We start from the raw sequence: 71,640 nt of genomic DNA, 5'->3' as shown, positions 1-71,640 counted from the left end.
AGAAGCAAAATGAAGCTCTGGACATCCGTCGTACAGCTCTTTCGGGAAATATACAAATGCGATTGTCTCATAGCTTAACGAAACGTCTTCACCTCGCTACCAAGCGCCTGAGGGTAGTGTGGCAGACATATGTGATTTCACTGTTCCTACTAGAACTGCTGTCTTTGAGGTTCGTAGCCGGATCGTGTATTCAGCTGCCTGGACCAACTGACAGAAAACCTGCTTCCGATTTTACCGTATAGACGTATTTATTCGTGCACTTCATTACGATTCATCCACTAAAACTTGGCCACGCTTATTTCTTATCCCGAGTTCGGTACTTTCTGGTTTTCGACGTCGTTAGGGGTACCTTGAACGATCCCACGGTAACAGCTTCGTACAGCCAGGTCTCCTGTTATCCTAACGTATATCTTGATGTCGCTCAATGAAATTAATGTTGGTCACGTTCTGCGGATTGGCACATCCGCTGTCAGCAGAGTAAACAGAGACATGTTCCGAGGCTTTTCGCGCACTCTGACACACGTTGCAGCTTTCTACGTACGAAGCCGCTCTACCCCAAATAAATACCCAAAGTACTGGCAGCTACCGATAGCTTGCCAGCTGATGTACCGCCAGCTGGGTAGCGTTGTGTGAGGCTGGAGCGAACGAGCTCGTTCATCATTCACGAACAGTGGTTCCCATCTTTGAGTGGAAATGGTGTCCACATAATGAGTGGAATGAAATGGAAATACCACAGAGTGCTCGAGAAGTGCTACGCCTTTCTTGTAGTTCTGCTCTACCCGACATAATTCAGCGTAGAAGGTCCCCTCGATACAATAAGAAAATTAGCGAGAAGTGCTGATCTCGCCATCCTTCGAATATTTACCGATAATTCATTAAACCCGAATTCTGCACACAACGTATTGAGAATTTTACCAGAAACTGGCTAGCACTCATAACTCAATAAACGTTTCGCCAGCCTTATCGTAGTGATCGAAGAATTTTTCAGTCGGGTCAGTTGCCTCCAATCAGTCTTCTTCAGAAAGGGTTGTTCAAAGCTTCGCTTTAAAGTCCTTTGACGTCTCCCCTGCGCCGATCTTGACATCGAACCAAGCCCGGGCTACTTCTTCCAACCTGGCCTACTTGGCGAGCCGCTTGTACTCCTTAGCCCAATGCTCGGGCTTCTTCTCGTCCATCTCCACCAGTGCCGACGTCAAATCAGCCAGCCGTTTGAGCAACCCTCTGGGAGTATCGCAGCCATTTTATCATGGCCACGAAAGTAGGGTGCATTGGCTTAGCTTCATCATTGCTGTCAGGGACGAGCATTTTATAGCCACCAGCTCCATGCTTATATAGATGAAGACATGCACTATCTCATGTTTTTGTATTATAACTATTGGTCCATTACGCTTCCTACATTAAAGACTATATGGACGGACCTGTTTTTACCAGTGCAACACTAAGGAGAAACGCCTAAGCCTGTACCTCTATGTGCTAGTCCTTTATAGTTGTAGTTGTAGTCTCCATAAATTGAAAGGAGTAGCTAGTGTCATAGAGCGTACTCCCTGTTGAATAGTGGCAAGGCAAGGGTTCTCTGCTCAGCAGCCCGTGGTAAGTCTAAGTCGTCTTTTCTTAACACCTAAAGTTAAAGCTCTATACAATCTGTGAGCATCTGTGGCTCATCTTCTAATGCAAAGAGACGCGGATACTTTTAGCTTAACAACTTTGTCTCTGCGGCACGTGTATAATTTTCTCTTTCAAGTTAACCAATGTTTTAGGGCGAATATACAGCAGTTTTCGTTTCGTGAACGTCAAACAAAAACGAAAAATAACAATAATAATCTAATCGAAGAATAAATCTGTAATGATAATTAATATGTAGACTAATGCAAGGATCCGGTACGCACCGACTGGTAAGTCCGACACACCACTGACATACGAAACTCAACGGCAGTGACCGATACGTCGTCATCGTCGTCACAATAATATGTGCAGATTTTGTGCCATACATTGGTAAAGTAGGATGGAGAGAAAGACAGAAATAATTTAACAGTTCGCGGTTACAAAGCTTTCTTTAGTTTGTCCGTAAACAACGACAACGATAGAACGTGTGCATACTTTCGTAATTTGCATCCTGCACACGATATATTACAATGCAACCAGCTGCTAAAAAAAGATTTCGCCTAATTAATTAAAAGGACTTAATGATCAAAGGGTCTTCAACAAATTTTCGTGTACATTCCGCCAACAAAAGCCGTTACAGTATCAGCTTTTATCGTTCGCCATGGTCAGGTCGCTTTTTTTTCAAATTTAATTTTATCGCCAATTTTATTGGTGTACATACATAACTCGGTAAAGGTAGAACAAATATAGTTTTATAAGCGAAGTTGCACATTAGCAGTGGGTTCAGGACTCATGAGGTAGATTTAATATATAAGGACACGATATGGGTAAATGTCTAAAAATAGCTTAGATAATAATGTATTCGTATTAATATAATAACCGCTATAGCGCAATTTAATAATGCATTGAATTTTTCTTCTACCCATCCTATACGTAGCTAAGACGAAGGCTACGTCAGATGCTGTCTACATAAGACTCAACAGAGCGTGCTAATAGCTCTGCCAAAGTCAATAGTGAAGATAATAATCACTAATAATAAAGATAATAAGAGATGTTTTTAAATAAATTTCTCACAGCTGCATTGGAATTCGTTGATAAGATGATATAATTATTTACCTGCTCTATTTGAAATTATCGAAATAAAAGAACTCTGAATTGAAAAAGTTCCGTCTTTATTGCTCTATTCTTCATTAACAGAATTAGAATAGTTTATTCATACAATTGTTTACCTGCACACACATTGCTTGATCACAAGTGGGGCAATTTTACGTACTGGAAATCGATAAAAGCGCATCAAAGGTGTGTACTACATTTTTTTAATGTTATTTTTTGCTATCATTTTTATGAAATTGTTCGACTGATTTGACGACTGTTGCCGTAACAGCTAAAGGCTCCTTTATTACAAGAACATATATTTAGACTTTTTTTTTTCTTTTTTTTTCGTATCGTTTTTATAAGATGCACTGGAGTATTACGGACGTTATGTTCATCGCAGTTTTTTAAACACAGGTTCTGTTAACCAACCGATCTACCCCAGCTCCTCCAACGCAATCATTTTGTCATGCGAGAAAACGTTACTTGCCCGTCAATTGTCGCAGTTTTCTGTCTGCAATTTATAAAAAGCCTTTTTTTGCGAAATGATAAGAATTACCGTAAACAATGTGCCGTACAGAAAATGATACACGCATCATTCTTAGTCGCTATTGCGTTGTACATCCCACGCTAAGTGAACATTGTTTCTATATTTATTTTTTTCACGCGGAAGGCCATAGTTGCTTATCGACTTGTGAAACAGCACTATCGTGGGTTCAATGATGAGTCTACGTGGCATTCTTTTTTTTTGTTTTTTTTTCTAAAACTGAAAATCACCACCTCCAGCGAGCTTTGGATGCTCTAACCGTATATGAACTTTAAGAATACACGAGGCCTTAATCTTTAGTGGTATCGAAAACAGATTAGTAAGCTATATGAAAATGATCTTCTTGTATAGATGAGAGGTCATTACAGCGCACGGGATCCGATTTATCTGATCAGTTTGGTATATTCGATTCGGGATCGACGAATCGATAATGCTGAACTTTTACTTTGTTAATTGACGGTATTATGTTCTTAGCGGACCTGGTCTTGTCTCACACTTGCAGTTAAGTGGTCCCTATCAAAAAATATCGTCGTAGTTAGTCGTAGCGACGCTAGCAGCTGCGATAATCATACCAACCGTTCAAACGGTCGCGACCAACGGCGTCTTCAGATATTCATATTGCTACGGTGGCAAAGACGAATACCCCCTTTGAAATCATAATCTTCGACCGGACGTGAGCGCATCAGAAATTTACGCAGAAACACAAAAATAGATACCAAAGGTCGAATGGGTCACAAACACAATTTAGTGATAGTGTCTCAATACAGAAACAAAGCCAACATCGCAAGAATAGCGGTGTCATTAGGGAAAAACTATGAAAGTCTCTTCCATAATTGTTTCAGTTTCGCACCCTTATATCTCAGTGGGCTCTGTTAATCTTTTTAATATATTATGACGGCCTATGTGTGGCCTTAATACATAATATTGATTTCGCCAAAGAAGAAACGCTTTATGAAGGTAGCCATGCCCAGTCATGAAGAAGTAGTGCTCTACTTCAAGCCCCATTTTGGCAACTCTCTGACTCAATTTACGATGCTCACTCTCTCGACGCAGAAATATTCGGAAGTCGGTAATCACGTTACAATGGACTTCGGAGGAAATTGTAGGTGTTCGTAGACGGAAGTTCTCAGAAAATTAACGCACATTTTTTGCTAGCAATTTACTTCACAAATGTTACCACGAACGGCGACAGAAAACAAAGAGGGGAAATGTTAAAGAACTGCAATATGTACAAAGCGTACTTAATGCAACGCAGCGGGATGTCTTTCACTTAGGGCAACCAGGTAGGTGAGGGCTTGTGGCTGAAAGGGTAGCATGTGCTGGAACGTAAGACAGCGTCAAGTATCGACGTTGATTATAAGATGGCGACAAGTCTTGATCACGACATTTTACCGGTGGAAAGTTCAGCAGGCTTTTTTCGTCCCAAATCAAAAATGGTACGTATGTACACTGAAATAACAGCACGACTATCTGAGCAGAAACGTTTTCGTATTGTAATGGTCATAATGGTAAGACGCTATTTTAGGCTTATTAATTAAAGCATATTGAAAAACGGCGATAGAATGACGTTTTGTCGAATTTGGGCATCTGGGCCCCTTGTGTTAGCTCGTTTTTGTTGCGTCTTGTGTTTTTGTGCGTGTTTCTATGTGTATGTGTTTGTGCCATGAAGCGGACGTGCCCATTTCAAGAATCAACTCTACGGCTAATTCAAACGTTTGTTCAATTCTTCAGTTATATATTTATGTGCAACGTGGTACAAGGGGTATCCTCTTCTACACTGAAAAACACTGTTTTACTCTAAGACTGTTTTTCACCGATATGTTACACACAAAATCATTATCCGGCTTCTATGTTTTTCAACACTGGTTTTCCATGAATGTTCACATTTTTTTGGTAATTTTTCTACGAGGGCAAAGTTAGAGCGAATCATATCAAAGAAAATATTTGTTTTTAGAATACTAGTAGTAGGTAAGGACTAGATGTGACAATTTGAAGCACTGGCGAGCTTTGATATCTGGGTGCTGACGCCAGGGTGACATCCAAAAAAATCCCCTTTTTTTCCTTAAGTGAAGTTGTTTGGTGTCCGGTCTACTTTTTTCGGGAAGTCGATGAATAGATTCCCTTTGTTAGAGTAATATGGGACTTTAAGCAGCGTTTTTGTCCCTGCAGCAGTGCAACCCTCCCTCCGTATGTAATCCTGCATACTCAATTGCTTTAAAGCTACCCCTATTCGTGTTACCTACCTACGGTATTCCATTCGTGTTGACCCAGCTAAAGGTGAGCAAAAACGGCGATTTTTTTTCGACGCAGAAGACCACAGCAGAAGTATATCACACGTTAGGTAATAAGCGAAGTGCATTTTTTTTGGTTTAAAGAATCTTCGTTTGAAGATTTGTCTTACTCCATTGAAGAGTACCTGTAACAGCGTTGGCTCCAAGAAACAAAATCGCACCGTCTTCTGGCAGGTACAGTTAATTGTACTCTATCAGTGTTTGTGGAATCTACTCGATGCAGTCGTTGCACGCGCTGTACCTGCGTCCTGTGGAAACCTTTCTTTCTGTTTACTTATAAATTCTTCCATTGGAATTTAAGGTTATGTGAACACGTGTCCAATGTAAATTAGGACGGCGTTATTCTCGGAGGCGTTGTATAGGAAGATAGAGCGTCCAAAAGTATAAATACGAGCATCCTTTGCCATACACCAGACAGTGTATTTATCAGGATTGAAGTTCATTATCGTAGAAATCTTCTATCAATCTGGCGCCTATCATCATAACACTGAAGACAAAGCATTATACAGAGAATTAATTTTTTTGCACAGACATTCATTTTCTGTTGTTTCAGTTTGAAAAAAATGCTTTCCTGCTGTAGTAACAAAGCATAAATAAAATGAATAAATCAAGCGACATGAATGTAGACATAATAGACCCTTTGTTTTAGACCAAGTCTGCCTTTCAAGCAACGACGATTGCAATAAAGTGACATTGTGAAACAAGGTAAGATTTGCTAAGCAATTAATAAACGTTATTAGAAACCCTTATCAGCATAAGCACAGTATACAACACTTGACTATTTTAGGGTTTCGAGTAAATTTAAGATGAATGCAATTTCTTTTCCCGGATAGGTTTCTTGTTGTTCAGATTTGACTTTGGAAGAAATGTTAAATCTTCACATCAAGCTTCTCCTGCTAATTAGTGCCAATTATCAAAAAAGCTTTTAGTAATTAGGCGTAATTGCTTAGGCGTAAGCGATTCACATTAGCACTTGCGGATAACGTCAGTCCGTTGCGTTGAACTGTGCCAAAGTGCAACATGTTTTGCAGATCCTAGGAGTACTTTACTTCGGCTTCGCGTTCTTATATATACATCTATACGAAATTATTTTTCCTCTATTGAAGTACCTAGGTTCTAAGCTGGATTTGCGGAGGGAGTAGAAAGTGAGATAACAGCCGCGGCCTATATTTATAAATTTCAAAAGACATAAGAGAATCAAAAAAGTAACCATGATGCCCATCCGATCAAGAGAACGATTCCGCGTCAAGCTAGAAAAGTATAGATTTTGTGTTTTAAGTATATAAATCTGTTCGGCATTTTGGTTTACCTTCATAGTGTGCGTGTCACTTTACGGTAGCTGATCAGAAATCGCCATAGCCTTGAATATACGATTGAACTGGAATACCTGACAGAGACCTAAGTAGTCGTTGAAACTTCCTTAATAATTTACGTATACTTTAGTTGGTTAGCGTGACAAATGGCTGAACATGTATCTAGACCTGCGCAGATAACCTGGCTTGTTCCCGACTAAACATTTATAGATGTCTTGTGTAAATAGGCCAAATGATGGGGATTTGGAACGCATGTCTCCATTTTAAAAAAACTTTGCCAAGACCGCGATCTACCTTAGTGAACAACAGTAGCATGTTAACAAATAGAAATCAAATTCATCCAACTTTTTCAGTAAAAACTAGCCCTGTTATGAAACACACAAATATGTACCCTTAACAGAACTCAGCTGAGGATCTCAATGAAACATTTGTCGTCTTAGTTGTTATTGCCTAGAACTACGCTCTTCTCAGTCGCCTGTCACAAGCCGCACCTTTCTGTGTGGTCCGCTTCGTCCTAATTTTTCATCTTATCGTTTACCTTCTTTGCTTGGTCTCCCAAGTGCAACAGCAACTAATTACGAACATTAGTTTCACCACAATGGCCCTCATGTTCCGAGGTCATTCATCTTCACTGGGCTCGGGTCACTGCAGGGCCATTTTCCTGTACTCGAAAAAAAATCGAGAGTACGCAATAGCTCATGCCAAGTTATTCCTGCAGACAAATGGCGTCCTGTTTGTGTGCGATATTGAATTAGCTGACGATATGGTCAATTTTAGAGAAGTTCTCGTTAACTGAGCGACAGAACGACCGGCCGTGGTTCGTTAGGGGCAAATCCTGGACCCTAAAATTAACGTTTTGGATATCGATATTAAATTTACGGAAGTAGATAACGAATAAATACTCTTGTAATCGTACAGGGTCGAATTCGGTTCCATATTTGATCGTGGTAAGGCTGGACAATTTTCACCGACCTATCGACGTGCGTCAAACGTCTCGACGGGTATGTTTTGCGTGCAATGACAGTGAGTCGATCTATGTAGTTCACTAAATAACATTGAATCCATCCATTAACGAATTAAAAATTTTTACAGCGCACATTGGCGTTGGTCGTTGCCGGGGTGATCGTCCATTTCGTAGGTGGAGCTCCAATATCTGAAGGCCATTCGAAGGTAACCAAAACAAACAGCTAGATATATATATGATGTTGAACAGTATGTATCTTCCTAAAATATCATTCAATACTCATTCAACAAAATCAGGCATAAGGTTTTCCTACGAAAACTTACGAACGTAATGCTTCAAGACGAAAGTGATGTAAAACGGGTGATAAAAAAAATTACGGGATATCTTCAAAGGAATCATATCAGATGGTTATAACACAATTTGTTTTACTTCTGTGGGTTTGAGCGTAGCCAAAGTATCGCTATTAGTTCGTGTCGAATAAATTATATATAAGATCGTATAGAAACAGTCCTGTCAAATCTAATCTGAACCAACGCCGCCATAATCCCAAGCTTACGCTGGTGCTTTGTCCATGATAGCTTGTTGTTCATCGAAAAGCCTTGCTAACGAAATACGAATTGTTTAGGTTGATAATTCTGTGCAGGGTCGTCAAGGGCAGACGCTCTCCGGAGATGGCCTAAGGGATGTGCGTGGATCATATACGATAGCCTTGCCTGGCGGTCGCACTCGCACTGTCAAGTAGGTAGCAAAATCTATATATACTTGTATATAGATCAAACGACAGTGTCGTATAATTTTATGTCTGATCCATCGGCAGCACAATGGCAATGCATTCGCGTTTAACTTGAACACAAATCTTTTTTTGAACACATATTAAAATTAGAGTTAGTTATAAATAGATATTTTCACGGGCGATTAAATCTATACGATAAACACCGCGGCTCTGTGCTCCGACTCGCCATGGTGTTATCAGCATAAACGAAGAAGGAGAAAGGTGTCCTCACTCAAATAAATCTTAGTACCATATAACGTGATTCATTTAGAGACGTTCTGTTGTACTCAAAGCGTTTTTTTCCTGATTTACAATGATCATCCATAGGTACAGTACGGGCGAAAGCAATTTACATGCAGCAGTGATTACCAACGAGCTGGGTGCCGAAAGCACGAATCCGCAAGACGTAGCCTTGCAAGCCTCCGCTGTATCGGCTGCTGAGGCCGTCCTAAAAGGAGCAGCAACGTTTTTACGCAGCATCACTTTTGGCCCTGACGCTGACGGCGTCTACGTACAGAGGAGGGTTGCAACAGCGTAGCCCGTGAGCGAGTAATTTAGAACAAAATAGCTGAGAGAAGAAGTTCTTCTGCTGTTCATGTCAAAGCTAGCTTCGTCGTAGTTCGTATCACCGTGTAGGTAGGAAGGCGGGTTGTTTCAGTTTACCTGTCGCCTACTTTTGAAATCGTGTTAAGCGTTCATCTGCAGTGTAAAGTACTCAATTCTCTTCCGAAATTTGGCGACCAATCGTGTGGGCCTACATAACCTATGTATGTCGAAAGTTCAATGGCTTCTCGAAGTGGGTGTCTAATGAATGCTAGCTTCACTAAGCGTAACTGTGTTGTTTCACCCTGCAGACTTAAATGGACATACGCCTCTGGCTTGAAGTTCATTATTGAGTTTTCCCGTATTGGTTTAAAAGGTCGTGGCAATTAAAAATATCGAACTGATTCTTAACGGCAAAGAGAGAAAAATGTATAGTTGTTCTCTCTATTATTCGTGTTCTCGTTTTTCTGTTACATAATAAATTGTAAAAATTGCTGCAAGGTTTTCTCTTTCTTTCTATGCATATACACGCCTCCTAAATAGCTGGCGCTAGTCTAATTAATCAATTTTCGTTCTCTTATTATTGTTATTATAATTATATATATTTTCATACTTAGCGCATTTAGTACGGGATAAGCAGTACAAAATGTAATATTTCGAAATTAAATCCTGCAGGACGTAGCGACACATTTATAAGTGAGTATTTATAGAACGCTACAAAATATACTCAAAGCCGAAATATCTATTTTGCATTAATTTAATTATTAATTTCGGAAATACTAAAATTAACTTTATGTAAGCAGCACTTTAGATCTGAGTTAGTTCTATCGTATCGATTTTTTCGTTTCGCTCTCCTGTAAATCGTCTGGTGCAGTCGCCCGGACGGAGAAAGTCTTTCGCCGTCGTAGGAATCAACTAGAAGTTGTTTCTCTGTCCAGATCTTGGAGTGGATGCGGCGGGATTTTATAAAATCATCTAACAGCGTAGAACGAGCGATTAGCAAGAATAGCAAAAACACAATAAAGTTATTTTTAGCTTTCTTCTAAATTCCATTTCTGCTTGTCGTCGTCGGCGGCATCGTCTAATTGGGTTTATTCCTGTCCCCCGACATCAGCCGTTAGCTTGCTCCCCTATCAGATTTCGTGTTATGTTGTTGAATTTTATGTCCTATCTTACATTACATATTATCCTCAGTATCTCTTTAATTCTACACAATGCCGAAGTTATTGGCGTTTAGAACCCACACTTCGTACAACACGCCAAGTTGCCTAAAAAATAGGTTTATAGCGCCAGAAGATATTTAGGCAAAAATGCAGAAGGATGATTGCGGCCATTCTAAAAAAAAAAAGCTTCTGATGGAGAAATTGCATTTTTCCATCATTATGCACACGATGAAACGTCCTGAGCCTGGAACGTCCGTCAGTATAACAGTATAGAATAGAAGATTTGGCATATTAGCTGTTAAAGTATCAGACGGTACTTAGAAAACAGAACCAATATATATTCATAACCGATAACTGATGATTCGTTTCCAACGCTTATATTAATAAAAGCCTTTTGACTCAGTCACAGTGAGCATAATATTTGTTTGTCTAACTTTTCTACATCATTACAAATACATTGTGCATTGCGTACACGTCGATTGTGTAACTCTATGAATTGGCCTAATGAAACTTTCATTAATTGGCCTGATTTCTGAGTTTAAGTGAGCGGATTGACATTTCTTTAGACTTAATATAAACTAAGTTATTCGTATGTTTATTAAAACATTTAAATGAGAAAATAATATTTAGGCAGAATATTTTGATCAGGGGCAGATGCTTTTTTTCCGGATGCGAAATATCGCCTTAATGGCTCGTTTCTAGGGGTGTAATGGCATTCATGATTTCCAACACGGACCTCACTTCTACCCATCTACAAGGGTACGGTAGCATTCTGTATGTCCTATCAGGTAAGTGGCAAATAAGCGCAGCTCAGATATCAACGTTGGAGATCCGCTATGTGGGATTCAATTGCCATGACCCAGTAAATTTCTAGTACTTTTTTGATTGCCCAATTTCAATCGTTACATTTTGCGCCTATTGCTTACTCAATTTGAACTAGCTGGCGCAAGCTCTAAAGGCAACTTTCATTGAGCTGATTAAACAGAAGTCGTTAGCATGTATTGGTTATCAAGCCATTCGTCTTGTCACCCAATAAGTTGAATTTAAGTGTAAATTTTACCCATATATTTCCATACCTTGACCCCAACCAGTAACAGCGAACGCATGTCCATCATTTCAAGGGCGCACTACTACGTTACCAACAAAATTAAAAGCTTAAAATACTTCTCGAACATTAACATTAGAAAAAATCTTACCTTACGTTGGTCCGAAAAGGTAGGCTGATTACGACTGGACTTCCGTACATCTTATTACAAATTGCATCATAAACACTTAGTACTTTTGCGCACGAGAAGTTAATAATACTTTATTGATCTGAGCCTGGAAGAAGATCTCGACGTACCGAACCTTTTGCTTTAACGAAGTTTGCTTTAATTCAGTAATAAGCCTTTGCAGAAATTCCCAGCGTCACAAGTACCGTTGCCGTTCGTAGATTGATGAATACCTACCTACAAGGACAATCGTATTTTCTTAGAAAACAGTCTTCATATAAAGATTACCATGGACATTATAGAACTGAACGCTAACCTATAATTGGTATGTTTATGCATATAGATATATATATCTTTTATTGAGCCTAGAAACTGCCACCAACTGATGCCGTAATGCGAAAAACACTATCCTGGAAAAAGGCTGCTTAAGCACCTTTCGTCAAGATAATTAACAAACAGCTACCTTTTGGAACCATCCTCGACAGCTGCGTTTTTGGGTCAGAACGTTATCGTTAGTTAATATGCCATTTATAGGTTGATCTAATGCCACCCTACTCATATACAACAAACGCATTTGACGCCGTCCGAAGCATGTTTGCTAAGCATCGATGCTGCTTATTGGGGGCGTGTTTTTCTTCTTTGCTAGTATCATTCGGGGCCTGCGCAACAGACTCGTTAGCAGTTTAAAAAATCAGTCAACTCACCAGACAAAGTCTAACTGAAATCTAGCTTTAAATAACATGCCTTACATTACCCGATGAATCTTGCATTTGGGTTTTCGTTTTGGCAGTCTAGCTAGTAGGCGCACACATACCTAGCAATGAAATATCAAATTGATAGGACCCCTACAGCTGTTTATGAACGCTCAAAACTGTCTTTATATCCAACCTAATCATAATTATTATCGTAATTTCATCAGCCAAATTGTATTGGACCATACGTAGCACATAAATAGCAGAAGTGAGATTTGTTGGTACAGCTTTACGGTGAAATGATAGACCTACGATTCAATCAGCAGATGAATCATCTATTGCGCGCACGATCTTCAATAGGTAATATATTATCGCCGTACTGGTGACGTACATCGAGTAATTGAAAACATGCCAAGAATAAGTAAAAAATCCATCCAAATGATAATTGAAACTTTAAACTAAAAAATGTACATTCGAGAAAATCGAACACATATATGTGTGTGAACCGCCAAGGTGACACGCGTGTCGACTCATCTCTCCGCGAGAGACCTTTCTGCCCGGGTCGAAAAATCCTACTGCGCGAGGGCGCTAGCTTCGTAACCACAAAGATCCCGTGCTTATCATATCAATATTTGATAAGGCGAGCAAGTATCGCTAGGTAGTTTGTTCTCAATCAAAAAATGCTACGTCGAGTTCCATCTCTTAGTTGAAGGCGTGGAAAACAGTCTTTTACGATGCGAGCTGGGCGTAGAAGGTGTTTGATGATGAGCCACCACAGAACTGGTTCAGGTAGTTCGTATTGTTGCTAGATTATATTAAGTATGTCCGATGAATTAAATATTGTACAATTCTATTATTGATGTATCAAGATTTGTTTGGAATCTGCCCCAAGCTTGCTCGGTGGGAAATAAACATTAACATTACCTTTCATTGTGATAGCTTATTAAATTAAACTCCAAGAATGTACTGCCTTAATACAATGTGTCGTCAACCCTACCAGTCAGGGTTAGAGAGTTCGGCACGTTAGTCTATCTTCGCTGGCGACTGCTACCTTCTACCGACTAATAATGGGTTAAGGTTCTATAAGGAAAAAAAAAAAGCCTATAATTCTCATAGAGAAAAATGTGGCGACGTGTTTCTACAGAGTTCAAGTTATCTTTTCTAGTTAGGTTTACACGTTGAAAACTAATCGAAAGCAAAATTAAAAGCAACGCCGACCACAAAGCGGGTTTATTCATGTTCAGTCTATTTTCAACAGTTCTTTGGCTATAAATGTACAATCTATTTCGTGTTAGTGGCGTTCTGTTCCGATCTATTCGTAGCCTAACTCATACACATTGTCCTGCTAACGAGCCTTCTACCGTAGCTTAGAGACAGACTCACCATCGTCGGGATACCCAGCATCGACAATACGGTGCGGTAAGGGGCTCGCTGCTAAATCTAGAAGTCTCCTGTAGACACTGGGCAGTGCCGGCGGCCGGATCGGGCACGAGAGCATAGACGATAGGACGCTCCAAGGCAACAGCACTCGTTATTTTCCACGTGGTACGGTAACAAGTAGCCATTGAGTCCTTCTCTAGTGGGTTAAGTGTTGCGAACATCAAGCAATGAGAAAGCAGGAAGATGCTGTGCAGTGCATAAGGCGTATGCCGTCAGAAAGCTAACATGATCAGCGCCAATGCCAAGTTATGGGTAAGTTCAGGCTGTTTAATGAAGACGTTTAAGAGAGAAGGCGCAAAAGGTGATCTTTCTGTTGTGAGTAAGGTAATTCAATGGTGACCGGTTGACGGTGATGGTACAAGTGGCTTTGCGTAACGCTAAAAATCGGGTGTCATCGTGAGTTTCCGCGTAAACCTAACTCTTTTCAGTAAATGTAAAAACGCAAATTCCTCAAGAACATAATGTACCGAATAGTATTAGCAGTTTGAAAAATGTGACAAATACATCGGCTCCTTCCACGGCACAAAAGTAATAACCAGAAAAAATATCAGATATTTATTGCTGTCGCGCACTGTGTTACCAGTAGCTGTAACTAACAGGGGGATAAGCGTTACCCCCGCGATACGATTTCTTTGAAAACGGTTTGTCAGTTTGTATTTATCTCGTGTACGTTGCCTAGCGAAAATCTTCGATTCGACAAATTTCAAGCTCCCATCTACGGTACGACGCACTTGTGAATCAAGTATTCTTCGCAATAACATCGCAGATTTTAGTGTTTCCCACACGTTTATTATTCTACTTCAATTAGCGCAACTGTATTAGGAAACAAGCAACAAAACTACAGGATGAGTACTTTCATTACCCCGGTTTCCAACATTGGCACATAGCTTAATGGGCGTATACCTTAACGGAGAGGAGAAAAAAGCTGGTCGTATCCGATGATCGGAGCTCGGTCCCATGATACGCTCTTTAGTTTCGACCCCATACGACGACCACCCCAGGTCTTAGCTATATAACGTTTAGTTTGCCTCTTACCTGAATCTTGACGCCACGGTACCTTTATGAAGTCAGTTTCCTAGTGGATTCCCGAGTTCAAGCTTACTAGCGTCTCTGTGCTGCGATCCCTGAGCCCACTACTGCTGTTGTTCCCGCACAGTTGCAGGTCAGACCTTTCTCTCCTTGGTCCTTCTGGAACACACCCCAATATGCCTCACACGCAGCTTGTCCCTCTCCGAACTCGCGTAACGCATGGCTGGAACTGAAAACAACCAAGCTCCATCCGGTAATATCCTCTATACACAGCGCAACACTCGGTTGCCGCACTAAGGCATTCTGTAGGTACGCTGCAGACCGTTTGACCGCCTGGCACGGTTGCTATAGCGGCATTACCATAACAAACTTCTACTAAACGGTAAGTGAGCAAGATGGCCACAGCAGCTTCAGCTAGAGTCACCGGCAGACCCTTTCTAGCAAACCCCGGTGTTATCCATCCCCCTAATGGCCTGGACGTCATTAGCTGAGCAACCATCTCCACTTAATTCTGTTCGAGAAAGAGGTACCGACAGCAACAGCAAACAAAACGACAGCTCATTATAAGCCTAAATCATTATTACACCTTGTTATTACGTTATACATACAATTGTCCTAGTTTTACCGCTATCGCTGCAACGAAGCGACCGGGGCCGATCAACGAGGAAAAGGGGGCAAACCTTAAACAGCGTATCGCACAGAGCCATTCCCATGGCATTCGCCTGTTCCGTGTGCGATCAGAGGCTTTCTCTGTCACATCCTGAAGTTTGTATTAAACGCTTAGTTTACGTTAGTCGTACGACACAATCAGAGACCATATGGAATTTGTTGCAGGAGTGCCTTCGTTGACTGGAATGATAGTTTCCGTTCCGTCCTTCTGCTGACAAACATCTAAAATCTAGTGTCTTTTTCGAATTCTTTCATTCTTGCACGTAACAAGGACGCTTAAGTGAGACATTTTAGAAGCGCTTCGTGGTAAATTCGTCGTTGCCGCCATTGTTATCATTGTGATAATCACTGATAATTTAAACGGGTAACGCGCTACCGACGCGTTTCTCGACATCAGGGCCAGTTTCGTCATCATCTCGCACCGGAGCATACTGAGAGCATGTCAGTGGATCAGCAGAGATGAAAAAATCATGTCGTCACAGCTACCAAGACTCTTTATTTCGTTTGAACAACATGCTCGTCAGCCCCTAAACGCAAGCGAGCGTATTTTACAACTAAACTGTTTATGAGACCTGGTTTTAACTGCCATTCTGGCTAGCCATCATTAGTTGAGTAAAGGCTTTCTTGTGGCTATTATTCCTTGCCTTGACGTTAGTTTCCCAGAGTTGATTTTCACCACGGCATTCCTACATCGAACTCATCTCTGATAGCCAGTCGATAGTCTCCCGTATATTGGTTTTGATTTGGGCGCGGTCGCTCGCGATACAACTGAGCTATTCTTCCAAATCTACCCTTTCCCCCGAAGTTATTACGAGTGCCGCGATCTCGATTCAGAGCTCCCTGAGCCGGACATTATTAATACCACGAACCTAAGCTTCAATAATACACCTCAGGCCCCTACGAGCCAATTCGCCCGTAATGTGATATTGGCCGTACTTGTTTCTCTTTCTGGGGCCCGGCAATGTTCATATTCCGGTCGGTTAGTATCCACTAGGACGACATGTTGTTCTGCGAGTGTTCTAAATCAAATCAATCGAATTTCGATCTGCTACTATCGGTACTAATACCACCAAATGCTTCCGTTGCTTTCCCCCGCCGTTGCTGCCGCTGCTGTATTGTACTGACAAGCGACGTACTTTAATAGCAGGAGCCCCTGGCCTGCTGCTGCTGCTGCTGCTGCTGTTGTTGTTGTTGTTGCTGTTGTCGTTGTTGTTGTTGTTGTTGTTGCTGCTGCTGCTGCTGCTGCTGATGTTGTTGCTGCTGCTGCTACTGCTGTTGCCTGCCTCCTGTCTAATCTCATCTCCCCTTCTGGGTTTAGGACATCCACCTTTGTGAGCGGACCGCGCAGCCAATAGTGAGCTAACGGCGACGAGCCAGCGAAACCGAATTTACGCGGCCACTACAGCAACCATACCGCCGTGTCTACGCCTCTTAGTGGCGTCGACTACCAAAAAAACGCAACTAACGAGGTTGTAGTTGTACGTGCGGTGATCCCTGTATTGCTAGCGATCGGCCTTCAGTATCGAGCGAAAAGAGTTCCCTCTCAGACGAAGCTAGTAGCTATCTACCTGCCTTTCCCTACAACGACAGCAGTTCATTTTCGACCTTGGCCTCTTATCAGTACCCTATTGACCATAATTGTATCCGCCGAACACTTGCCCACATTTGCGGGCCGTTTTGCCCAAACAAACTGAGACCGTCGCCTTCATTTCACGCATTCCAGTCGTTTGTCGGCGTCGTGTACACCGTGGATTCGTTTAAAAAAAAATACATATATACACACTCATTTCATACCACAGCACATTCCTAGGCATTTGTGAATAAATGCATAGGAAATCCGCTCATTAGTGCTTGATTGTCTTGTCAGGGCGGCAGCGAAAGCGAGAATCACTTTGTCGTGTGCCTTACGCAGTCTGCAAAGTCAACGGCAACCACAGAAAACAAGCAAATCAGCTATACCTTGTGCGTTCCCCTTCAGCGTTACAGGTCAGCCGCCGCGATTCAGCTGCAAGTGCGACTACTACGAAGTCATGCCTCATCTCTAAACAGGCTTTTTAAGCAGTGCGTGCAAAATTGTGAGCAAAAAGGCTAAACCATTCAGTAAAGCCGGCTAGATTGGATCCGTTTGTGAGTTCACCGTTCCGCAACTCGTCATCGGTTTAGTGCGGGAGATGCGGCACGTGGTCATGCCAACCAATGAGTAACGCAAAAACAAGCCCTAAAAACATCAACGATAACTAATCAATATATAGGTAATCAGCCGGTGGCAGGCCACCAACTAACGGCACAAACAGCCAGCCGTCTTCCAGCTGCTGGTATCGTTATTATTAGAAGTGAATGAAAAGTTGAAGCGTGAAAAACTACCCCATTCGAGGCACTGGGTGTGAGCGTGTGTGTGTATATCTGTAATACAGCTGTAATTAGTGGACCTGCTCGGGCCCTCAGGGTCCCCTAAACGGCCTCAACATGATCGCAATGACCATGGACACGCTCGCCGTGTTCGCATCTTCTCGTAAGAAGTCAAAGTCGTCCGGCACCGCTAACAACAACGGTGAGTGCTCATTCTGTTTCACTTATTATACATAGGTCAAGTAGCGGTTGAACGCGTACACACATAACGAAGTTCACAGGCGGAGGAAAGCAAAGGTCAACCATGATGTCACCTAACTATCCGACACATCGTTTGTTGTGCTCGAAGCAGCCGATGCTGGCACAAAAATGCACGACACGACGACGACAACACGACAGACAGCTAGCGAGCGAGCGCATAGATACAACGCTTGAAAGTCGCCTATTGTGAAGTAGACTATCAGTTACTATAAATCGTATATATAATACTACTGTATGATAGGCAGCTGAATCACCATGTGCAACGACGATGTTGGTGTTAACAATGCAAGGAGAAACGCAGAGATTCAACAACTTTCGTATCAAAAGCTGCGAACCCCCAGCCGGAACTAATGCACCGGAACCATCATTTCGTAAACGAATATAAAACTGTGTTTATTCCATATAGGGGCACTACTTATAGTAATGATACAACTAGGCCTCTACCCGAAAAAAGCGAACCAATGGGCAATGCCACTGAAGTGAACTATACGATACTGTCTGCTTTGGCCCAATAGTCGGTGCTATAAGTGGCTGGTCACGTTGGGTTCGACTGGGCGAGTGTTGAAGAGAAGGCAAAGTCTGGGCGGGCAAGACTTGCACATACCAACTCTAGCAATAACTTCAAAACAAAGCGATCCATCTTAGAATGTTTTACGGGCGGTATCACGCGACGCACGGCAGACATGGAAACCAGGCTACCTCGCGAGCCGTATTGCAGCAGTAGGAACTCGTACCCGTTGTTAAGCTATCAACAAGCGATAAGTAACCACTAGTCTGTGTTATTCTATGGAGAATAACTTCTAAAGTCTGAAAGGTCAGCTTTGTGAGGGTCCAGTAGAGCTGGATATTACTGCCTTGATGGCCGATCCGAATGCATCTAAATAAACGTCCTGTTAAGTCGCCTACCCTACATATCAGGGAAAGCTGCTCTAATTTAGTGATTTGTAATTTGCTCTGGAAATGGCACTACTGAGTAGTAAGCTCACTATGTTGAAAGCGGAGGGGGGAAGAAATAGTGATAAGCGATCAACTATGATGTGTCTGACGGTATCAAATAGTTGGGGGGTGGCTTTCGTGTTTTTTGAAGGTTGAATTTCTGCACAACGATTGATGGCAAACACTCCAGCATCCTCGGGTCCACTGCTAGAAGCTAAACCTAAATGAGTTAAAGCGTTACTCCTATCAGAGTAGGAAAAGTAAAGGCAGAGCGCTTAAGAAGGCTGGTGGTTGCAATACCTTTACGAGGTGGTTGGTTTGTTTGAAACGATAGGATATCGGCAACAAGTACATACAACCCATTATAATAGATGGCTTTCTCGTACTCGTTCAATGCTGACTGTTTTGATGGCCAGCCCGGTCGATTATTATTAGCGTTGTACATATTCGCTAACCAACTGGACGCCTAATACCTGTCTATCTATTCTATAACTAGTGGCCACCGTATTTAGCCAAACGGCTATCTTTACAGGCGGCTCGGCCTTCACCATGGGAGTATCATGCATTAAATAAAGCTATGAATAATTGTGTGTTGGAAGGCAAAAAGTAGGACCAGATCCCTCTGCGCTGATTATGCAGGACGCACAACTTGTGACGCTGTCGACAGGCGCCGCGGTGGTTTCCAAGAAACGCGATCGCGCGTCACTTCGAGCTTTATTGCAAACGGTAATCAACTCAACTAACATACACTCTACCCCTCGATTCTCTTGCTCCTGTTTCCATTTCCCTAGCCAAAAATCGCTGTTTGCCTTCCTGACGTCTCAGTACTCCTTCAGCCTCTAGGAATATCACTCCAAGGCCAACAAGTTCAGGCCTTCTTTCGCTGTGAAACTTTATGCCGATTAACAGAGGACTAGGTGCCTTATTTTTTGTGATGATAGGTACGGGAGCCGCTGTGAATCCTGTGTAGCAACCCTAGAGGAAAGCTGCATATGTTGCCTCAAAAAGAACGATTGTCGTATCAACGTGCCTTATAGGCCTATGTCTAAGTAGGCGTAGGGCAACCGATGACGTTACCTGAGACTACTACAAACTAGTTGCGATCGATGATCTATGGAACTCCGAATCCGATCCGAGCAGAACATTGATCTGCTGCGCTCGGTCTTGGTAGGCAGCGATAGCATCAGCCCGCTACAGCCCCGTAGGCCTGTGCCCATCACGGCATAGAGTGCTCACAAAGTTCTCTGTGATTTGGCAAAATAATGCATCATGCAGTCGGCGTAAATGGCTTTAGCGGCAAGCATATAATCAATCTAGTTAGAAGTATGTACCTCTAACGATTTCTCATTGTATTTAGAATTGTTTTTTCTTAATACTAGATGTAAAAATTGCTAACGTACATCGATGAAGCTGACGTTGCTAGCTTTGTCCGCAAAGTACGAGTATTTCAGATTGAATAATGGACAAGTAAAACTTAAGTTAAGGGGTTAGCTTTTGCAGTTTCTTCTGCTGACATTATTGTTCATTGTATTGTATTGATATTCTACGAGCACATCAATACCCGTATTAAACAAAAACAGATTAAAGCTGTGTTGTAGAGGGTGGCCATATGCAATTGTGCAAAATGGAACCCATGAGCTAAACCTTAAGCTTAGACCTTCGGTTAAATAGAGACATAGCAGTCGCTTCCTTAGTAAGCGTCTTGATCTTGCAGTTACTACATTTAGTTGATTAACTTAGTTTACTTGAATTACGCTGAGAAGACCCTTCATTGCATATGTCTCATGGACAGATTTGCCTGGAAGTCCTAAGATTCATGAAATCGTTCATCGCAATTTACAGCAGTAGTCCCTACTTGATAATACGCAGTCGGGTAGAATACATGAGTTACGCCGCCATGGATTCGGTCGTATCATAACATGGCGGTAATTAGCGTTTGCAACGCCGATTTGAGTGAGCTGGAACGCCGTAAATATCGATATGATTATGCTAGCAAAGCAAATGCATCCACGATTCCTAATAAACGCTGATCTATAGAAGACTCTCATTTGCACCGAGAGCGCTCTCTCTAGCACATACAGTACTGACCTAAATGTGGAAAAGATTGCTTCCCATCTACCTAGCTCATGTAAAAAAACTGAATTATATGATCTTATAGAAATTCCTCTCCAATGACATTCTCACTATCACCAATTACTGTGCGGGGTTTAGGCTTATTTGATGTTTACATGTATGAGCTGCCATGTTACAGCTGTATATCTAGGGTAGACCTAGCTATAGCTAGTTCGGCAATTTTCGCTCAGTACTATACGAGTCGATACCGAATCGTTGGCGAAAGCATGTGCTTTCTGAAGACTTCAAAGCACAAACTATGAAAGGTTGTGGTTCTTGAACTTTACCGTTAACGGCTTTGGGGTTACCTGAAAAACACTTCAAAAATTTCTAGTGGTTACATCATCCGCCTTAGTCAGGACAAAAACAATGTTAAGATCAACTACCCCATCTGTAGCCAGTTATTTCCACATATTGTATCTATTGTGTTAATATAAGAGCAGATCTTCCAAGTTTCCTTTCTTAATTATCAATGTTATTTCAAATTACTATTTTGTGTGTCTCTATATGTGTATCTGAAGGCCACACCCTTTAATGAAGGGTCCTCTTCGCTGTTATTTGACTTTCCATGCGCTTTCTAACTTCTGGAGGGAATCGGGAAGTGTACAGAAACACGAAAAGCTTATAACGGTGAACATAAGCTTCCAGTCGCACCATATTTATGATTAACAGTCGAAGCTATTTACTGGGCCGAGCGACAGATTCGACCGTGTTTCTACTGCTATCATTCAAATTTCGTTTTCGCTGATGCAGTAAAACGTCCGCAATAGATCTGGCAATTTTAAATAACCAATGAACTCCTTATGGGGGCATTTTATCCTTGGTAGTATATCCACTATAGCTTATCGATTTAGTTAGGTCAACATTGTAACTCAGTTTTACGCTGGTAAAATGTCTGCGATCGACTCTTATTCAGTGGGGTGCTTTTATTTCTTTCTTATATTTATGGCAGCCTTTATTAAGCGTTAAAAGTGGTAAACGGTCGATCACTACCTAATAGTCTTAGAATCGACATCGATATATCTAAAAGACTGATTGGAACAAGGAGTTTTCGAATAGCTACGTCGTTCCGACAAAAGGTAGTCAGCTTCCATCGATCATGTCGATAGTATGATCAATATCTAGTTATATTATGAACTCCTTTCAACTACTTTTGCTAAGTTCAGATGACCGTTCTAAAATGTATCGTTCAGTTCTGTGGTATTGTGGCACAGAGTACATCCTAACATTCTAGGACTGACAAAGATCATCTAGTAGGATAGGCTGAAGATCGACGGATTAAAATACAAGAATGATATAATTAATTCAAGCTATTCTTATACATCACTCGACAAACAGACCACTCCTATCGAGCTAAAAGTCCATTGCTGCTGCCATCAATATATCGTTGGCGTTGTGCAGGGTAAGGCGGTGAATCCGACCTGGACCACCGAGGACGTTGAGGCGCTGGCCAGAGGCCGACTGGAACCGGAGCAAGAGGCCAATCCAGTCATATATCATGTTCCCTCTTGTATTTCAGTTTTAGTGTAATACTTCAGTTTCTACTACGGACGGACGAAAGCCGCCGTCGGTCTGCGTTTAGAATAATGTAGTATAAATTTGAATTAGCAACTGCTGCGAGATCTTAATCAGTGGAGCTCGACAGCCACGTCACTGCATACCATCGTTCCTCATCGTTGGGCAGTACATGGACATCCACCTTATGCGAAACTTGTCTAGTTAGCTTAACTTGAATGTTAAAGATAAAACTGTCTATGCTCAACTTGACCGATTTCATTTCGAAGAAAATCCATCAACCTTGGTAGACATAACTCAAACTAGTAGAAGCTTCGAATCACTTACAATCGTAAGAAATTTGCTAAAAATTCTATAATTAAAAGCAGCATATCAAGATTTATCGTCGTCATCTAGTATACTTTTCGCTTTATGCGTGCATACTGAGTCCAACTTTCTCTTGAGGCTTTTTCTGGGACTAAGGAAACGGATACCGAACTTTTTAATCATAACTAAGGCATTGAGGGGCGGCACTTTAGGCTGACCGTAGGTCGCGCTTCGCTAGTCCCTCTAGAAAAAATCTCTGCCATTAGTGCAGAGAGGACACTGCTCAAGGCTGAGTGACTACAAGGCTTAGCGCGGATACGTCACGGCCTTCTTAGCTGTGGTCGTAGTAGCGATACGCGCAATGATACCAGAGTAATATGTTTATTGACTTAATTTAAAAAGGGATTCTTAGTAAAAGTAAAATAGACAAGTTTGTGTTTAGCCAGAGATCATCTATTTGAAGAGATGCTAGCGCAGTTTCGGGTATGAAATTCTAAATTATTTTTTCATAGTTTTCTAAAGTATAAAATGTTTTTTTTTTCGCTCCTGCCCTTATATTACCGAAGAAGGTTTCGCACTTTTCAAGAAAAAACCTCAGAGTGGCCGCAGACACTATCGAAAGCAAATAAAATTGACTTCTTGAGTTTCGTAATTATAGATTCTATTTAAGTCTATGAGTTTACAGAATATCCGATCGTGTCTGCGATACATTTTTTGAAACCGACTCTTCAATCGGATCGCAAACCTGATCTCACTTTTTCAGGTGAAATCTAAGTATATCTAACGACGATTTACGAGACTAGTGTTTTCAGCAAGAAGCTATTAAGGGGCAGAAGATTGATTTTTCTCAAGTGAAGATTTTTTTTAGGAATCGTCCACATCGATTGAGCGTCACCCTATCTAACCTACTTTTGTTTCTGTAAGTAGAGTTGCCAAATTCAAGCTTTATTTGCACTACCCATTTCAAGGAAGAGTTATCTGGTTCGACCGGAACACAAATATCTACTATGCTCATACATATAGCATTCAGTGGCATTATAGGACTCTTGTCAAAACGACAGGCTGTTTCACATCTTTGACTAGAAGGTAGTCGTCTGACAAAATTAACTTGTATAAGTTATCTTTCTATCAAGTCTTTTTGAAAAATATACATCGAAAAACGTAGGCTACACTTGAGCCAGTGTCTATTTTGTTTATCGTTTCATAACTTCAGCTCATTCAAATGGACATTATGAAATTTACATCGCTAGCCTATGTCTAGCGTTAGGTAGAAGAAGCAATCCGCTTTTTGTACATTCGATGAACGCATAATTCGTTCCGGAAAACGACTTTAATATGAGGATATTTTTGGAGGGTTTTTTTGGTCAATTAGCGTTCGAGACATTTTATAGCTTTTTTTGGAAATTGAACACTTAGAATTGTTGCTATAACCTTTGTACCGTAAAGCGATTCACCCCTAAAATAAAATATACCCCTCCGATCTAGAAAATGGTAAAAAAACATCGTGTAGGAATTTAATCAGATACAGTGCAGCTCTTTAACGATCGATCCTGATAGAAACAGTTCAGGACTGCAGCTTTATTTGCCATTCAAGTCTTCCAGTTGATTGAGTAAGGTGATTCTGGGAAACTCAGTTTACGTATTGTACGTTATTCGAAAATAAGCCCGCCGCTGTATTAGCTTCGTTGTACGTTATCAGCGTATATAAAATAGACGCTCTACTGAACCCATGGATCATTTCCACGGCGACGATCGTCTGAATGTCGTTTTTTTTTTGTTTTTTTTTTTTAAAATTTTTAGGGCGTGAGCCGCAAGGTAAACGAACATCCTGCAGCAGGGTCTTCAGATTCAACAATATGCTTTTTAAGAAGACGTACACCTATGGCCTCCACTTCAAGCTTTCGTCGACGTCCTATAGCCCGCGTAGCGTTTGAGTTTGGTTCGATGCACCAATGAAGCTTTCTTCAATACAATACAATACAATACTTCTCAATAGAATTTGTCCTATGCGAGATACTGGAAAGCTTATTCAACTTATAAAGGACCTTCTCGTAGGACGCGTCAAGCATGACACGTTAACTCCAGAACACAGAGACATGCAGCTGAGATGATTTCATCAGAGCGTAAAATAAGGCCAAAGATTATTCCGTAGCCTGACTGGGCAGTGACAACTGGCGACCGCTAGATACCATTAGAAGTTCAGAATCAATTTTTCAGGTTGTGTAGACAATTGCTATTCGCAGCAACTGCTGTAGTTATGTTCACTTTATTAACTTTCAGATGGCGAATAAGATTTTCCGCATTAGAACGCAAGCCGAAACCAGTTGGGGGCATTAGTGAGATGTCTGGCTAATTGTACATTACATATATATATATGTGTGTGTGTGTGTGTGTGTGGCTGTAGAGGATGCAATTGAAATGGCAAAAAAAAATTGTTAATATAGCAGTTCTGAAGGAATCTTCGCGTACCTTTCAAAACGAATTTGGCAGCTGTAAATATGCCAATAATTTCTCTCTGGGTTCTATCAACAAATTATTGTTTCATAAATTAATGCTTCAAGTATTTCTACGCTCAGTAAAGGCGGGTATCGGCCAGCAGGCCGCGCAACGGTTTTAAACAATACTCTGCTTTGGACTGCCAGGAAAATGTTTCGCTATGAGCAATAGAGAAATTGAATAGTAGCGTTTCCTTACCGTATTTGCGACGAATTTCCATAGCGGTTTATGTAACGGATTTGCTAAAACAGCGCGTCGGTCTTGCAGTGATCTCGTCGTACTTTCAACCGTTGCTGCACTACATACTGCCGTACGTGTACGGCCACTCATTGCACGTCATCGTGCCATAAACAATGCAACGATTTCTTCAAATCAGAGCTTTTGCATTATTGATGACTATGTGCGAAATCATAAACGATATACGTAGGATCAAAGCACTGACCTAACAAACGTGCCTTTATGAGACTTTTCGAGCAAATACTTGCGCTTGTTTTTGTTTTGTCTGCTATAGAGAACCTTGCATCATTACGTAGGTAAGATGCTCTAGTGTTTATACTGTGCACTTCGCTCGAACATTTCTACGTTGTCGATTACTACAGCTTCTATTTAGGAGAAATAAGTAGAATAAGGTCGTGCGCCTGTCCTTTCCTTTAAGGTCGATCATAGCTGGCTGTGCTCGTTAGTATGTACGTGCATATATATATACATAGTATTCGAATTTGACGCGCTTTTGCAGAGCTGAGGCTGTGTCAGAGGAACAAATCGATACCTGTCAGTTTGTGTCGGATTCTGTTCGGCGCATGCAAATGTGGAAAGCAAACAAGAGACACCTTGGGCTGGGTTATGGAAAAACGCGCGACGAACAAAGCTATCGTAGCAGATGAAAGCGTAACTGTATGTTGCCCCGACAGGCGATCGATGTTCGAGAGGAACAAATGCAAAATCATTGCCTGCATCGCCAGGCGGAGCTTGCAGATGATGAAAAGGAACAGAAAAAGGCCTGCGTGGCCAAACAGGCGTGCTGGCAGCAGCAACGAGGTGCTATTTAATCAGTGTAGAACAAATTTCAATTTCAAAATATAAACATCATTTTGCGATCGGTATTCGAGGCATTTGTCATGCTGCATTGCACGACTTGCTAAGTGTTGCAACCCGTTCCGTCAGCCAAAATACACTGCCAACAATATCGAATATATTGAAACGGCTGTAAATAGCTGGAAGGGACTAGAAGAAAAGGATAGGAAAAGCTAGCTAGTGGGACGGGACTGTACTTACCATAACGTTCATTATCTACAGTTATCAGGTTGAGATTCAGTCATATACCAGTGTGCATGTTTGTGATTGGACTAAAACTGAAAACCCATTGTTTCTTCAACTAGTAAAATCTACAAGTAATGGACGATTTAGAATAAGTGAGCGAAACAGTCTGTAAGGAGATTGCCACAGCAATGATTTTATAATAATAATAATAATAATAATAAGATACATAATTATATTTCTGACACAGCTCTGATTTATTAGTTATTGTGCGATTACACAGGTTTGCTCTTCTTACCAAACCTTATACACAACATAAATAAACGTTCAGGTTTGAAGATGCCGTCTTCTTCTAGCTAAGTAAATAAATGTTTTATTTGTATTTATCAAAATCACCTAAAACATATACATTATACATGTTATATACTAAAATATTATTCAAGTCATCCGGGTGATACAGCATCTTTTAAAGCTCAAGCAATTTCTTCTCAAGACGTGTGTAAACCTTGGTCTCTTATAAAATAGGCTTGTGGGACATGGCGTAGATATTCTTAACGTCCAATGGACCGCATCGCCGATTCTAAAATATCGCTGGGTCAGAAGCGGATGCCGTGCTCGGTGTCTAGCTGCAGTGTTTATCCATTCAATGTTAAATAAGACTAGTTCCGGTTTTGATTAGGTAGCCTCCTGAAAAGCCATTATTTCCAGACAGAAGCCGCTGCGGAAATAAGCGGAAGTAATTTTCTTCTTTCGCAGACTGTATTAGTTTTGTAAAAAAAATGCGCTTATACCTATGTTTACTCAAGAGAAGCTATTCTCTCCTAAGAGTGTGTAAACTTATTTTTTTCTAGGGAGATTTAATCATATAGTCTCAAAGATGTATGTTTCGAGTCTTATGCCCGGTATCGCCGTTGGACATCCCATCATACGGCTAGCTCCCAGGACCGTGCGAAGTGTGTTCGGGTTCGAACCTGGACCACAAGGTGTCCCTAAGATTAGCAAGCAAATACATTACCTTCTAAGCTGTCATCGGGGATTATCGACACCCATTCATAAGTGGCTGGAACACTGTATATTGTGTTAGCTTGATAACTGCTACAGCCTTTTCTCGGTTCCAACAAGCATCTCCTGAATCAACTTTTGCTGGACCTGCTACTACCAGTGCGAACAAACAATACCCACTTGTGTCAACGGTGGTAGACCTTTCGATCATTTTAGCACAGTTATTTGGTTGCTACCCCATGTACTACGATTGGCAGAGCTTTAACTAGAGGCATTTACTATAGTTAAGCATCGCTAACTTGGCTATTAGTTCTTCAAGCACTACCCATTCTTTCCTGGAGTGGGAAACAACGAACTAAGATCCCAGCCGGTGTCGAAGTGAAGAATGGAATTTATCGTGCTGACATTTGCCATGCCGACATTGTTATCCTGTACGGCTTCTGTACGGTTGTGCATAAGACCGAATGGCAATTAGCACCTGCGAATGCAGTGCAGGTACTTTCTAGCCACTTCTGTTTGACAACCCATTTTTTTTTTAGCCGTTCATAGGCCTGATCGATATATCGACCTTTTTACCTGTGTATAACATTATATGGGCTGCCGACACCGGAGACCTCTCTCGGTCTTCTAATTCAATGGTAATTTGCGCGTGAGGTTTCCAGACTGAGTCTATAAAATGCTCGTCTCGTGACGGTTTCAGCGCTTCCTGAGCATCAGCTACAGTTGCTGTGGAAGCTGTTACAGTAATAATCACAACGTGGGGGCAACTATCTCTAATACAGTTTTTCGAATGTGATTCGAATTTTGTCGTATGTGTCTGTTTTTTTTTGTGTTGTTTATTTTGTTTGTATATATGCTGCAGTTAAAGTGTATTCCTACGTATCTGTGACCATGTACTTGCCTGTATCCGTTCCTGGAGGTACTTTTTTAATTTTTTATAAAAGCCATGCGATGCGTTTTCAACCGAGGTAACACAGTGTAATAATACATACACTGAACAGGCGCAAATTGGTGGTCGTAGTGGCGACAGGGGGTAAAATATGCATCTACAAACGCATTCCCACGCGTTAGGCTTTGGTGCCACACGAAGGCAAGGGATCCGAAAGTGACACTCCCAGATACAAAGCAAATGCTGCGTCATATTACTGAGTTCTTAGCCTTTTCGGCCTAAATCACTAGTTTCAACCGCACAAGCTTTGGTGGCTTCGTTAAAACCTTCCATCGGTTAGTGTCATCTGAATTAACCGTTGGTCAGCTGCCTATGTAATCAGCCGATAAAGTGAACGACAAACGTTAGCTGAAATCAATCAAAGTCCACCACAAATCGCCGATCTAAACGATCTCAAACATGTGTCGGGCTCGCCTTGTGAGGCTCGGTGAGTTCGATGGCTCATACAGACACGCACAAGCTGGACACCACACAATGACAACCACTGATGTTATCATTACTGGCGTAGGCAAACAAGCCGGCCGAACCCAGTAGTCGACAGATGCTACCCAATCAAAGGCCAGCAACGAGTGTCAGTAGCTACCAACAATATCAGCGACGTTAGCAGCTGCGCCCTTTGAGCCGACGGGTGCAGGCGAACCCATAGAAATAAACGTGTGCAAGCTGCGTGCATACAGCATGCAACACCACATATCTCTCCCGTTAACGTATCGAGAAGAAGGCAGAAGACGAGACAAGAGGGTAGCATATAGGAGGATGCCATGCTTCGTAGGAATATACTGTCGGGTGTGGAAGGAAACGAAGGGTCGCTGTTACCCACTTTTCTAGCCATTGGAATTGTACGCGCGTGTTGTTGAACACTGGCTAGAGTGAATGACGCCGACAAGACGCCAAAGCAGACCGAATCGCAGCCGAACATGGTCGCATCAACGAGCGAACTCTAACGCTCGCTAATTCTATTGGCTCTTACCATCCGTTCTGTACCGTGTAACGCCTATGGGTTCATCCATCAGTCAACCAGTCGCTCGTGTTGTGGCAATGTTCACCACATATACTGTGCCAATACTACTTACCATGGTGTAGGATCTGCGTTGCTGTATCGTTTGATTTAGCACTCTGCTACAAACTTCTTTGACCGTGCTTAAATAATGCCCTATCGGGATCACGACGTTTGTTTTATATATCTAAGACATTAAATAAGACACCTTAGGCGTTATCGCCAGGGAAGAAGCAATTGCAGACAGGATCGTCAGTGTTTGTGCCAACGATAGATCGACAAACGGCGCTGACGTGAAGGTACATATGATACAATATGACGACCCGGATGAGAAGCTAGTTTTCGGCCTGCCTGGTTAAATTTCAAAGTCTGTCAGTTAAGTGTGACCGGCGTATCTTGCAGTGTTTGTCTATGACAGTGTGAAGTGCGGCGTGCGCTTATCTGTGGAAAAACCAGCTCTTGCAGAACAAGCTCCTCCCTTGATGCTTTCTACTTAATACGTAATATTTGCGACTTCCTTAATACGTAAACGCGTCAATAAATCAGTTTCGTCAAAGGTCTGAACAACATGCGTTCCCAGGTAGTTAATCTCGCTAGCGATTAATTCTTCAGACAAGCACACGCAGTTGCACGCGGGGAAGCTCGATTCCTTATGCAGAGATGCACGGATATATGCACGATGCGAATTCCTCACTCACCTATAGATTCAAACCTATGATAAGGAAAATAAAATTAACATATTGCTAAATCAGTGCATTAGCTTCAGTTACACACAAACTGTGACGCTACCGCTGCTCGATGTCAGTTTATACAGACCTTTGTGACAATGTATACAACCATTTTTTTATCCAGTTGTTAGCTATGATGCCTTTTCTCGTTACCTATTTCAGGTATATTTGTGGGCGACACGCAGGACGACGTAGGTTCGCTATGTTGCTTTGAGTCTATACAATAATATGTTTTGATTTGGATTGAAACAAACTAAATTACCCCATTGTCATCCGCTTGAACTTTCCTAGTAGGTTCGAGCCGTCGTTAGTGTGAATCGCGTGCCACTCGCGTATCCCTCCATATTTATTTTGATGGCATGTAAGTTGACATTTTTTTTTGTGAATTTTGTATCTAAAGTAACGTTTTAAGGACACTTCGGAGCCTACGTCGACTCCAGACGCATGCGCAGCCATTTGCCTCTCTAATCTGGGTTGCTACATTCTAGAAACCAGAAACGTTAGTGTTCCTGCTCGATATTTCGGTCTCCGCTGGCAGTGCTTTCGCGTTGGACAGCTCGTAGGTTCGATTCAACAAACTTTCTCAATATCTTTCCTTCAAAAATCTAGGTTCTACTGAAATCGGCGAGCCATATGTCTGTCTCTGCTGTGCTGTTCATGGAGCTATTCATGAAGGAACTACTTACATGTTTGCCGAGCAGAATGTTCTTTCTCCATTCTTCCCAAAGCTTCGAGTGTTTGAAGGAACACTACGTACTAACGAAGTTGACGAATTTAGTTAGTCGTAACTGGCAACCTATTTCAAGTTAGCATATTGATAGCTTATTATTATGTTGACCTGTTGACACTGCTGTCGACATAAGCCGACTATCGGCAATGCACATCTTATCGCTGCAAAACAGCTCATCCGTTTGTGCCTACCTACGTCTACATGTATGCGACATTATACTGCACGATGGCACGCTCTGTGAGCTGCGTACTGACCATTGACATCAGGATAGCGGCCAAACACAACGAAAAAAGACCAGCCTCAGCTACACACAGGCTCGCCGACAGACCGACAAACATAATACAGGCTAGATCGCCGTGCCTTGTGCCTTTGAGAGCGTACAATCTTTATAGTTATGGGAAGTTTTTCGTCAATACTAATACTGGACACCCATTAGTAGTTAGTTTGATGTCCTTCCTATAGGTCTGATGTAGCGCTGGCATTAGTTAATTTTGTAAGTTAGTGACGTCTCGAAGGGCACAGTTTTTGGATGACAGCGGTCGCGACAGGCATCAACGGTGGCTTTAGCCATCAGGAAAGTTATTTTGCTCAGTCGACCTGGCGCGTCGGATCCCACAAAAACTGCCGTAGGTTCACGTAGCAAAAATCTATCGGCTATTGTGCTAGCTGAGGCGGATGGCGGCGACCATGGTCAGTGGGTGTTGCTTACTTCAGATGAACTGCCACAACAGCTCTGTGGCACGCTCTATAACTAGACAGCACTAACAAGCTAAGATAACTGGGGCAGTCGCAATAGTGGTCGGCGTTTAGCTGTCGACCTTTCCGTCCCAGCCTTGCGAGCTCCCGTTCTCTAAATGTTTGTCTAGCGTACCTGTTACCTACTGTCGTCCTTTCGCTTGATAGGCAACAGGATCGATGAGGTTGCTTTTGCTTGGCCTACTGTGGACGAGGCTGTAATTACTGCTACTGCCGATGCCGTAGTTCCACGTCTCCACACGCCATGAGCTCGTGGAATTGCACCGTACCGTTGCACTTATACCGTGCTTGGTGCCCATCGAACGTGAGTAGACTCGGACGTATAAGCCGATGGAGTGAATCCTAATCGGTTAGCCTGCCCAGAACAGTGGGTCGAGGTGAATTCGCGCCGGCTGCTAGTCATCGTTCCGAGCAGCTTCGTGAAAGAGCTGCGAGCGAAGACGAATCGGCGGGGCAACGGTAAAAGCACAACAAGGGGCCACGGAGAGTTCGTATGCTTCAAGAGACAGCAGACACCTCAGACAGGATTATCTGAAAAGCTCTCTTCAGCTCCATGCTTCGGCTTACCCTAAGATAACTCTCGGTCGCTAATGAAACCGAGTAACAAACAAGCGACCGTCTGCTACTGATAAAAACATTATCTTTCGCCGTCTCCATATGGCTGCGTCGTTACATAGGTAATCGTGCGATACCTCTGATCACGGTTGCTCCCTATACAGTGACTATTTCGGATACGGCTTTGCTGCGGTGACAATCGGCAGCTAACTGGCCAACAGACTCTAGTTATGATGTGTGTTCAATAAAATCGGCAAAGTGTTGAGGCACGCGCCGGCGTGAAGGAAAAATTGACAATGGGACACACGTGTATTAACTGCAGTATAGCGCAGTTGCTGCAGTGATTTTTCGAAAGGATACGCTCGAGGTCGCATGGAATAACAAAGATGCTCCAGTATTGTCGCTGGTTGAGTATATCATACGAGAAATGTGTATCCGGCGGACATCTTTCTGCGTAAAATACGTTTAACGTAATTCGAATGTGCGCTCTATTGGATTCGCCCTAACTGGTACCATTGATGCTGGTGTTAGTGGGCTCATCTCGACCGCGCCAATACACTAGTGTGGCGATGAAGACGATGTAGCGTCTATGAAACGCCAGCAAATATAAACTAACTTCAATTTTCGTTATGCTGCCAAATTCGAAGCTGGTGTAAAGCTGGCCGACAGGAAAAACAGCAGGGGAAACAAGCCTCCGTACTAACAAATAGATGTTATCCGTATTGATTGATCGGCTAGACAAGCGAAAAGGGCAAATCTACGTCTTGTAGTGCCGCTAGCAAGGTGACATGCTTGTCGTTATGAGACTCGACAATAGCTCACATAATGCCACTGTTCGAAATGAGCCTATGGCTGGTCACTGATAGCTTCTGTGAGCACCAAGAGTCCAATACAGATCCACCCGGAGCAGGTTCCAAGAGCAAGCAAAAACAACGAAATGATTACGTGTCTGCTAGCGGTTATCCAGTGGACGAACGCACCAGCTAATAGATGTCCGGACAACTAATATACTCGATACAAGAAGCAACGGCGAGATCAGAGGGGGCGAGCCACTTTGCGTAGTCGATTTGTTCTTGCCAGTCTCTCTACTACTAGGATTAGCCATCACTGTCATTCGCCTTTTCGAAGACTTTCGATAACCAGCCGTAAAGTGCAACCTGCCACACGAGCAAAAAACGTACTTCCAATAGTAGCAAAAACGACGACACGTTCTTTTAACTCAATCCTTCAGTTCACACAAAATTTTCCAGCTCCTCTAAGGTGTCTATTCCTGTAACCATCCTCCCGAGATGCTCGAATTGAAGACTGTTATGTAAAATCAGTGCATCCAAAGCCAAACAGTAGATTTACTAGCATCGATACGACAAACATTCTACGACCACAGTGCAACCATTCTCACAACCACGACATATACATATATATATTCGATTAATAACAATATCAGTCTCCACCACTGAGACAATCTACCCGAGGCCGACAGTTTTCTGCAAAACGAGCGTCCAAAACATTTTTCAATTATTTCAAGCCTTTGATACTGGGGAATTTCTCGCGTTGCGGGTGTTTTTCGGAACCTTGAAGGAGCGCCAGACTTCCTGATAGTTGGAGAGTGGATGTACTGGAGGATCCGCCCAAGCAAATTGGACTTGTTACCTAAGCCTAAGGGAGGATCCGAAGGCCACAAGATCCCTAACAAAGGAAGAAGATGTTCGCCTCAAGTGCCAGAAGGACCGGCAACGATCCGGGGATTCCCCTCACAGCTCAGTCCAGAAAGAAAGGTATCCCCTAAATGCAACTGCTTTATATATATACATATATATATATATATATATATATATAAACATACTAACGAAATACGTGTGAACCCTAAATTGCCTACTACAGTTAATTGGTATATATATATATATATATATATGATTTCACTTGCTTTGTTTAATGTCAATGAAAGTTAGTGCTTTCAGAGAGGTTAGATGTTATGCAGAGTATTAGCCGCGTCAGGGAACGCTTATTAGTAGTCAAAGAATCCAATCATTGAAAAAGCATGCATTTTTACTTCGAGGCTAATATTTTCGCTTGAGAGTCTGGAGACAATCGTGGTTTAAGATAGGCCTCAAAGTCGTGACGCACCTCAGTTATGGCATACACAGCTTATTTTGTATTCATAATATTCCATGTCTACATACTAAAGCTAGCCGAAATACTCCTTACGAACACTTGGTAAATTTAACCTATTGCTTTAAGTCGATTTGGCAATCAAGGTACAGCTTAAGTGGCAGCTTCGACAAACTAACTGTGTGGCGTAATTAGAAAAAACAACCCTAAATCGAACTTAACGCATAGAACTAGAATCTGTGATGATGAAAGGTAACCCGATGTTGGGTGTTTTGAAGCTAATTGCGACGGGCTTTTTGACTTAGCTTAGCAGCTTTACTCATATAACCATTTTTGGTTTCATGTGGGCGTTTAAATTGAATTAAGTCAAAATAGGCTTCGATCTTAACAAAAGGATAACGGCATTTCCCGCTTAAGGGTCGCACTCTGTTTGTCACCACACAGCCATCAGATGTTATTGCCAGTGTAACAGGACAGCCTAAACCTAAATACGTCAAAAGCAAGCGGACATAAGACCTAGCAAAATAATTTCCGTTACGTTAGCAACTATATAGAATCCTTTCGAATTATTACGAACAGGGTTCTTAAATAATATTAGAGTTTCGTATCGTATATTATCGTAAAATGCTTGCTTTCGAAACGGTATGAATGTCAGCAAACATCGAAAATTAGCGCGGATATTCAGCACGAAAAAGTCACGAGACGATCTAACGTCGAAACCGGGCATCGACATAACCCGATTCCTATTGGGAGCCAGCCATTTGAAATCATGCTTAACGCCAATAGCGAACATTTACGAGATATTCAGAACACGACGCATGTTCTATTTGATCGTTTCAGAAAACAGAAGGGATCGTTCATTTATATTTCGATAGGTAGTCCATAAATGCAGCTACTCTCCGTACGGCGGGTTTTTCGACGGTTGATTTTAAAACAGAAGCTCGACATTTTTATTTCGAACACATGCGCTAATATAGGATGAATCGTCTATTAGATGCTATGACCGTGATGAGTTCTAACGAATTGGGCTTGACGTTCTGCTAAAAACTAGATATTTTGATAGACAATTCGTCAGAACAACGAAAAATCGCGCAATTACTGGATGCATTTGATTCCTCCTTACTTGTGTATTTTGAAGGGGATAGAGCGAATCGTGTCGCCAGAATTTTATAGGACCCCTAGAGCACATAATCATAAATGTCTATATGATATGAAATATCGGCCCATAAAAGGCTAGTAGAGCAACGAATAGCTTTGATCTATGTACATCCTTACATAGTAACTCTATGAACTCGATGTAGCCGTCGTGGCGTCCCACAAACCCGTACTTAATCATTCGGCGTTAAGTACTGGGTCAGCGTGTTTTCATTGATCAGAATATCGCATCAATTAGCGGACATCTGTAGTTTGCCCCGTGTAGAGCCATCCAGAATGAAGGAAAAATGAATAATGTTTGCTCGCCGTGTCAAGGGCCAAATTGTGCGAGAAACAATGAACATGCACATCAATACAATTTGACGCTATTTGTTTGGGAAGAATAGATCTTCCGTGACAGATTCATAATACATGTGTTATTCGAAATTATATGACGCGTAGAGATGGGACGCGAACTATCAGAATATCCCAACGACCTTCTCGGCTACGGCTTTCGCTCAGAATACAGAGAGTCTGCTTTTGTTTATGCTAGTCACAAACACATCGTTGAATACAGTTATTTTCTTTGTTTTATATATATATAATGTATATGTGTTTGTAGCTCACTACAAAGATGAGTAGTTGGTTGGTTGTTTGTTCTTGTTATAATGCCTGCGTAAATTTAGAACACAGGACAATAGAATTTTGCGCTGATATAATAAGTTTGATAATAGTTTACGTTTTCGACAAGTTTGCAAGACCGTATCAATTTGCATATACCGGAATGGACGAAAGAAATACGCATTTCTATATGTTTACAGCTGTCTAATGAGTGTAGGTAGTATAATGTAAGTCGTGATATTTCCTTCCTTCTATCGGTAAAACGGCATATATTTTTTCAGCGGCTGACATGTTTTTAAGTCTTCCTTTCAGTGCTTTATACAATGCAAACAATGCCAGAAAGTCCGTTTGGCTTACGCATTTAAGCTACATGTAACAAAAGGGGTTGCAATACTCCTGGTCGGTTCTAGTGTATATGTATATACCTAGTGTAAGTTTGCTTAACAAGAATCAAAAGGTCATTTGTTTTCTCAAAAAATAACAAATTTATGCGTTCTTTCATACTAGACTTGCAGGTGCAGAGCTAAGCTGAATTAGATCGCAGAAGTGTCATGTAATATCGTACATAGATATGCATATATAATTATATTTGGTATATATACCAAATATGATTACTGAAAACGAGGTCGAAATCAGTATCCTTCAGGGAATTTTGGCAAATCCTCAACCTCTCTGGCCCTTTGAAGTATAAATGGGTTAAAAGTATGTACTTGGTTATATTCGGGTATCGTTTCATTGAGAGAGAAACTGTATATATGTGTTTTCAGCTTTACAAACGACAGATAGATTAATGCTGCTGGAGACAGCCAGGCAATATATGTCAAACAGGAAACTAGATCCGATATTTTAGTCGTACGATTTTGCAAACATTCTAATATTACGCAGTGGCGTTTCAATCACTTCTGCTGAATATATGTGTATATATTGTTTAGAAACGAATACCTCCAATAAAATGATTGGAGAGGTTTGGCCTTCAATTTACTCCCGTCAGGCTAGCCTATAGTTTTGCAATAATTCATATGAAACATATTTCTAGTGTGATATCTATAACTGATCAAATGTGATAATTCGATGCGTGCCAAATTAATAACTGCAGTCTCAATTAGGGAAATGATATCCGCGACCCCTTAGCTACGCAGCTGGTACACTGACTGAACTGTCAATGCTGGCAGAGGCAATGATTTTGGACGAGTCGGATCAAGTACTACCGTTTCGAAAAGAGCTATACCGAGAACATACCTATAGCACACATACAATACGCAGAGGCTGCCTTCCATCCGAATCACGTTCACGAAGTGAATTATGTCGGCCTGTATCAAAGCGACCATGTCCAGCAAAGATGAAATACGAAGGTAGCTGGAAACCCTGAACATTTTCCAAGCGTCTACCCAGTCTACTACAGTTGGAGTAACGAGGCCGCTGAGCTTCATTTCCTAATAGTTATTAGAAGACGGATGAACACCTGCGTTGTACTTACGAGCGTCGACCGCGTCCATGCACGATACGCGTACACGGGAAGCATAATGAACAAAACAGTGTCAGATGTGACCCGCAAAATAGAGGTCCGCTATTTTTTCGGAGCTCGCGTCTAAGATACTGGGATGAATGATTTGTACCCCAATCGTCTTCAGTGCGCGAAAAAATCTGATCGCAATACCCACATGTGAAAACATCGTCGACGGCGGAATGTTTGCTCTGGTTTCTAGGCGCTCCTGTCGTAGGTTGTGAATGAGAATGGTTTTGTCGAATATCGTCTATAGCGACGTCAAAGACGCGAGTCCGGAACACATATTAACCAGATACTCCATGAAGAAAAAAATATGCGTGAGCACCAGTTGTTATCTGAGGTCCGATAAGAGAAAACGGTTTCCATTAACTGACAAAAACTCAATAAAGTATGTCCGTATCATTAAAAACCGCTGTCAATTTCGTCACCTCAGTTTTGAACTGTCTAGCAAGAGATAGAGAGAGCGAGACAACGGCCGATATTTGATAAGTCGAGAGGATCGTGTGTTTGGCTTCATTGATAGAAATAAGTGTTAATTGAATCCAAGATGATGGCTTGCTGGAAATAAATTATGTGTCCGTAGAGGTGGCTTATTCTGAAAAAAAAACTCGGATCTAGCAATCTTTCATCTTTCGATTTCATAAAAATCAATAATGTACACACTAAATTAAATGATCCGTCTACGATCTAGATGCATTGCCCCTTAATTCTATTCGATCTGTCCAGTATGATAGAAATAAAATAGATGCAAAAATCACTGGTAGCCCTAGCGTGTTAGTTAGATGGCAAAATAGACAAAAAAGAGTGATGCCAATAGATCTAGAATCGACGTTGGCGCACCTTTTACGCCAAGTTGTGGCACAAAAGATCGGTTAATAAAACAGAGTTGGATCTACCATGAATAGCATTAAGGGGCTCCATTGATCGATTTATGTTGTCGATGGGAAAATTTGGATTTGACGGAATACGTACATTACATGTACATACGTGTATGTACGTATGTATGAGAGGGCGAAATCGATTACTAGAAGGCACAATATTTTGCCTAGTGACTGTGCTCTCTTCGGAGACGGCTCGTCAGTAACGACTACCGTGCATACACGGTCTATTCGGAATATCACGGTCTAATTTCCTGCGTTAGTTCATGATGCCGCAACGATGATGTCGGGCTTGCAATATTTAGGTATTAATTTGTATTACTGTGACTATTATTATCATAATTTAACGTATGGTAGTGCTGTTGTATATGACAATAATGCTCTCAATTAAAGGCGGTAAGTGATGTACAGACGCTTGCTGATAACGCTCGAAGTTCTAATATACCAAGCTTTCGTTTTGGAATCAGCCTTTATGCTGACCATTTGTTGTTGAAAAACAAAACTAACTTTCTGACGGAACCCATGTTCCTTCAGGACCTTCGATACGTATATATTCGGCATGTCGGTGAAGCAATATGTATCCATACGAGCATTTCTTTGAGTCAAGTTTGTTGGAATTGGAACCCACAATGGCAGTCGTCTGCTCAGACTTTGGGCTGTTGTATGCGTGAGATAGCTAAGTATAAGCGATAATACGTCATGTGAAATAGCGAAATATTATTTAGCCTGTTAGGATTGAAGCAAAGGTTACAACAAAGTACTTCAATAACGTTTTTATTAAGATGTGTATAAATGTCGTTTGTCGCGTTCTTTATAAAAATAAAGCTTATGAATTAAGTTCGCTCACATTCTGTGAATTCCGCCAGTGGCATTAATTTCTACGTTACGTTTAAGGATGAACGGCTTCTTCCAAGACGTTTATCACTAGAGGTCAGTTACGTCTCTAGATGCCCGATGCTGTTTGCGATTCCTAAACAGCCAAAGTATCTGGGACGTGTACACCGAACACTTAGGACCAACCAAGGCGACACAGAGGGTCCAAACCGAGAGAAATTGGCAACACCAAATACAATATCCCATAGCTTGGTGCTTTTCTACTATACTTCGTCGATTTCTTCGCCATTTTCCTTACCTACCCAGACATTCGGAATATTTGAGCTGAATTCGTAATATCCTTTATATATATTCTCTAGAAATCTATACTTGAGCAGCGAAGAAAGGAGTTATTCGACCCCTTAGAAAGTTCCTCAGCATAACCGAAGCTTTCGACTTACAATTTCCTATTTTGCCGCGCAGTATCGGTTACTTGGGTAACATTCAAGAATAACTGCTCTTTTTGTATGATCTCCATACGTTATCCACACACTAGCCTATTTACCATACCTATTTAGGCGAGTACAATTGGACCTGTTGAGTGGTGTAAGTGCACAAACGCTAGGCAGCATGAACGAAAAGGTTTAGGCTTCGCAGGTCATACCGTTACAGCCTTGTTCCTATAGTGGTTGCTGCTAGCGCGTCCATCACCGCATACTGCGGGTATGTGACTGTTGTTTTGTTTGTAAAACCAAACGCAAGTTTCTTGCGCTTGGCAACTGCAAGCGTTTATTAGGAGGCCTTCTGACATTCAGGCCTGTTCAGTCGTCCTCCTCAAAGCAGCATCTTCATTATCGTTGCAATTGTCATAGTGGTTACTGCTTTTACTGATCGCGAACCTCTCCTGTATTGCTGAATCTTTCACTGAGTTCTTTTTTTTTTTTATTACCGTGTTGTCCCGTTTCCGAGATGTCTCGTAGTTAGGTCTTGCCAACGAGCAAACAAGATGCGACTGTAGAATTTTGCTCCCACGTACAGTTTCTCCGCGTTCAGCGTATTTCCTCTCCTACGCAGTGTCAGAGATAGAGCTTTACAGTAAACGGGGTATCAGTGGTAGCTGTTACCTGGCAAGCAATAGCAGGCAAGCGTGACGGCACGCATCTCGGGACAGAAACGATTAAACGAGTTTGTCCAACTACGCTGACTAAAATATAACAAATAGTAGCAACCAGAGAAATTCTTCGAAGAGATTGAATACATCTCCACCATTGTACAAACGAAAGCTTTGAGAGCAAATTTCGAGGGCTTCTCAGCGAACAGCTGCTGACGCATGGGTTGCTGTAAGAGGCAGTGAGGTGACGACGATGACCCTGTCACCGATCAGGACGCTTCCAATACAGGCCCACGAGCCTGTACTCGGTCGGAACAGTAGCTGCGCTGGACGACGACGTATTCAGTTTACAGCAGCTTGAGGCTGTCGACGAGTTTTTTCTAATCTTGTCAAAAGTAGACGATAGGATTCTGTTTATGCATGAGTTTTTTTTACTCGACTATTTTTGTTAGCATTTTGACTATTGTTAGTTCGCAAAGGTATTGTAATAATTTTAGTTTGAAGCATAAAATGGGTACTAATAACACGACTAAGCTGTTCCTTATTCGATGGATCATGCCTATTCGTGGAGCCTGGCTTGACTCACAGTGGCGATAGTAGCTTCGAAAAAAATTAGCCATCTGCCACTAAGTCAATTACAAGACTAAACAATTTTGTAGAAGACATCATGCAAGGTAGGCCAGCAGTATAAGGTACTGTTTTTCTAACGAGGAATATGCTTCTTACGTTATATCAATGTACAATATTCGTAATTCCAGAGCGGCATGAGAAACTACCATAATAGTTAAATGACCAATTAATCAAATGAAGACAACTGCACTAGTTTCTAAGCAACGCCTGTGCGTGGAACCGGTGCGGTCATCTAAGCCCAAAGGTATCTGATGCTAAATTTGAAAGAATTTTTGACCGAAATAATTTGAAATATCATTTTTATTTCTAAACTAAAGTCACACATCAAAACCGTTTGGCCTTTTTATAAAGCTATTTATTATATGATGCCAAACGATAAAGCCCAGTACAAAGTGGAATCTGTGTAGACTCAGCTCGAAGCATCTGTTCGTTCTCCGTATTTCCAACAGACCACAAGATCTCGTTGGGGTCCATTCGAAGCTAATCTGACTATGTTTTCAATTTGACTTTTTTTTTCCAACTATGCAGCTTCTATGTTTCGAGTCTTATGACCGATATTATCACTAAGCATTCTATCAGACGGCTGACTCCTAGCACGAAACAGCGTGTGTCTATGCCTGAGTTCGAACCTTGATTAAAAACAGCATTGAATGCTACAATCGTCCCATCACATAATAGTTACCAAGTGCAGATAGAATAGTCTGAACAATAATATATTCCAAGTAACGTTTTGTCTAATATATTTGTACGCGAACGACAGGATACTTATTCTGTTAAATACCTACGTTGAAATTAATCTATTTTAAAATGCGCCATTCCATTTAGAGTGTCCTATATGTAATATCCTTGACCTAGAAACCTGAACTAACTTCGAAAGCATTTTTGCAGAAAGCAGAACCTTGACAGATCAACCTGATAATCTCTTTATGAAACTAGGTTACTAGTATGACGGACCAAAAAAACGCTATACAATATCCTGTAGGATCTTACACATACAAGTTCTCCTCGTCGAAGTATGTTGGGAGTTTCATTGTTGATATTACGTACGTTTGAGTCACCTGTAAAACTATTCTACTACTGGAATTCACTTTAGATATGGTTGAGCTTACATCGACTCACACGCAAACGTAGTTTAAACTTCAGGTTGCGGCATTCACTCGAGATAAAGCGAAGTTCCGTTGGACAACCTGAAAAGCCCGTTATTACTAGGTGGACAAAGATACGCGTCCGTCAAACAGTATTTCATTCTAGTGAACACCTTAACCAATGGCGTATATTCATGGATCTATAAGCGGACTCGTGGGAAGGTCTTCCGTGCGCTATAGGCTGATCAGCGAAATGCAATAGTCGAATTGTCGGAATACGTTTCTGTGTCTTCATGTCAAGCAGTTCTAATGATAAGCCGAACATCAGAGCTTCTGTATTGTAAAGGCAGAAGCTCAATTCCAACAACGGGCTAATGGTTGTGTTCATTTTATTATTGAGTTATCTACATGAGAAACTGTTAAAAGCAATCGAAAAAAATCGCCACACGTCCACGGTATTTGGCGTTAAAGATGCACCGTGCGCTTTGCCCCTTTGTTTCTCCTAATTATTTGAATTAACCACGTATCAAACTAGTTGCGGCTGAGCAAAATAGCTTTGACCGTCGAAATACGTCTACGAAACGATACGCAAAACGATAAAGTGTAAATTCGTCCTATTTCTTCCAACGGATGAGTGTAGAAGCCATGACGCAGTTGTGTATCCAACTAGCAACTAACAAAAACTTAATTATATAAATAAACAATAGGAGTACAGCCTATGCAAAGGTAGAAAGTTTGATGCGAATATCTGCTTGCCTACTGGAGTCAGCTATATAAGAGTGTCAGTTGTTCTCTCTTATTTTGTCAACGAATAAGTTGTATATACACGTACATATATATATATATGTATATATATATATATATATATATATACATATATATATATATATATATATATATATATATAAGTACAAATGGTAAGGCGCATCTACCTAAAAAATTGACTTTTTTCGAAACAGGATATAAAACACAGTGTTACGCTTGCATTGTAATAATGCTGCATCGTTCGGGAACAAATCTGATTCCGGCCACAGAATATTATTTTATATTGATCTACAATAAATAGCACATTGAAATTTATTTGTATAATAGTGCTGAGTTGTTAACGCGCAAAAACTAGTCCTTAAAACACTCGTTTTATGTATGATAAGCCTCATTTGAAAAAGTTCGAATCGCCCTGAGCTCCGTGTCCTTACGATGTCGTAAATACGTTAAGAGTAATAGGAACGCGATTACTTTGCTTTCGCTGCGTAGCCAACGAACAGAAAACATATAGAGCGCAACTTGTGGCTCGTTCAAGCCTATTAAATATCTCAAGAAAATCCTACTAAAGTGCATCCTAAATTTGTTTTATATAATGATGTACTAGATAAAGTGAGACGAAGGAACCTCAAAGGTTGCCTGAATGAGGTCAAATGAACAACATTCGGTTTTCATTGAGTTCCTATTGAAGTATCCATGAAGACAGCTCATAATGACCAACTACGATCTAGTCAACACTAATATAACTGTTTGATACGACGTACGTTACCGTATGTTTACGTGCGTTGGGTCTTAGCAGTATACACGGCCTTTTTGCATCGTGTTTTGATCGTTTGTAGTTATGTTTTGGTTGTTTCATACCGGCACCGGGTTCCTTAAGACCATTTCTTTTTTCATTCTGACTATTGCCTTCTTATACAGGTTGAAACTGTTACAGTATGGCGCAAGATCTGTATGTAATTCAGATATACATGCAGCAGCACATATGCTCGTATTTCTATTATAGACAAATATCGTTGTAATTTATTTGTTTACTTAAAATACGACATCAAATCCTAATTAACTCCGCCAGTGGCGTGTCTTGTGACTGAGTTCGAAATCACAATTGCCCATGTCTAGCTGAACAATGGGCCTCTAAGCTCACTGTGTCACAATGTGATCAACGAACAAATACTCAACTTCATAAATTTATGCGTCGTAGCTATAAAAATGACCAGTCATATTCTCTATTTAGTCCTCACGTCCTGGTTCGAAAACAGATAAGTGCGCATGAAATCATTTACAAGAAAGTATCCGAACCTATATTGCGCAGATCGTTGCTGTTCGGGTCTGAGCCTGTCGGAAGGTACAGGCCTAGTATCTGTGTCACAAGGTATGGTAGTACACCAAGGCAGCTATTTAGCATAGTATCCTTTCCCAGCACTGATTACAGAGTTAGCTGCATGACTGACGCGGCGCTCGCACGACTGCTCCTAGACAGAGTCTTTTCCTCTAGGTGAAAGCAGCAGACGTATGAAGCTTCCTATAATAATCATATATTGCAGGTTTAGCAAAAAAGAAAAGGTTTAAAAACATAGACGTGCACAGTGAATCCCATGCAGTAGCATCCCTTGAACGAATATTCTAAAACGGGGTGGGGCGAAACCTTTTCAGAGATTTGTTATTATGATAGAATATTTCATTGATCGGGCCACCCTACCCATTTCCGTATCTTTGCCGTGTCTATAGCTATGACAAAGCCAGAAAAATAAGAGTCTTAAAGCTGTTCTGTTTACCTCATCGATGAATGAGATGAAATGGAACACTTGAAAGATTGGCAAAAATATATCGTAAGACTCTTTGTCACAATGGTAGGGCTCAACAAACATCTTTGTACTTTAGGAACTTACTTGGCAGAGGTGGAGTGCTTGCAGAGTCACCGCTTTAGATTTGAAAAATAAAAAAAGGCCGAGACGTATGCTGGAATCGGTTGTAGCTTGATCTGTTTTCGTAACAACGACCCCTAAAACCTATGGTAAACAATTTAACCAATTGTAATTTTATATCACATCGAAGCATTCTGATTTAGCTCAGAACGTATTGCTTTTTTTCCTTTCGGGCATACTACAAATTAATAGTTAAAATAGTGGCTTTGTATTGGTACCACTCTGGAGTTAACTAAATTCTTTAAGAGGGCATAGGCTTGCTGTTTTTTCTTTGCAGAGGAGGAAATTAATAATGTGACGTATGCAGAACAATAGAACGATCCATAAACGCATGGGAGAAATACAGTACTTACTTTTTTATATTTTTGCATAGAATGACTTGATTTACCGGTACCGAAAGATGAAGTTCCGTCGCCCTTTCACTAATCGACTCGCACCCGTTCACGTACAACTAACTAGATACGTAGCTCTAAGGGCAAAACGTTGAAAGCCGTTCAGTTCCTAGCATATCGTTATACGTTAAATTTGAAACCTAGCTGGTCATATCTGCTCTAAGAGGTATGTGATAAAATTTCCAAGGAAAAATCACTTAGATAATTAAACGCGTGTCATCAGATGCTGTCAGCTTCAGTCAGCTGGACCTCACAAGATCACTGTACGAAAATCACCTGTGAAGTGATGCGACAAAATTCGACGTGTGCTCGTTATGGAAAACACTTTACCTCGACATATTTAGAGACGTTCGTCTAGCCTTACAATTGAGATAGTGATAATTTTTTACGTAGATAAACGTAAATCAGCTCCGAATTGACGCAGTCATAACTAGCTGGTGTTTTGAACTGTTATAAACTACGAATAGAATGAGCGGCTAGTTAAAGACGGTGGCGGTACTAAATATGATTTTCTAGATGATGACTGGGGTCGTTTTTGAGAACGGGACGATATTGCAAAAATTTCGAACTGATACTGAGTTAAGTTGTAGCAAGTACACATTTCCCAAAGACTACTCGCGTCGTTTTTACTAACGTAATGAAACACGTCACTGCTCCAAGGTGCCTAAATACGACTCCGGACCAGTTCTAGCAAATGACGTATTCCGTCATTTGCTAGAGATGGTTCATCGTCTCAAGGCAGATTAATGAACTAGTAACTCGAAAAAGCTGAAGGCATTGGGCGGGCCGTGATTCTTACTAATATAGCAATAAAATAAAATTAATCTGAAGTACTGTGCTTATATGATTTATAAGTTTACAGAAGTTAGCTTAATATTGCACGGTTTTGCCGTCGTCAGGCAATATTTTGAACGACAGGAAACAGACATAAGTCCGAATACGTTGCGAGCGACCCCCATATGCTTATCTGTTGTTGGACACCGCAAGGAGCTTTGTATGTGCTTTACTATAGCGATCGACTACTTGTGTAGTATTTTGGAGCCGTTACAAATACGCTTGTGACGCCTTAATGTACGATAATAGATATTTACCTTAGCCAATATAGTTTACGCGACTGAACCAAAAAATGGTAATTCTGCAACGTGACAAGCGTGAGAAATCATATACAGATATTATAGTTGGCATCTCAGTTGAGCGAAGCCGCTTTAAGAGACCATAAAATAAAGCAGTAGCTTTACTGCACAGATAACGCTGGATACCTGCTAGTGTTTATCCTGAGTATATTGATTTACCGTTTGATATGACACCGGTATGATAAAAACTGACGTATAGTAGTAGAACATACTCTAAAATCATGTAGAAATTTGGTTAAGAATGCAATATAAATCTATCTCATAATATTCTGCATGGGAATTTTAGGAAAAATTACAAAAATTAGATAGAATAGGAGTCAAAGTATCTCATTTTCTTCCCGGTTGTCTCTATCAGCTTTTCTGTATCGTTGCATACGGTATGTCGTACCTAAGGCCGTAGAGCGTTTCCTATGACCTTACACAAGGGAATCAGGATGATACATCGATCGATTTATGCTTGATATAAAGAATATAGGTAATCAAGGAAACATTAGTAGTGCTAGAACTACGTTGAAAGTTAAATTATTACGTACATTACTACCGCAGAAAATTTATATTGATGATAGTGTAGTGGGTAGTGTGCTCACGTAGTGAAGTTCACGGGCTCTTGGTAGTCGAGGTTCGAATCCGTACGTAAACGCGTTTTGCTGTGTGATGGAGCTAGATGTGTTGTGTAAAATGAAAAAACGTCGACAATTACGTTAGTATACTGTTGATATTCATACAAATACACGAGCTCTGAGATGACGGAATGCTGTGAAATTTATAGCGAAATCATCCTATCCGCAGAACAGACTTATGATGTTTACGTGATCAAAGTTTGTATTGGGAAGTTTTACATAATACATGTACGTTGCTAATTCATAACGGCCTATAATAAAAAAAAAAAAAAAAAAAAACGCTTCGACATAAGAAGCCGAACAAAGTGTAGGGAACTTCTACCATCTGTTAGATCTGCTGAGTTGCTTTGTTCGTTGTAGTGTTTGTCATACACATGTGTATAGGGCTAGTTAGCTCGTGTTTACTTACGGAATGCTCACAGTCAGCCACATCGTTTCTTAAAAATAGCGGTAAAAATTTCGAAAATACTAATGCTATGCATAGTATTAATACTTTCGAGAATATATTTCAACTATATAATTTGAAGATAACCGCTTTAGTTAATGAGAAATCGTTAAATGTCTGATCCGTATGGTTCTTCTTGTTCGTATTACAGAGAAAGCAATCGACGAGCTCGAAACGAGTTCAGTACGGTGTAAGCCTGAAGCGATCGGTAACCTCTGCAAGACGACCAAGTTTAACCGCGACGAGATAAAAAGGATTTATCAGGGATTCAAACAAGTAATTCATACACGTAAACGTACGGCACATACACCATATAAACACCTGTTCAGTCAAATAAAGACCTATTTTCAGTGGACAACGTTAAGATTAATACTGTTCACGCGAATGTTGTTAGGTTCGTTTCGTAGCTCGTAAATCATCTCCCAAATAATATATCGTGAAATTATGGGTTACTATTATGACCACCACATTTAAATGGTGATACGCGGTCTACGTTATTATTTTGCCATATATTTCGTAATCCTGTTACGTTGATTTACCGTAATATGCTCAACATTCTCAATCGACTAGAAAGAAAGTAGGTTTTTGGCGTATGGGCTCCTTCTATAGCGAAGTGTTCATCATAAAGTCGTATTGTTGGCGAACCTAATTAGCCCAATCAAAGGTGCTTCTATATTTAGAACTTGAAAATGTTCTACACAATACAAAAGCTTGTCTAAGGAAAGAAGTTGCCCTTGTCGCATATAAGTTTTTTTTCTCGCAGTACATCGAAGTTTCTACGAATAGCTCTCAAAGTTAACACATATTTCAGCTCCAGACTTTTAGAATTGTAGTCACTTAGTTTAGTCTAGGACACGGTTTTACTACTGGTGCGTCCCTGAGGGCATCTACTTTTTTCAAGTGTCCTAATAGGTTTTCTGAGAGAAGCCCTCTGATCTACGAAGAATTCGTTGAAATGACAGACATGATTCTACAAGCAACGGCCATGTAAAGGCCGTTGCTTGTAGAACTGTGGCTGGTCGTTGTGGGCTTAGGGTGCGCTATCACAGCGACAGAGAGTTTGCCGCTGGCGCTTTTTGATCCGTTTACCCACTTAGTTAACTTACAGTTAGTTAGTTAGTCCAGTGTCAACTATGTGCAATTATATGGAAATACATATCCTTTGATTGTAGAAACAAACTAGTACTCCTTCGACGCCGCTCACCATAACTACTATATCCTGCCACTTGGAAAACTGCTCCCTTTTTATTGACATCCTGTCATTAATGTGAATATTGAATCAAGTTATGTATTACGAGATTATCTTACAATATATGACTATCCGTATATCTGCTATCAGTATACGGTGAACCAGTGAAACCGTTTCCGGCCAGTCTCGCCTCTCGAGTTCAAGCAGCGAACAAAGAAATACGTTTCAGAACCAGGTAACTGGATTATATGTTAAGGCGATGACTGTCAAACAAGTGTTTAATATTTGCAAAAATAAATGTTTTTGTACCCGAAATAGCATGAGTAGCCTTTTAATGAGGCATGGTCCTTCCTACGTTTAATCAGCTAATAAAGATCCAAAACGGCCTGGGTTCGAGGACAAGACTGGGGCAAAATTCATAACAGGATATTTTCAACAATTGCCACCATTCCAATAATCAAGCGTCGTTCTACAGTATTCTGTTCCATACATATTAAACTGATTTAGCTGACTCTTTTATATTAAATTGTCGGGTTGTAACTTTTTCCCGCATTACATTACCACAGTCGACCGCCAACACACAATTTCTCGATGGTAACATCCCCCTATAATAAAAAAAAGTTGACACGTAGATTGTAACATTGTTTGAACTGAGTTCACTTGGCACATTGTTTTGACGTATTGAACTATATAGCAACTACAAATGAGAGGTCTTTCGATATCACCGCAGGGAAGACGGACCATAAGTGCTTCGGCAAGTTTTCTAATAGCGCTATTATATATGCGGATTGGATAAACTATATAGTTTTTACGATTAGTCATTCAAATCGTAGTCTCAAAAGGCTATGTCAAATATAGGCATGCTGTTTTCTTAAAATCTATTGTCTATCGTCACTAGCTTTGACTGCGTCCTGCCATCAATCCTTTTCATTGAGTCAGACAATACTAACTAACATTGAAAGAGAGCCGAGCGTGATGCAAATTACGACTGAAATTAAGTATGATTTATGTCAAACTTCTTTTGCTCAGGTAAAACTGTGCCGCCTGAAAAAAATGCATCTGTTACCGTTATTACACACTGAAACATCATCACCGCGGTAGATGTATGCTACTGTATCAGCGGCAACGCTGTCGTGATCTAAGAGCGTCCTGCGTTTGTTTCCCAATATGTTAGATCGTGTAAAAGTTATCCGAATTAATTTGGATCCAAAAAAAGGGGTGACCTAACGCTTGTACCGTTATTACGCTAAGATGAACCTCCTTTCGAATAAGTTGAAAAGGACAGTAAATGTACACATGCGTATAACGCATTAGCTTGTTAAATTACCATGACGAACTAAGTAGAATTTCGAAACTTACCGAAGCGGCAAGGACACAGGGTAAAAAAGTTTGCCTGCGCTAGACAGGACTAATTAAGCCACACTCATTTGTCAAGACAGATTACCTCAGGCTGCACAAAAACTGATCTGGTAGAACCTATACGACTGGGCAAAAAATCCTTTACATTCAAATGCTATCGAAAGACTGCTGTGTTATTGTAATTTAGTCATATCTTCTTTACAGTCGTGGAAAGCTTATATACTTTAAACTCGCCGTACTAGGACCGTTGTCGCATCGTTAAGAGCATCCTGCAGCCCAATCAATCAATGAAGTAGTTAAGTATCTTAGCGTTTAACATAGAACGAGGTTCGTTTAGAGTGATGGATTCAGTCTACCAATGTTCTGCTCATCGCCCTGTTTCTACATAGAACTACTATACTACTGTTGGCGGAAAGGTTTTCATGTACGCAAATGGTCGTACACTGTATACATCTTATATGTAGCTTTCTTTTTTTTACAAGAAAAGACACTGGCTGCCTTGCTAGCAGTTGTCGGTAAAATACAACGTATGGCATGGAATAAACTTTTTCTATTTGACAACACTGGATCGAATAAAAACAGCCTACTTGAGGAAAATTTAGGTTTAGGCATTTCGTATACAACCCCCGCTGATATTTCCTCGTATATTGGGTAAGTCAAAACGCGATTTGGGATATATGACCAGTCTACTAGGTCAAGGTGACAAATATACTAACATAGTTTCACTCGATATAGGAAATTAAAAGTTCCGAAAAATTCATTAGAAGACAGTCAGTACACGATTTTGACACGAATTTGAGGCTTTCACAAATCAGATTCATCAAAAAATCATGTATTTGTAAATTTACTTCAAGTAACGCGTCATGATAGTGAGTTAGGCCATCGCCTTATTGACGAGATTGGCATTAACATTTCAAGATTTTTTGGATTATTATGTGACTAACTAAGAAAATAATAATAAACGTTTGCTATATTGTGTTCCATTTTTGGTCTGAGAACGTCCCGCGTAATAGAACCAGCAAGGCTAAAATATACAAAGATTGAGAACCACACACAAATCCTTATCGTAGAAAAAATAGAATAATGTAATCTCGTGGTCAGACACGTTATCTGAAAACATTTTTTACTAAATATATATATGTATATATTTAATACTTTGAGTTGTTTCATATGAGCAGGCCTTTAGAATCACCTCTGTTTAGAGTATAGCAGCCATGGCCTGCTCCCAGTAGGAGTCCAATGGGAGTGGATTTTGCCGGACTTATTTGGGATTTCATTAACAGACCTACAAAAATGCATAGTGACCACACGACATCTATTAACTTGTTAATAATTCTTGACCTTCCCCGAATTTTTTTTTCTTGAACCTTTTATCTTTCCTGACCGTCAGTTTTTGGTGTCAATTTTTCTTGCCAACACTGAGATTTGCACCAGCGTAATACACTACTTGTCAATTATGGTTACGATACGACGGATTCAAAGGGATATACATTAGCCCTCCAGATCAGGTCGCCCCTTCTATCGAAGAACTCACACGAAACGAGCTGTTGTTAAACTGGAAGACTGAACAGTTAACACATACAAACAACGTATCTTAATTATGTATGACTCTTACTTACGCTTCGCTGAGTAAACGTCTGGTTGAAACGCCAATTACGTGCAGGTAGTCAACTATCTGACGTTGGTATGTGTCCAAGCGCACAATTTTGCTAATATCTAACTAAATTAGGATGTTAAATAGGCTGATTTATAATACTTTTATAGGAACATATGCAACTTGACGTTGCATGCATTCGTGCGCGTGCGCTTTTTTCGTCAACGATGGTAAACGATGTCACAAAACGTGCACTTAATTGATTCAGTCGCTCCAAACCTCTTTTGGCGCTGCTTGATCGTAACGTACAATTCTCCTTCTGTATATTTTATTTTCAGACCTGCCCCAGTGGTCTCGTAACAGAGGCAGTGTTCAAGGATATGTACTGTCAATTCTTCCCACTCGCCGATACCACCCTTTATGCGCACTATGTCTTCAGAGTACTTGACAAAGATAAAACAGGCACAATTAACTTTAAAGTAAGTATTACTCAGTTTACTAGCTATTCAACAAGGAACAAGTACTAGCGAAGGCAGATGCGTCGTATTGATGATCTGACCCTCAATTTCAACTCTACCACTTCTATCACTCTGACTCGAATCTTATCTAACTACACGAACAAATCATTTTAGAAACATCACTACCTTTTTTTCGTCACCATATATATATTCAAGCCTATATTAAATGGTCGAGTTTATTAAATACTCTGTAACTGTTCATCTTCTCAATAATAGTATCTAGAGAAAATTGAAAAAAGGCGAAAAGTTCAAAGGTTTTTTGAGCAATATTTAAGTGTACAATACAAGATGGCCCAATTAAAGTCATTCGTTATAGCTTGACTCAATGGCGGCCAGCGAATATCGGTTTTTCTGTTGGTACACAACCATTATATATAAAAGTCCTCATTCTATTTACTGTAGAGAACGAATCTCAGATAAAGCCATGTATCCAGCGTGTGTTTCATTCAGGAGATGTTACTTTACTCAAGATAGTGGACTGGTTGGCCGTTCAATACTGACAGCTATAATCATATTAATACCCGTACTATTGTCGCAACGGTCTTACGTGCATTTCCTTAAGTAAGGTGTTGTTATCTGAAAAGTTTCATCAAATCCTCCAATCGGTGTCGCTTTTCTTCATAAGCACCAATGCAGTAGGTCCTAAAAATCCAGATTTATATATCTACGTCAAGGCCCAGTTTGTCTGCGGTTTAATGATTTATTATAACACTCCTTGAAGACAATTTACCCAATGTCTAGCGCGTTCGCGTAGACGTACGTACGTACGTACGTACGTACGACACAAAGTCAATGGCCAGGGTTATTCGCTGGGTTTTATTAAGAATAGAGCCGACTACTTGGGAGATATGAACAACAAGGCTGACGTTAAAAAAGTCCAGTTTGTATAGGTGGCCTCTGTTGATATATCAGTGTTTAGCGCAGGCGAAATGTGAATCTTAACAGCCTAATTTATGAACTACGCTCTGATAGATCTATCTCTCATACACGGACAAACTTATACAAACAAATAAACACTAATTAATATCAAAAACGCATTTACGTATGTCGTTATATTGTGTGGTACGTCTAGAGTTTATGACACCAATGGGCTAAAGTTTGGAAGACAAATGAGGTTGCGGGAAGCCAACAAAGGTCAAGGTCTGGTGATAAACTTCCTCTTACCTGAACTTTTACCTGTAGGCTTTAAATGTATAATTTTGAATAATGCCGAACCGAACGAATGTATTCCTACCAAATTATGCACTTCAGATCAACCCGTTAGGTATATCATTCTATTTATTCGCTGGTAGTGACTCACTATTGATTTTCCATCGTTCTGCACAGGATTTTGTACAAGGCCTCTCTATATTGTCGCGAGGCTCCCCAACAGAAAAGCTGGAGTGGGTATTTAATCTATACGATTTAAATCGCGACGGCTGTATCACAGCTGAGGAAATGCTCGAGATCGTTAACTCGGTTTACTCATTACTCGGACATTGTGCTCAACCCTGCGTCGATGAGGTAAGCGGCTGATGGCCACATCTGTCTTTTTACTATTAGATCTACCCTTTCCCTATTTGTTTATAGTTTTATCGAACGATTCCGAAAAAGGCTCATTTGGCCGATAACCTTTGAGTAGTACTAGTCGAAAGTTAACATTTTCCATACCAGAACAGTACACAATAGCAGCTGAAGGGTATCTAAAAATAAAACTAGAAAACCCTGAACTAACGAGTAAAGTAACACAAATCGATATATCCAATGTTAATACTTGTGTAGTTGTCATGTACCGAGCGCAATAGACTATCTGCTCAACGTTTATACATTGCCCTAGCAAAAATTGTAAGATATAGTAAACAGAAATTGTGCGTGAACATTATTGAGCTGTGCTCAACCATTTGGTTATGTTCGCATTAATAATTTCATCAAGCGAACGTGTTCTATCAACTCGGTGATCATTTTTATACCGCGTTACCAGTGCCATGATTTTTTATCAAAAAACGTTTGTACCAAAGCGAGTTCACTATGGGTTTGGTGGCTAGTCCCATCTGTTGGCTATACAATATACTGCACTCTCTCCTAGCGCATTGTGGACGTTATCCGACCTGAAATAAACTTAGGAAAATCAATTTACAAACATATTCATGCCAACTTACAAATACGCAACAGTTCTCACGCAAAACGTTATTTTTGCTTTAGCGGCACTTTCTATGTAACGTACGAGTAGGTGTGTGCAGACGGGGCATGAACTTTTCCTTTTCAACTCAATTCAGGACATTCATCAACAGCAGACGTCGGGCAAGTTCAGAGACGCAATAATGATGCCATAAAGATTTTTCTCACCTGTCGAATTCAAACCAAAGAAATCTTAGCAAAAAAAAAATAAATAACTAAAGAATGAGTTGAGAATACCCCGTGCTATTCTGACTAGTTCTACATAAGATTACCTAGAAAATGATCGGTGCAGTTCTACGCTACGTTGTGCGTAATTTTAAGAAATAGGTACATATATAACGTACGTCTGAGATACGAGCATCTTTCGTTGTAGTTCAAGTATCCACTGTCTATTTTTACACACCCTTAATCTTTGGTAGTTGACGGTCTTCCGTTCAAAGAACAATAATAAAATAGAAATAACCAAGTCAAGGCAAAACTATTTATGCTGGAATCAATGCAGCTTACGTACTAAATATTATTGACTTTTTTTTTTCTAGAAGTTAAATGAAGTTCAGCATGAATCGCTCAGTATTATTGAGTTACATGAAAACGACCGATCTATCTGGTATTGCGAACATCAGCATGCATTTCGATGAAAATTCTGTTGCTATAAAGAATAATAGTCGACCAGAAATGTAGGTTGCGCTACGCTGGATGCAGGATAAAATGTCTGAATACTTCATGCGATAAGTTAACTAAGCTCTGACTTTCTCCACTAGGCCAAGTACGACGTAGTTTGCGAATTATGAACGCGACTTTTACCGAACACAGCTTGTAAAGCCTCATTTCAGACGAAACACACAATACATGAAGAAACATTTCTCTGTCAAAATGCAAAAACACACACTTTCAATTTTACCTTAGTTTTGCCCATTTTCCATATTGGGCAATATGATTCGAATAGGGCTATTGTTTACTGAGAAGAACTCATCGCAGCTTCCCGCTCCGTGCCAAGGAGTAGAACACCGAATCAATTCCTTCAGCTCAGCTCGTTTCACAGGTGATTACTTGAAGATGGACAAGAAAATATCTGATCGGAAATTAAAAAAATTAATAAGGTCCGCACGGGTTAGAGGAGTGCTTTTTTTTTTTTCGCTACTCATGCGAGGACAACATATTAAAAAAAAATGTGTCACGTCCAGCATCGCGTCAGATGGCAAGCTTGAGAATAATACCCTGCGATGACAAAGTTCTAGGTTAACGGAAGTTCAAAGAAATTCGGCATTCCAGAAGCCAACCAAGTAGAACCAACCAAGGATCACTTTTCATTAGTATGCTCAGGTAACGGACAGCGGTCATAGATGAAACACGTGCACTTATATACTTTATTGAAACTAACCGTGTTCAACACATTGTACTTGGCATAATTTACCAAGTCGGGAAACATTGCTGGCCCAATTTGCCAGATTTGAAAAGCGATAGGCCAATATAACAGCAGTTTGGCACACACCGTAGGGGATATGAAATTTCTCATTTTACCGATGATGCAGAGGAACATTTTACTCGTTTGTTGCTAGCCGTGACGCTAGGGCACTCGACTCTTTGTTGACTAGATTGGAAAGCGAACTAGAGGTACCGTTATTCTTTGTTAACATATCGCTCTGGGTTGCAACAATTTTGGCTTTTCAGATATCAGCCAAGAAACACGTTAGTCGAGTATTTCTCAAGTTGGACTTTAATCGTGATGGCGTCGTAACGAGTGATGAGTTCGTACACGCTTGCCTTAAGGTAAGCCAATCGAGCCAAGGTAAACTTGCCTAGCAAGTCAAATTACCTCTGCCACATCTCATACCATAGCACTCAACAAACGAAGTAAAAATTCACAAATCTAATTAATCAGATTGTGTGTAGTTTACCTTTATGATTGCTTATAGGTTCAAGTTGACGTTTAGGCCTGGGCCAAGCTTAAAACAAAAATAGTGGACTCTGCTTTTGAAGAACCAAGTTTGTATAGCTTCGTTTTGTTATTCTGATGTTGTCTAGAATAGCTCAATAACCTGGACTCCAGCAGATATCAACGAATAACAATTAATAGTACTAATTGAATTGATACTATTACGGGATGAAGGTCTGAACATGTTTTTAGTTCAGACGTACGATCGAAACAGCTAAACGGCTCCCCATATTTTTTTACATCATAGAAACGTTCAACCTATGCTCGATAAGTGTTTGCGCAATTGAAACAAATCTGTGTTTAAGATATATAGCTTATGATAACGCAGAATATCCTTTCGAGATGAGTTTCGCTCCAAGCCTGTTCCGAATTCTTATTGCCATCACGTTTATTTGACACTTTTTTTATTGAATGTTTTAATGATTTTACTTACCTAGCTTATATGAAAATGTTCTGGAATCGGCTGATTGGCCGTTTCTTAACGTGCTGAGATAAACATGTTTTTGTTTTCAAGTAGATGTGTTCCGTTATTTTGCCCCTCATTCGCACCGAACCTGATCTGTCATGGGTTTCGCCAACGTTAAACGTTTTCTCGGTGAGAGGCTTTCGAAGAGACACGAAGCGCTCTCTCCTGGTACGCAAAATTGAAATCGGTCGCCACCGTCTTGCCTTATTCTCACAAATATCAATGATAGTACTGCACGTTTTACTGGCCTATGGTGCTACTACATCACAGTGGTCAATCCTACTGAAACCCTTTCTTTTGTGCATTTCAGCTTTGCAAAAGAGTAGTTATTTATTGAAACTAGTATTAAAGTAAGACGATTAAAAGTCGAGCGGTCAAGTACAACACTCGTACAGAAACACCGTAAAGTTGCTAGGAGTTATTACTGACCTAAACTAATCTAAGAAATATACTATGTATGGTCGAAAAAATAATGCGCCTCTTTTTGTGGCGCCTTTTGTCAATTGCGCCTGTGTATTTTTCAGGATCCAGACATCGTGCGTTCGCTAGGAGTTCTCGATACTGTCCTAGAATGATCTGTCACGAAATTGTGACCATAATCACAGTGTTCATTTGCTAACTTCGACGACAAAAATAGCTGAGAAGAAGCAAGGCAGATGATCGATCCTCAGCAGAAAAAAAAAACAAAAAAATCATCAAAATAAACCCGCATGATGACGCAGCGAAATGAAGGCCCATTAATGAAATAGAAGTACTCCTAAGGCAGCCAATCAGTCGAGTGATCAGAAACGAAAATGAACAGATAAAAATTAACTCAATCACTGACGTGGCGTCCATGATTGATGAGGAGATCGCAAGCTTTGCCTTTGAGATGCAGGACAATAATTGTCTAATAATAACTGATGACGAATCCTGTCTGCATATATGGTGTCAGTCAGCTGTGCCGAAATAAAATACATATATATATCTATATAGGCTACAAACAGCTTCATTGCCTCAACGAGTCATTTATATACGACATTGTTATACTGATTAAGCTAAATTATCGACGTCCTATTCGATTGGTTTAATTGCCAATCCTGCTAACGGTAATATACGCTAATATAATGCACGTTGTAGGAAAGCAGTAGAACGAAATGCTTCTCGTCGTATTCTGATGGTGAGATAGATAGAAAATAGGGAAATTTCTATGTGGTAGGGTTTAAACAAAAAGAAAACTTATCGCATAACCAAGCTGCTTGAAACAGCGTAGAAAATCCGAGGGACGGTTGTGATGTGCCGCAAAAAGCAATGATAAAAATACCACACATACAGGATATAATCCACGTTCGTTAACAGTAATTAAAGGCGAAAGCCGGTACTCGATCAAAGCGGTCGAAGTAACTTACTGAACTATTTTAATCGTACACATCCGGCCCCCGGCGGGCAATTAAATTTTATGCTTAGAACACCATGCACTTTTTTATGTCATATAACAATCCTTTATTTTATCGTATCTCTCCAGTTCAAACCCAAAGAGCGCTTTTCCTAGCTCAATTACACTTCCGACAATATATACACACCTCTGATCGGTAGAAAGCTTCAGAGTGTCCCTTTACCATTAGCCTATATACATAGAAGCTACACTAAGGCATAACAATTTCTACGCAGGATTTGTGATAACTGACCAACACAATGCACGAATTTATAAATATTTCTTATACATATTATACATTTTTTTATAAAATGAGAGCATGCACATTGAATTGTCGCCCGAACTGCATTATTTAGGTACAAGAACGCGAACGGAACGTAGGGTTTACCCACGCGCACGTCCACATACTCTATCATGATGTACGAAAAGAACTATTATTACTAGCACCGATCACTTTCTGACCGTCGTCTGCTGTAGAACAGAAATAGGTCGCTACACTGCAGATAGGGAAAGACCTACTATGCCTATAATAAAGCACCCATCAGCTATTAAAGTACAATAAAATTCTCCAGGTGAGGGTTTACGTCGATATCAATCAATGCAGGTAAAATGAAGACGAATAGTACTACTACTATATATATGCAATAAGACGTTTGTACGCTGATTGATGGCCGGCCCGCTGTCACCTTGTATGATGAGTTTCTATGTTCCCACAATTACTAATTATTCGTCATTTAGGGCCAATGTGGTCCTGAAGGAATGAACGAAACCCTAGTTTACAGCTAGTCAAACTGTAAGAGCTCCTGTTTAATTAGTTGTATTATCTTATTAAAAGCACCAACTTTTAACTAAACGATTGGTATGATCGATTTGATAACTACAATTGGTAACTAGTGGTTTATCTTCTGTTTCTGTTTACTACTAGTCGAATAGGAAAAATAAGCATTTTTAGCACCTCTCGTGACGCTTTTCAATAGCATTAACGGCATCCGTTCCTTTTTCCCATACTTTCGGAGCAAAGTAGTTAGTACTACACCTTCAGAAGCAGGCTTTTTTGAATAAAAGTAAGCAAGTTACTTGCTTGCCCATGGCGAACCTGATGATATCAAAAAGCCGAAAAAACGAATGGACCAATGAACAATGATAACGTAGTTTCTAACGAAAGACAAAAACTCCAACAAGTTAGCTTTTGCCTGTGTCTTTGTTCAGTTTTGTGCCTTTCAAATTTTTCGGCACAACGAATAGTCGATATATAAATGAAAAGAAGACGATGCTGGGATCACGATTGACACAAAAAAAAACTAGATACTTCACCCGAAGTTCTCTCCTATGGAAATAGTAAAGTTTAAGCCACATACGTAATGCACTATGAAGAAAGTTTTGCTGACCAGATCTGGATCATATATAATGTCTCTAGACGAAAACATCGTACGCTTCATAGGCAAGAAATACAACGAAACAGTCTTTTTTTTTTATGGCTCGATGCGGTGAATGAATCCTACGATTCATTAACCATTCTTGTTTGGCTGTTCAGAGGATCAGAAATGACTTTGTCTTTCCTTTCAAACATGAATCACCTCAACTTAATAAAATTCAATTGTTTTTCAGACAACTAATAGTTGCGTTCTCATTAATTTAAAATGTTTATATTTAAGTATCTTTGCTAGAAAAGGCGGTGCTTTAATGAGCAGTTGTTCATTGCACACAGACCATCGAAGAATCATTATCTTTTTTTTTTTTTAATTAAATTAAAAATTATCGGTATATTGTAAAGCATGGGCGCTTTTGTTGGTGGTAGATTCATATTCTCGATGGTAAATGAAATCCTTTTAAAAAGATTGACAAAATTGATATAGATGCTTAAAGTTATATTAAAAGCAAATTAAACATTATTTTATAGACTGGTATGAAAACTGCCTTTGATTCTCATGCATAGAACAAATGGTATCTACGGATTCTCCAGGTGAAAGTTTGTTTGCCGAAGTTAAAAACCTACTTGTTATTCCTTGAAATGTCTACCTTCAGGAAGTGTAACTTCAGCTAACTTTTAAGTTGTCTAACTTAATTAAATCTTGCAGTTCGGGGGAAAGGGCCCAGGTTACCGGATCAGTCTTCTGTTTGCATAATTCAACTATATCAAGTTCTTCCTTAGGTAGTATTCAGCCGAACGAGGTTATGGTATTACCAAGGTTAGCTCTAATTGGTGCAGATAAAATAGAAAATCTACATCAATTTCATTCGGTAAGGAAACATAATCAACATGCGTCGTATTCGTAGATGCCATAGATTATTAAGAACGTGTTAAATCGATATGAGCCCCTTCACAAAGCAGCCACACGACAAACTGACTACCTTCTGGTAGAATGTCTAAGAACGACACTGGATATAAAACTCGGAACATAAAGGTAGTTTCTACCTGTAGACTTTATGACGCGTTGTCTGCCAGATGCAGCAGAGACAGTTTTACAATATATTTCCGATTTCTATCAACACTTACTAACGAGTATAATCAATTAATTTACGTCAAATGTTGAAAACCATAGAAAATTATTTACCTAGTCGATCCTAAATCAAGAACAAACACTGCATAGCTTTCGGGCTCTGGAATCTTTTAGGCACTACTGCAGGGAGGGATATTAAATAGCGCTTCTAAGAAAAAGCAAGTCTAGGAGCTTAGCTCACGACAGGCAGGGTCAAACGAGGACTGAGTCAGCCGGTTAAGGCAAAGAAAAACAATTGTGAATCGGGCCAACAAAAACTCTTTCAGATCTTTGGTGATTAGAAGTCCTCTGTTTGGTTGAGCGTATGACAGACTGATACTGTTCACAGAAGTAGCTCTCTTGAATACTTGAAAGACACGCGATTTCAGCAAGAGCTGGTAAAAAATTTAGCTGTTTTTTGATCGTAGCTTTTCGCTGAATATTTTCGTTCATCTTTTTTTTTTTTTTTTCACAAATGACGGCAATTTAGACTTTTAAGTAATACCTGTTATAACTGGTCACCCTTCTGTGGATTTTTTTTCTAAATTTTGTTTTAAAATTTAAAAAGTGTTTAAAATACGTTTTAATACATAGCAGCGGAGTAAAATATCCGAATTGTGTCGAGATTAGTAAACAAGAACTTCCGATTTCATGTAGAAAACACTTCCACTCGTATTATTTGACTATTTTATATTTTTCTACATTTTTAATGATTTCTAGAGTAAGATATATACTATATCGAATTAGACTAACTCTAAGGGAGTGCGACAGAATTACAATAAAAAATATCAAAATTTTGGGGTTGGGTCACCTTTTAAGCACCCTGATCGCGATTAATTTCGGATATTTTCAAATAAAAAAAATCTTTTAAAAAAAATCAAAAGTGATCAATGGAATGTTGTTATATAATGATGATTCTATTGGTGTCCCAAAAACAGCCCTTTTTAGAGATTATACTTGAAAAATGTTTGCTCTTCAATATTGCAACGATTATTTACGGTTAAAGCAATACCTGCATTAAACAGAAATACGCACTGGAAATCAATTTTTTTTTCGCCATCCCACCTTGCGTATTACTCCACGTGTTTAAACAACGTTACATATTTATACAAACAAATAAACATTAGATAAAAAACAGACATTTTAAATAGGTTACTGTTAACCGGATGCATCACGAACCGTCTAGCGGCAACCATTGCGTGCGCTGGCAAAAATAGATGTATATAATTTGTATTTGTTGTTTAGTTTTCAGTTAGTCATGCTAAAATATACTAACCGGCAAATAAAGTTTGCTTTGAAAACGCTGTTTTCGGGATCGGCGTCTCATACGAATACGTCTATGAGTCTTCTCTGAAGCGGCTCATTATAGCCAGGTATTATGGCCATTTGAGAAACGTTGCGTTAAGCGAGCTAGTGGCAGCAGTTCTGAGAAACAAGTCATAGCGTAGTAATACAAACTATATCGCTTGACGCCACTTCTGTGAAGGTCATATCTATGACATGAACCGTTCTTCACAAAGGCATAAAGTAAGACTTATTTTCTCATATGTAATAAAATTTTGTCTGGATCCAGTATACTATGAGCATTCAAAAAACAAGCCAGCCCGTAATTTAAACTTACGTAAATGTTTATTTCATTCTTTTCGTACATATTGCATTTTGTAACGGCTTCATAGCTTCTACTAAATCATCTATGCTGTGTGTCCATCCGGTGGAAAATGCTTAGAAGCCACGTATCTACATTATAGTCACATTCAAGGTATATAGACGAGTTAAGATCCTGCTGAAATGTTCGCATGATATTAGCTCGCTTGAAAAGTAGGTCGCGAATAGGAAATTAAACTTTCCCGACGCTAACTCTACGAAAACAGAGTCCGTACCTACTTTTATGTTAGTAAGCATTGGAATAGGAGACGAAGTTCGCTGTAGGTGTGAAAATAACGACTCCGGACCGCTGTAACGTGGCCGTCAGTCGAAATCGGAGAGCCGTCTGTCGAATCTCCGAGTCGTCGACATTTTCACCAGGCATCTTCGTACAAACCCATATAGATTATTATCACGTAGGACGATGGTCGAGTACACGTTCCACCCTATCGGTATAAAGATTACCCAAAATTAGATTACGGTACAGGAGCTGCAGGCAAGACAGCTAATGTCCCTGTGACGGGTGCTGAATGGATGTTAGCGACGGGAGCGTTCGTGCTTTTAACTCCCAACTTATACGTCATCACTTCGGCACGATATCCGGTCTCGTCGGCGGTGTAAATTACGCTACGTTCACGGCCATCGGGCAACTTGAATGAATACGACCCAGACACGCGAGCTCGCAGGTCTGAACCAGTTTGGGCATTTTGAGGGCCGCCCGCAGAACTAACAAGTGAAGAGCCGACTTGGTGCGAGGCATTTCCATGTCGGATGGTCGTTAGTATGAAAATGGCCACCAGGACGCCAGGGTGCTGTAGAAAACCAAAAGCAATGAAAATAGATTGTGAACAAAGATACAATCTTGAAAATTTACACTTTTACCACAGTGTCATCCCGCACATTAAACGCAGCGATGGTTCCTTTGAAACAAATGACCGCTTTTGTGCAAAGTCAATCTAGGCCAGTTTAGATATTAGATGGATTAGGTTAGTTAAATCTATGTCAAAGTTGAAAAGTAGTGGTAGCTATTGACGGAAAACTTGATTTAGTAAGGCCAGTTGGCCTGATCATAGTCCCGCCTTACTGTGGTAATAAAGAGGTTTAGGTCCGAATTATGTTTAGCTAGGTTGGCTGCAAAGGATTAAAACAGCACATAAATATACAATTTATTTGAGAAAAAAACCAACAGCAAGGCTTTATCTTTACAAATGGTGGTCGGAGTCTACCGTAGTGTAGCTTTACATCCATGTGGTGATCTGGTAATTTCTCCTAACTAGCACGTAATCAGCCTATTAACTTCACTAATTAGCACATGTGGATATATCCGCCTATTAGCTAAGCTCATTGTTCTACTCCCAAGTCGGTCTATTTTCAAACAGTGATCTGCCTGATCAGATCAGTCCAGGATAGGAACTTGAATGTGCTGTTATTTCTCACAAAGATTTTAACCGACAGACTGAACGTCTGCTTCTGTTCAATCCTGGACCTTTTTTCCGATTTCCAAGGAAAAATTTGTACTGCTTTTACATCCTGGCAGGTTTACATGCATGTACACACTTAAGGCTAGATCTCACCATGTTGATGTCTGCCGGCAGCACTATAACTTATCGTGTGTAAACGACAGTTTTATAGAAAAAGAAGTGATCATCGTCGTGAAGATTCGCTCGACACGCAGAAAGACCGATTATCTTCGCTCTCTCTCATCTGTGTATTGCCGAAACCTTTTATTGTTCCCGTTCTTCTCTCCTATAACAGCCACTACTACTACTACACCATGGTAAATGCTTGTTTCTACAATCAGCAGTCGTGGTTGAGTAAACAGATGACATGGCCACACATCTATTTTTACGTATAATAGCCATTGCAACATTTTGTAAAACCAATTGTGGAATTAGAAAAAAAGCTATCAGGTGTAGCTGTCCATTAAGGGTCGCAGCTGCTGCTGGCCGTCGTCACCTTCCATCTTTTCTTCCGGAACTTGGCCGTATGCGACGATGATAGCTGGTAACAGCAAAAAAAGTGTGGCGTCTGTAAAGCCGTCAACCACAGAAACTTGTAAGAAAATTTGTCTCTATTATAATGCGCGTTCAATTTTTATGCAGACACACGACAGCAGAACAGGAAACCTTTCGAGGAAACGCCGCAACTTAATAGAGAAATACAATTACTTGTCTGCTTTCAAATAAATACCTTAGCTTATACGTTTAGATTAAAGGGACATTTTGTTTGTTTTCAAGTTCGTATCGTTAGTCCCGATAACAGTCAGTGCGACTTCGGTTATTCCTGAGATCTCACTTGATAAGATAGCAGTAGACAAGAGGATACAACGACGTTTACGAAGAATTCAACTCGTGCAAATGGAAATTGATAGGATGTAATGTTCGGATGCTGTTTTTAGTAAGGAATGAAAGGAACATAGCTCACAAGATCTCCAAATTGGTTACGAGTTTCGTTGACTAGCGGACATCAATGCGCAGCGGTAAATTGAACGTGTGCAAAAACAAGATAATAAATAGCGATCCCTCAATGGAAGATGGACCGCGATGAGCTGTGTAAACTTCAGCCATTGACCAAGCTACCGAATTGGTCATAAAAACAAACAGAAGGGCTATGTTCTCGCTAACTAATGCAATGCAATGCAATTTAATGGCTTGACCATTTTCTCTGACGCTCCCTAGAAATGGGCCTAGCATCATTGAATACTTTGTGCTATATTTTAAAAAAGGCGTACACGAGGTAGGTACGAGTGCCGCACAATCTACCTAAATGAAGCGAGTCATTCGAAGAACCGGCCAATAATCGCGTCCTTAGCAACGACTGTACGACTTTTTTCTTACATCTTTACATTACAAAGCTTACATTATTACTCAGTAATTATAATGCATTTACTGGCGGTCGACCATACGAAAAGTATGCTCGACTCGGTTAGCCATATTAATGTGCTTCTATGCAGACCTAGGTATATGGCGGCTCCAAGAATACTCGATGTCTTGTTAAATGGTTACGTTACTGTTTTATAGTTTAATAGAAATTCGTCATACGAGACGTGGGTGAAGTAGACGTTTCATTTAAACGTCATCTCCGATTGGGAAGGTGGTAAATATCTCGGAAAACGCAAGATGCCGGCAGGGTAATGCTTTTCTCTGACAAAAATATTATTAATTCGCAGTAATAGAAAATTTCTGGCTAACTAAGTGTAAGTAAGCATCGTTTAACCCTAACTAATTGTCTTCACATTATGACGATCATTGGCAGAAGATCATGCCGCGCGAATTAAATAATTTTTCCCTGTCATCGTACAGCCATTTCAATCAGAACTTTTTTTTTCTTCAAATTCTAACATGATATTAGCTATTAAGTGTCTGTCGTTCTTGGTTATGATTAAAATCATCTTGAATTGATATTTTCTGGTTGAGGCATCATTACGGCGGGTTATAATGCAAATGAAGAAAAAGTACCAGTGGAAATATCGATGCACGGCGGCGACAATTTTCTCAAAGGTTGAAAAATGATAGTTACAATAGTACAACGTAGGGGATCACGTTGAAAAAGTTGTTGACAGAAACACGAATATGTATTAAGTCTGATACTGAGGAAATACCTTGACGCTTTAAAAACGGTAGATGTGTTTTTTTTTTTAGGTGATGCGTTGATACTAAGAAATAATACAACAACTTCGATAAAGCCATTGATTAATACAGATGGACAATTTCTGCACTGATCGACCGTTCGGTGACGACGTCAACGAAAAAAAACTATAACCCTCGCTGAATACGAAAAGGGTAGCCATTTAGTTTCCGTTTACTTGTCGTCGATAGAATGGAATCGCAGACGCTTGAATTACTTTACTATGCTCCCTTTCGGAACAGAAGACCCATTGTACATTTATCAAGCAATCATCAGACGGTTTATAGAAGTTTTGAAATGTTTTCAACTTGTACGATCTACTATTAAGGTTATCACTGTTTAAGTTGTTGAAATTTAATTAATTTATTAATAATATGCCCCTACGGTAATTTTTGAAGGTGGTTATTTCACCTTCACTACAACACTCCTATTTAAAAAAATTTTCCGCTAGTTAAATGTAGCTAAAATTTCAAAGAAAAAAACTATTACAGTGCTAGCTCGCTATCTCGTTGTTGAGTCTCTGCTCAGATCGTCATTATCGTCCGTCATTGTAGTTGCGAGCGAAATAGGAACTTAATTGTCCCGGTAGTTCTAAGACGCGACAACAATGCAATGCGTCTACGCGTTAATTATTAGTGATGATAATAATTAAGAGTAGACGCGTTGATTCAGTTCAATTAAGAGCTAACTAAACAAAAGCTATTGAATTAAAAAGTAGTTATTGAACAACTAAACAATTTCATCACTCTAATGAAAATGTATTTATGGTATGGAATCGGTGAATGGCCGATTATGTTGCCCGTGCTATTCTCCACCGGGCCTGCTTGTAGCACGATTGAGGCCTTCCTGAAAAATAAAATTATAGTCCTGAAATCGCCCTCTCGTTCTGTTTCCAAAGCGTTTAGTGAGTTTTTTTTTCCAAGTGTACACACGAGAAGATAGCTGGAGCCCGTTTCGGCCTGTCAAATATAAAGAAATGAACGAAAATTAACAGCGTAACTTAACAATGTAGCACTTTCATACAGTGTTACAATGCATGTAGTGCATTAAGTCAAATAAACAAGGGAAATATAATTTTAGCAAAAAAAAACGTTCCTTGGCAAGCGTTTAAACGATTTTGGGCGTTGGATTGAAACGTTGCGTACAAGAGAAGCTGCGCTTCGTGCGGGCGCTCTGAATAATGGCAGCGTAAATAACCGTTTCCTAGATGGGTTAATGCAGTTTATCCTGATTATATTGAATATATATTTAACGCACATTTCCTTTTCTTGTCTAACGATGGCAACGCACAGATTGTACTCAGCGAACTCTCGTCATGAGGCACTAAACCTCAGCATAAAGCACCGAAATTATGTTACCAAATAATACAGCTAATATTGGACTGCATTTAAGGTCTGCCTAAGGACGAGAAGGAAATTTGCTTGCAGACGAGTGCTGATGGGGGTGAGGACGTCAAGTACCATCTAAATATAGCTGCCACTTGAATCACAAGGCGAAGCAAAGGTACTTCTTTGTTTTAGGAAACATCTTGGGACATCCATTTTTTTCGAGTGTTTTTTTTTTACTAAGCAGCACCAGCGGCTTGTAACTTGTGACGATGTCCTCATTGCCTTCTAGTTAACTTGGTATTCACAGATAGCTGAAACTCTTGAATTTATTAAATCTACCCTTCAACTTTGGTTACCCGTCCGAAACTGTATTTCCGTTGTGCAAGCTTTCCGACGCACCGCACCGTTTACGCTCTAGAGAATGCAGGTGCTGCGAATACCTTTAATCTTCTTGTCCTGGACGATGAAAACCTAGGCGACAATCCTTCGAAGAGCCTCGCACGACCAGGCCTGTTTGTCAGTCCGGCTTGCAAATACGAAAGGTTATGGCTCACGCGAAAAGCTGCTATCCAGTTCCTATAAACGATTTTGACGTAGATCCACTACAGCTAACATATTTGTTTGCTAATGGTAGGACACGTTGTGGCCTTGGTTTGACCGAGGGCATAGAGAGACTTTGTTTCATGCTTAGAGCCAGCCGTCTCATGGAATGCCTAACGGCGATACTAGATGTAAAACTTGAAACATAGAGGTAAGGCAAGCGAGAAGCTCATTTCTCACTTGAACGCTTTTGCGGAAGATACCACAAAAAGCTTTCCTGATTGCGGTCCTGCGTAACGCTATCTAATAAGATACACCTAACGACAAGGCCAGACTGAAGCCAACCTTTAAGGAAAAAGAAAAAGATCAGTTGAAAACTGACTGCATTTTATTTCTTGCCGCTGTTAGTCGCACTGCTAGATATCAACATGCTCCGCATAATCTTTGTACGTTGGAAGTACTCCACCTGTTTGCACATTTGTGTCCAGCGCACTCGCAACATCATTGAGCTAGGCGAGCAGTAAACCGCTAGAAGAGAATTTGAATACAGGGTTGACTTTTAGGGATTGTAGAGTTCATCTACCAAACTCAGCAGTCAGCTTATGTCTATAGCAGAAAAAATCACTTGGTTGCTTAGCAAACTTGGCCTTACAAACAGACGGAATCAGCAACATTCTTCGGACGTCCAGAAACGCTCTGGTCTCAAATGCAACCATTCAGGACACTCGCACTGCCTCTTGCAGGACCTAAACATTAGGCAAAGCAGGGACAATTGCCAACCTCACCGAACCAAAGAGACTCCAGAAAAAACAACTGGAGCCCAAGTGCGTTTTCTAGCCAATGGCAATCGAGACATCAACAGTTGTAGGAAAGGATTTTGCATGCTTTTTTGAAAAACATGAAGAAGCGCATGGGTATATAGAAATCCTAGGAGGTAGGACGATAGCTCTCCCAAAGACTTTCAGTTGAAATTCAAGGAGGCAATACAGCGACAGCAATACCTGTCATCATGCTTCCAAACGATGATCTGTCTGGTCCAAGCGAGAGGTGTTGCAATTTTCTTAACTTCTTAGTTCTTGGTCAGTTAACTAGATAACTAGAGCATGCTGGACTTTCTGTGATCAAGAATAACGAATTCGTTGGACTAGCAAAGTAAGTTTTTCGTTTCTACGCTTGGTAGTGCCTTGAAGAAGAGCTTCAGGCGGCTGGCCCAGCACGGAATGAAGCGTGATTTTACTTGATTTTGAATCAAGACCACCTAGGATGTCTCATGTACAGCGGGTCGTTCGATTAGTATAATGAACTGATACTGGCACAACAGCTGCTATAATACTGATGCTTTTTAGTTGCGCAGATGACAGTCGAGATTCTCCCCATAATGTTATACTATATTTATGTTGCCTCTTTTTCATTTCAGCAAACACTCCAGGGCACACATTTTTAACCCAAATATGGATATGCAAATTACGGGTAAAATGTTCGTAAAATTGTATTAACCATTTCTCCCTACATGCTTTTATTACTTTTGATTAGTACGAATGTAAACATATTCCAAGATTGACGAGCTTTTACTTATAAAAACTTATTAAAAATCGTTGCACGTTCATAGAATTTTGCTACGTACAGCCTTTCTAGGCAGCGTGATATTGTTAGCAAAGAAACCTTAACCTATTGGAGTGTCGCTATTGATGCATTGACAATATGTAACCATAAGCATTGCTTGGATACGGAAAGTCTCCATAAATGTAGGAACTAAACGATTTTCTAAATTTTTTAAATTCAACCAAAGGTTGTTTTTATTCAGTTAGAGTATATCATACATGGCAATTGAAACTGTCAACGAGTATATTACGTTCGGTAACAAACACCTAAATCAGCCGAATATGTTTGCGACCTCAGCCGTGATGTCTTCCGGAATGTGGTCTCGGTCCTCGTTGGCTCACTCGCAGACCGCCTCCACCATGGCCAAATCCGTGTCCACCCGGCCTACCTACAGCGCCGCCCCCTCTGAGTGCAGATTCTGCCCCAGTGGGTGCCGACGATTGGATTGTAACATCTGCCGGATTCTTACTTTCTGTGCCTAGTTCGTTTGTGACGACGTCTGCGTGGAAGCCCGTGTCGTCCGCGTAGTACCTAATGCAGTGTTAAATAGATTATTTGGTCACGGCTGTTGTGTAGTACGTGCCATTGGCAAGGCTTGAGCCCGAAGTGTTCATATAATTCTAAACAAAACAATATTAAGATCATGATCATTTCTTGAACATCGGTCACAACGCAGAAGGGAGGCAACGGAGATAAAGATTGGGACGACGAAATGAGATGATCTGAATAATTAGTTGGGAATCGTCAGAATGAGTATTTAGTATCCTGATGATTTGAATACAGGTATCATCTATACTCGTTCATAATTGTTAGCTAGGGAATGAAATTAGTAATATACCTGACTTGTCTTGAGCGGCCATCCGCCAGCTCCAATGTGTATTCGCCAGTAACTCGGCCGTTGGCGTCTCCCTGTTGGTTGTGGGAATGAGAACCTTCATCATCTTGCGAGGCGTAATTGAATTCGAATGGTTCTGGCGGCCCAAAATCGTCAGCGCCTCCATGGCTGTGCGAGTGTCTGCCGCCTCTTGGACGGCCCCCTTGGACAACGTTGGCTGTCAAAAGCGCTAATGCGGCGAACAGAATCACGAGCGACTTCTGTGAATTGAGTAAACATGTTACCGAGCTTATTAAACCAGTGTAGAGTTAAATGAAGGTACTCGGAAATGTCTTCGCAGTGCCCTGACAGGATGATACTTGTTCTAAAGAAGGATTGAGTATTTAATTTGTAATAAGTAACTTACACTCCTATTTTTTTCTCTCTTTAATCACTAGTTATATAGAAATATTTATTATGTTAATTAATTACCAGTCCACTGACGTACCAGTTATATAAACTAAGCTGGCATTGGATCGAACGTTAGGTCAAACAATGGCATACTCTATTGTAAGACATTGCAGTTAATACGCATACAATCATCTACAAGGATTCAAATGCTTTTCTGCTCGGATCACCGATCATCGATATAGAATCCGAGCTCTTAGGCTGTGCTGTCCATTCGTGCAAGTCAAATATGATACATATGGAAAGGACGTAATGCTCTTGCCAATTGTTTATTAGTTTCTGCTGGCTGTAAACTATCCAATAACGCGTGTACCTTAACATAGGAGCATAGGTCAGATAGGACGTGTTCTATGCTCTTACAAGAGGTAAACTCCATTCGATGCGATAAAAGTCCCCTGAAGAGTCTAAGTCTATTTGAATATATATCGACATGTCAAGGAGCTACTGCTTTCTGATGAGATGCGTTACACATTTATGAGATATATGAAGCCATCATGAATCTTGCACTCTACTGTCGTGCCGTTGTTCAGTCGATCATAGAAGGCTACAATGTATGGAGCTCAAACATAAAATTTTTCTATGAAAAAAAAAGCTTCTAGGAACGCCAACCAGAACCAACCAGGAGGTATTTTGTCAGCCACTATGTTTCGATATCATGTGGGCACCAAACATAAGCTGTATAAGTAGGTCATTTTTTTAGGAAGCTTTTAGTAATACAATGCGATCTACAACTAAGTTCCGATAAAGGGATCAAAACAGCAATGTAACATTATGGAACAGGTGTCTGTTAAGGTTCCAGTACAATCAATAATGAAGGGCATATAATAGCAAGTAAACATTTCTGATCGCACTCGTATATAACAGGTCTCTATAAAAGAATTGCAGAAATATGCCGAAAAAAAAAGGTTTTATTTGCTACAAATTACTACAAGTTAAACTTGTATAATGCTAACCAGGTCAGCCGTGCTGACCAAATTCAGATATTTAGATAGGACAAACAATATAAATCGGTGGATTAATTGGCACGATCTCACTCTAAATTTCTAACGTTCGTTATGTATG

General features: G+C 40.4%; 4 protein-coding genes and 1 long non-coding RNA gene across 24 annotated transcripts in view; 2 read left to right on the top strand and 3 right to left on the bottom strand.

Annotated features, from left to right (window-relative positions):
• Positions 1-4,552: 4,552 nt before the first annotated feature.
• Positions 4,553-9,624, top strand: LOC111271059 (uncharacterized). Of its 2 annotated transcripts, none has more exons than XM_022851640.2 (4): positions 4,553-4,677; positions 7,938-8,015; positions 8,453-8,547; positions 8,909-9,624. In XM_022851640.2, exons 1-4 carry the CDS (start codon positions 4,603-4,605, stop codon positions 9,117-9,119), a joined length of 459 nt encoding a protein of 152 aa, XP_022707375.1. In that variant the 5' UTR covers positions 4,553-4,602; the 3' UTR covers positions 9,120-9,624. The 2 variants fall into 2 exon arrangements, with proteins under 2 accessions (XP_022707375.1, XP_022707368.1); XM_022851633.2 differs by having other exon boundaries at positions 4,554-4,677; positions 8,435-8,547.
• Positions 9,625-10,970: 1,346 nt separating this feature from the next.
• On the bottom strand, positions 10,971-14,867 carry LOC111271077 (uncharacterized). Of its 3 annotated transcripts, XM_086972788.1 has the most exons (4): positions 14,666-14,867; positions 13,574-13,766; positions 11,962-11,983; positions 10,971-11,735 (listed from the first exon to the last, which is right to left on the bottom strand). In XM_086972788.1, the coding sequence occupies exons 2-4, from the start codon at positions 13,753-13,755 to the stop codon at positions 11,658-11,660; spliced, it is 282 nt and encodes a 93-aa protein (XP_086828914.1). In that variant the 5' UTR covers positions 13,756-13,766; positions 14,666-14,867; the 3' UTR covers positions 10,971-11,657. The 3 variants fall into 3 exon arrangements, 2 of the variants coding, with proteins under 2 accessions (XP_086828914.1, XP_086828906.1); XR_002686649.2 differs by lacking the exon at positions 11,962-11,983; XM_086972780.1 differs by lacking the exon at positions 14,666-14,867 and having other exon boundaries at positions 13,574-14,343.
• A 2,456-nt stretch (positions 14,868-17,323) lies between these two features.
• LOC111271024 (Kv channel-interacting protein 4) lies at positions 17,324-59,691 on the top strand. Of its 16 annotated transcripts, none has more exons than XM_022851557.2 (9): positions 29,276-29,807; positions 30,399-30,427; positions 33,856-34,052; positions 47,594-47,718; positions 51,923-52,063; positions 53,429-53,605; positions 55,931-56,029; positions 56,713-56,829; positions 57,186-59,691. In XM_022851557.2, the coding sequence occupies exons 3-9, from the start codon at positions 33,980-33,982 to the stop codon at positions 57,234-57,236; spliced, it is 783 nt and encodes a 260-aa protein (XP_022707292.1). In that variant the 5' UTR covers positions 29,276-29,807; positions 30,399-30,427; positions 33,856-33,979; the 3' UTR covers positions 57,237-59,691. The 16 variants fall into 16 exon arrangements, 14 of the variants coding, with proteins under 14 accessions (XP_022707283.1, XP_022707335.1, XP_022707349.1 ...); XM_022851566.2 differs by having other exon boundaries at positions 30,399-30,431; XM_022851582.2 differs by lacking the exon at positions 30,399-30,427.
• On the bottom strand, positions 43,171-51,751 carry LOC111271093 (uncharacterized). 2 transcript variants are annotated; one of them, XR_002686658.1, is made up of 5 exons: positions 51,606-51,751; positions 46,911-47,037; positions 45,206-45,520; positions 44,817-44,936; positions 43,171-44,449 (listed from the first exon to the last, which is right to left on the bottom strand). It is a non-coding gene; the product is annotated as an uncharacterized LOC111271093 (long non-coding RNA). The 2 variants fall into 2 exon arrangements; XR_002686656.2 differs by having other exon boundaries at positions 51,610-51,751.
• Positions 59,692-69,454: 9,763 nt separating the features above from the next.
• Positions 69,455-71,640, bottom strand: part of LOC111271278 (cuticle protein 16.8) — a 3,091-nt gene continuing 905 nt past the window's right edge. Inside the window, exons 2-3 of the mRNA XM_022851977.2 lie at positions 70,135-70,391; positions 69,455-69,827 (exon numbers count right to left, since the gene is read on the bottom strand). Of these exons, the coding sequence (XP_022707712.1) occupies positions 69,590-69,827; positions 70,135-70,391 (495 nt within the window). The 3' untranslated portion in view covers positions 69,455-69,589. The remainder of the gene's footprint in view (positions 69,828-70,134; positions 70,392-71,640) is intronic.

Source organism: Varroa jacobsoni, unplaced genomic scaffold (genome assembly GCF_002532875.2).
Source record: "Varroa jacobsoni isolate VJ856 unplaced genomic scaffold, vjacob_1.0 scaffold_168, whole genome shotgun sequence".
NCBI classification, from domain to species: domain Eukaryota; kingdom Metazoa; phylum Arthropoda; class Arachnida; order Mesostigmata; family Varroidae; genus Varroa; species Varroa jacobsoni.
This window is presented reverse-complemented; position numbering and strand designations above follow the sequence as displayed.

Excerpts from the sequence above, each read along its gene's own strand:
- LOC111271059 (XM_022851633.2), top strand. The coding sequence starts at position 4,603 with ATGGCGACAAGTCTTGATCACGACATTTTACCGGTGGAAAGTTCAGCA. Across the intron at positions 4,678-7,937 it reads TTCGTCCCAAATCAAAAATG|CGCACATTGGCGTTGGTCGT; the intron begins GTACGTATGTAC and ends AAATTTTTACAG. Across the intron at positions 8,016-8,434 it reads TATCTGAAGGCCATTCGAAG|GTTGATAATTCTGTGCAGGG; the intron begins GTAACCAAAACA and ends CGAATTGTTTAG.
- LOC111271077 (XM_086972780.1), bottom strand. The coding sequence starts at position 13,791 with ATGTTCGCAACACTTAACCCACTAGAGAAGGACTCAATGGCTACTTGT. Across the intron at positions 11,984-13,573 it reads TGCTGGGTATCCCGACGATG|CTGTCGAGGATGGTTCCAAA; the intron begins GTGAGTCTGTCT and ends CCAAAAACGCAG. Across the intron at positions 11,736-11,961 it reads GTCGAGGATGGTTCCAAAAG|GTAGGTATTCATCAATCTAC; the intron begins GTAGCTGTTTGT and ends TTGTCCTTGTAG.
- LOC111271024 (XM_022851548.2), top strand. The coding sequence starts at position 17,795 with ATGATCGCAATGACCATGGACACGCTCGCCGTGTTCGCATCTTCTCGT. Across the intron at positions 17,880-47,593 it reads CGGCACCGCTAACAACAACG|AGAAAGCAATCGACGAGCTC; the intron begins GTGAGTGCTCAT and ends TTCGTATTACAG. Across the intron at positions 47,719-51,922 it reads TTTATCAGGGATTCAAACAA|ACCTGCCCCAGTGGTCTCGT; the intron begins GTAATTCATACA and ends TTTTATTTTCAG.